Source organism: Macrobrachium nipponense, chromosome 34 (genome assembly GCF_015104395.2).
Source record: "Macrobrachium nipponense isolate FS-2020 chromosome 34, ASM1510439v2, whole genome shotgun sequence".
Classification (NCBI taxonomy): domain Eukaryota; kingdom Metazoa; phylum Arthropoda; class Malacostraca; order Decapoda; family Palaemonidae; genus Macrobrachium; species Macrobrachium nipponense.
Window position 1 is genome coordinate 28,221,756 of NC_061095.1, and position 70,594 is coordinate 28,292,349.

At 37.8% G+C, this 70,594-nt stretch overlaps 1 protein-coding gene across 1 annotated transcript; it reads right to left on the bottom strand.

Moving 5' to 3' along the window:
• Window positions 1-6,797: 6,797 nt before the first annotated feature.
• Window positions 6,798-58,840, bottom strand: LOC135207684 (chromatin-remodeling ATPase INO80-like). The gene is made up of 12 exons (XM_064239522.1): window positions 58,734-58,840; window positions 58,442-58,548; window positions 57,422-57,549; window positions 46,272-46,366; window positions 45,962-46,034; window positions 27,125-27,283; window positions 26,858-26,957; window positions 22,905-23,005; window positions 22,263-22,382; window positions 12,279-12,369; window positions 10,861-11,091; window positions 6,798-7,581 (listed from the first exon to the last, which is right to left on the bottom strand). The coding sequence occupies exons 1-12, from the start codon at window positions 58,745-58,747 to the stop codon at window positions 7,367-7,369; spliced, it is 1,434 nt and encodes a 477-aa protein (XP_064095592.1). The 5' UTR covers window positions 58,748-58,840; the 3' UTR covers window positions 6,798-7,366.
• Window positions 58,841-70,594: the final 11,754 nt, after the last annotated feature.

Sequence of the window (70,594 nt, forward strand, 5' to 3'; positions counted from 1 at the left end):
TCTCCCAGATGTAATTGAGCATTGAGTGTGCTGTTTCCATCGTGAACCGAATCTGGCAAACGAATCGGTTCAAGGGAAAGAGATCTATCACCAGTCTCCAGCCCCCTGTAGACTTCTCCACCAGGAGGAGTCAGCTGTAGAAACCCAGTGACTGATCTCGCACGATCTCCACAGCTCGTTTGCTCAGCATGATCTTGGTTTCTTGTATCAGTGCTACGTTCCTGGCAGAACCGGGACGTACGTGTGAAGGTGGACTGGGTGTGAAGTGAGGGGTGGCCTCGACTAGAAGGGCAGTAGATATCCCTCCCGAAGGACATCCACTACCCAGGTCTTGGCTCCGTAGTGCTGCCAAGTTGCCCAATGGCTCGCCAGGCACCCCCCAACTTCTGGCAGCAGGTGAGGGGGAACGCCGTCCCTAGCGTTTCACTCTCTTCCCCTGTTACGTAGACCCAGTGTTACCTCTCGACCGGCCACTCTGGTTACCCGAGACAGGACTTTGTCCCGTCATCTCAGGACCAGGTTGGCCCACAGGTTGGCCATCTGATGGCCCTACCTCCAGACTGGCAGCGTCTTCTGAACGCTGTCTTCCTCGGGAACGATAGCTCCCGAGGAGGCTGCAACTCTGGATACTGTGAGGGCCCACAGATCCAGTCAGGAGACGGCCTGGAAAGCTGCCATGGCAGTTGCTTCCAGGGCTGATGCCTCTTGCTTAAGAACCAGAGGTTCTCGGACAGCAGGTGATGAAGAGGCACTCCCAGAGTTAGCCTAGCTATCTCCGGATCAATCTGCTTGGTCAGCAACGGGTCTCCTGAAGGCACGTAGAAACACCGCTGGTGAGGCAGAGGAGGGGGAAGAAGCTTGTCCGACCTACTTGACCTGAGTGAATCTTCCTGTCCAGAGACAAGAGCGTTCACTTGGTCCAGCACACCGTCAGCCAAGGTGGACTGGGGTAAACCCAACGTCGCTCTAGGTTCCTTCTTAGGTCCCCTGGGAACTGGGGGATCGCCATGAGAGTGATCGCCGGTCTGGCGAGTGTCACCTGAGCGTACTCTTGCCAGCCTTCCGCTTCATGCCTGGGTCCTGACAATGAGCATACTCAACAGTCTGGACCTTGGCTGCACGGTCACCCGAAGGTGACTGTACACTCGGTGGCATGAGCGAGCAAGCAGCCGAGACAGTTCCTGGTCCGGAGGCGGAACCTCTGGAGCCGGGAGCAGAGGTACCAGTTTTAGCTGGTATCCCTACGCTTCCTGTCTTCTTCCCTGAGGTAGGAGAGACGGGCTCCGTTCCCAGAGGAACAGGAGGACCACCGGAAGACCCACCTGTCCCACTGGAGCAGGACAGACCCTTAGAAGTCTGAGCGAGACTTCTTCGGGGCAAGGCCATCTTCTTCTTCCTCGACTGGGGGGCCTTAGAAGTCGAAGGGGAAGAGGCAGCAGAAGACGACGATGAAGAAGATGATGGAGAAGACGACGACACATTCCTCTTCTTCTTGGACTTCTTCTTTGCCAGCTTCCTCAGGACAGCAGACAGGTCATCCATCCAGGATGGAGCTGGGGTGGTTGCCATAGCAACACGGCGCAACTCCACCTGTCCGGAGGGACCTGCGGGAGCAGCAGCACTTCCATGGGCAGGTACGGAGACAGCAGGCACAGCAACAGCTACCGGAGGACGGTCTAGAGGAGAGCTCTTTGGGCACTCAAAGTCAGGGGGCGGGGGCGAGGACAGCAAATCCAGGCAGCGGAGGAACCATCTCCTTCCAGGGCACATATGGCAGCGGGCTTTGTGCTGCGGCCAAGAAGGGGTGACCGTGGTTATGTGCTGGGTATACACCAGGTGTGGAGGTGCAGCATAACCTGGTGTAGATACTGCGGTAGTAGTCCTCGTCTCCACCCCGTGAATGACAGGCCACAGCCAGGTATTGAATCAGCCCCTGGATACTCGGAGTGCCCGGAAGACTCAGCGATCGCCACACCTGCTGAAGATCTGCACCCGCGGAGGCAGATACACCTGGGGAAGCAACAGTAGAGTTAATAGGCGGGGTTCCTGTTCACTCAGAGGGGGAAGGATCCCACCCTGAACAGGTCGGAGTGTAGCACTCCTTCCTCTGCGCTCGACAAATCAAGCGAAGAGGTGGAGCAAACACATCTCCCGAAGGGGAGAGAGCCATACTGGGAGTTGACTTGGAGGGAGAAAGGAAGACGAGTGTCTGTCACCAGAGAGTCGAGGGAGAGCTTTCCAACGACACCTTGACGACTTAACGTGGTTTCCTCCTCTCTCGTACAACTTCCACTGCTCCTCCAACCAGGACACACAATTATCACAGGGTATGGCCTGAGAGCATTCACGCCCTCGGCATCACTGGACTGAAATGCCCCACACTTGCAGCCTCCCATGCCAGGGCACACTGGTTGGAATGGGGGGCGAGGGGGCTTCTCCACTTCGTGGGACTGCATGGTGTCACAGCGATGCAATTCCACAATACATGAACAAAAATAACGAAAAGAGTACTTACAATCTTACACACAAGTATTCTTAAAGAAATAGGTAGAAGTAAGCAGCTTTAGGTTGATTTCCAACAATATCTCACGACAAAGGCGGGCAAAGAGGCGAGCACACGTCTTCACCAGACAGTGGACGAAAGCAAAGTGGTATGTTTACCTCCAGTTGGGCGGGACTCCCAACCATCAGACAAGCAGTTACTGCAGTTACGACCGGTCCAGCTGGTGCTGAATAGTAATTCCTTATGTAAAGGACCGAGGGTTTGTATTACGTGTCGGAACAAACTGACAAACAAGATACCATCCATCAATGGTCCAAATCATAACTGCTTATGTTAGGAAAAAGAGACTACCACCAAGAACCACACTATCTAAAATGACAAATTTTTAACCAATTTGTATTTTTCATAACTAACAAACCTGAGGTGTTAACATTAGGATATTACTAGCGCCAAGCTGGAAACCGGTAGAATTAATAATAAACTTGTGAGATCCAGGGACTATTGGCATCTATACCAGGTCACAGGGTATGTAGTACCCAGAATGCCCTTGGCGTCCCATGACCCGACAGTTACTCTTCCAACCCAGTTTAGACTGCTAGAGGAGTGGTTAGAGGTGGGCCTTTATCTGTTAAGACCTCAGGTTTGTTAGTTATGAAAAATACAAATTGGTTATAAATTTGTCATTTGTTCATATATGAAACAAACCTTCCGTCTTAACAATAGGATAGACTTACTTATTATTGGAGGGAGGTAAGTCTCTATAACTGACTGGGAGTTTGCCACCTTTATCCATTTCCAAATAGTAGATGTATTCTAAGACAATGGACTATTAACCCTTGAACCAAAGATAAATGAGAATCTATTGGTTTCCCTCTCTGGGCAGTCATACGATGCCATGGTTTATTACATTACGGAAGATGTAAAACTCTCCATTCTCATAAACCACTCCTGTCCCTTGTATTTGGATCTATTATCACCCCTCTCTCTCCCTATTATTGAGAGGAGTGTGTTGTTACGCCCATAGGTAAAGGAGTAGAAAGAAAGTAGTAAAGAAGGAAGACCAGTCATCTAATTCATTCTACTTTCATACCTTCATCTTAGACTAGACACCAACTGACCCACCAGGGGTACTGGATGAGCTATACCACCTGCTGGGCCGCCACCACTGGACCCAAGGAAAAAGTGTCCAAGGATCTATGGGCAACATCTTTTAAATAAAAGGAAGTGAAAGTTGTTTGGCATTGCTTTCAAAATCCAGCTTTCAAAATCCACTCCACAGACATATATTTCTTGAATGCCAAAAAAGCGCTCAAGCCCCTGATGTCATGAGCTCTAGCCCTCTCCAGGCTATTTGACCCTCCGTCTTCTGTCATGTATACAAACTGAAGAAGGATTAGTAATAGTGCATACGTTTTCTCTGCACCTACTACACTTTGGATGAGGATCTGTAGACGCCGATGTTAAAAATCTTGAACAAGGAAACCCACTCACTCCAAGGCATTTCCTGTCTCTTCTGAGAACCTGAAGAAATTTCTGTTGGTGAAGTAAAATTCTCCATCTCACAACATACACACACCTATCAGATCACACCCACACTAAAAATACCCAGAGAAAGAAAAAGTAAAAAGGGAAAATATGAATAAAATCGGGCAAACTAAAACCGGCTTTAAAACAGATAGAAAGTACGTACTAATCACGTCCTATCTTAAAGGCGGTAGGAAAGTAACTGTCGGGTCACAGGACACCAAGGGCATTCTGGGTACTACATACCCCCTGACCTGGTATAGATGCCAATAGTCCCTGGACCTTACAAGTTTATTATTAATTCTATCGGTTTCCAGCTTGGCACTACTATTATCCTAATGTTAAGACCGAAGGTTTGTTTCGTATATGAACAAAGATAAATTTCTGGAGAATGACTTAAAACAGGTTGCATTGATTTCATTCTTGTTATAAATATATGAGGCCTTATTCATAACATATTACTTCTGTACAGCATTTGCTGAAACTTTCATCAAATTTTTTTTAGAAGTAAGATGATGGTCAAAAGTTCCAACAAGTATAGTCAAAGCTTCAGACTCATTCAGCAGCGCCCAATCCACATGAAGGGGACGATGGGTTGAAAATCTGTAGGAGATTTACTAATCACTAGTGATTTTGTTACTGAAGTTCAGTCTCATACCCAACTGACTACACCAGTTACTAATCAGCTCCATGTTCTGATTAAAATTAAGGGCAGTTTCATGCTTCCCAAGTAGAGATTTTACTACACCCATACAAGTTACTTCATTGGCATACAGAACACTCTTGTTTTCCAGGCCTACAACCATATCACTTGTATTCTCTAAAAATAACAACAGACCAAGAATGCTACCCTGTGGAATGCCATACATGAAATATTTTTTTACACTAAAGATCTTATCAACAGCAACCTGTTGCTATTTACCTATAAGGAAATCTTGGAGTAATCATGAAACTTATCCACCCACTCCAAGATTTTGGAGTTAAAAAATACATGTCTTGTTTTACTAAATTGAAAGCAATACTAAAATCTGTCTGAATTACTTTACACTCAAAACCCATATCAATGTTCTTTGCAAATGGCATGTCAAAGCTAAAAGACCATTGCAGGTACCTAACTGCTTCATATATGTATACTGACAACTGACAAAAAATCTTAGGATTCCACAATTCCACACATTTGCAGAGTGGTTTAAGAATAAATTTTTCTGCAACTTTGAGGATCACACAGGGAATAGAAAGAGCCCTATAGTTATTGCAGTCTCCAGATAAACCACTCCTTGGATCAAGCACTGTATGTATCACTAAACTTTTGCTCATCCGCAAAGATGCTACATTGACATAAAAATCTATGTAAGTGATTAATCTTGGGAGATAACACACTAGAAACTTAACAAAAACAACAAAGGGAAAACACCATCAGGATCTTCTCCACCCCAGCTTTCAAGATTACCAAGAATTTTCTTAACATCCCAGGAACTCAAAGCAGATTTTGTAAGAATGGGTTCAGGATGAACAGTATCAGGGAAAGGGAGAACCTCAGCCAATTGCTTAGCTTCAAAAACTCAATGAAGCAGTTCAGCCTTTCCCTTGGGGTCTTCCTTAGGGTCAGTAATAACTATTAGTAATGGGATGGAAGACGAGCCTGACCAAAAGATAGACGATGGCAATTTAGTCCACCACAGATGAGGCTGAGTAATTTTTCCAAGTTTTTTCTTCAAAGAATTATCATAATTTCTCTCTGCTATATGACCAGTTCCATTCATAGCTTGGCAAGACTCAACAATAATGGCATAGTTTTCATGTGAGCAATTTCATCTCCATATACTGAATTTGGTATGTTTGTCATGGTAAGCTCATCTACAGCTGGTAATTTTTAGGGACATACTAAAATAGTCATCAGCCTTTCTCTCGCATTCCTATTGGTATTTGGATCAGATATTGCATCTGAAATAATGAGTGCTTGACACGCTTAAATAATGCATCCAAATTGGCTCTAAATTTCAACTAGACCAATTTTCCAGCTGTGGCATTAGGAATATGTGTACTATACTGATTGACAGATATGTCCATCTCAATGGTACAAAGATCACAAACCTTGGACTTTAAGACACAGAACATCTGTGAACAAGGTATCTAGTCTATTACCAGAAATACTGTGGGTGGTTCATTTCACAGGATAAAATCAGAGGATACACAGAACTCAAGAGAAGACTGGCCATATTGATCAGTGGAATATGAATTAAGCCACTCACTGTGTTTTGCACTGCAATCTCCACAAATAATGAAAGAAGTATTTTTAATCTAGTGACTGAACCATACTAATAATTTCCAAAAGAATATGCACATTTAATTCATTCAGCTTCATTCATGGAATCTACTGTCAATCCAAGAAAAGAGAACAAGCATGGTAATGTAAGATGCATCGTTAATGGACTGACACCACTGGGGGGTAATGTCATAGGATGTGTGGTGAGGTGATGCAGCAGACAAAGAGACTAATTTGAGAGACTACTATGTTTAAGTCTGAGTGCTGACATGTTTCAGTACAATGGACTTATTAAAAGATAAGATCAAACTGAAATAATATAGCCAATATACTGTATTTTATTAATTCTGTACTTTTCATTGTTCAGAGGAAATAGATATAAATCTAAAATATTCAACTAGCACATTGTTTTTAAACAATATATTATAGTAATAAAATTCTAATTTTTACATTCCCAGAAAAAATCCAAGACTCTTACATAACATAGATGTGGATATGATTCCATATAAGTTCCAAACCAACTCAAAATGCCATTGTTACAGAATATGTACAATACTTTGGACTATGGTCATAAATAAACCAGTTTGTTGACTTTCAATTACCTTGACAATATAACTAAGGAAGACTTGTTAACATTTTTAAGAAGATTTCAAAACATACAATAATGTTTTTCAGTAAATCTAAAATATTCATCACTCCCAATTATTGCACAAACTCTAACAAATCACTGTAATTTAACTTCAATTCAAATTTTCACTTGCTTTCCAAAATTTCATCACTTAGGTCTTTCACATTTCAAATATTTTCAACTGTTAAAATCTTTTAAACCTGAGAAAATTACATTCCTAAAATCACCAAATTCCAATATTAAAAATGCTCATCAAGCCTACTATATAAATTAGGCCTAATTCCTCCAAGCATGAAGAATGCATAAACAACAGTTGACTTTTTGTTTTGATTATCAGCAATCAAAACTTGAATAAATAGAATAAATAACTTTACAATGAGTATCAGTTACCATTCCCACATTAAACGTTCCATGATATGTCAATTGTTTTTTATAAAAATTGCATTCACGTATAAAAACCAAAAGGTTTCTGAGAATTATCATCTGGTTTTGGGGTATTAAGAGTTGTGCCTAAAGCCAACGGTAAAGCTGGTGGAGTCCTCGTTCCCTGATGGCCAGGACCCAGTGGCAGTAGACGAGGTCGTCCTCGACCTCTTTTCATTGGAAGACCACTTCCCCCTGCTCCATTAGAACCTACTGGACTACCACTGTTTCCACTACCTGAAGTTCAGAAAAAAGGAAAAAAATCAGTGCAGTATTAACAAATCTGAAATGACAAATTTATAATTAAATTGTATTTTTCATAGCTAACAAACATTCGGTCTTAACCTTAGGGTAAATCTTCTGGTGTCAGCTGGAAACTGATTAAAAACAACAAAAATTGTAAATGCAAGGTATCCATGGCATCTAGAATCCGATACATAGCCGAGGTGGAAGCAAGTCAAAGACCATGCTCGAACCTAGAAGATCCAGGAACCACTCTGATTGGGGCCACAAAGGAGCTTCTGGGGTCAGCCATTCATGGAACCCATTACTGTGTTCTTACATGACAAATGAGGCAAAACATAGAAAAGACGTAAATTTCCAGGTTGCCCCAAGAATGCAGAAGGGAGTCCTCTGCCCCAGCAAACGAATCTGGGACCATTCTGAAGGTGTGTGAGGTGGTTCTGTTTATCTGACATTGTGTTTCTAAATTAAGTATTTGTACAGAATGTAATTTTTAAGAAATTCCATTTAAGAAGAGTTCAAGTAATCTTGAACTTTACTAATCCACCACCTTCATTTTTGCTCAATGTATTCTAATTTAATAATAATACTATTGTATGGAGCATTATATGGTTTAATTAAGGATTGCAGTAGTTAAAAATTATATTAAGAGATTTTATAAAAACATCCAAAACAAGAAAAATTTTCATCAAATTGAAAAAGTTTGGCCATGCATACATCTATTTTGTGAAATCTTCCCACTGATATAGTTTGTGCTAAATATCTATATTCTTTCCTGCCTACTAATTTATCAGAATCCTAGCACCAGCTCAAAGACTTATGCTCTACATGCTTAGGAATGGCAGTTAACCAAGAATCCTAGAGGTGGAGACTAACTACGTTCAGAACTAAATATGCTAACTGTATAGGATACAGTTGCGATGTTTTATTTTGAACTTAATATTTTCAAGTTCATGAATGTTAACATATAAAACACTACAAGACATAAATGACTGTCCTCTTTGATTATATACTAAAAACTTTATTAACCCTCTTACGCCGAAGCGGTAAAAAAAAAATTGTCTCCCGTGTGCCGGAGGGGTTTCGGAGTGAGCGCGGAAGCGGAAAAAATATTTTTTTCAAAAAATCACAGCGCGCTTAGTTTTCAAGATTAAGAGTTCATTTTTGGCTCCTTTTTTTGTCATTGGCTGAAGTTTAGTATGCAACCATCAGAAATGAAAAAAATTATCATTATCATATATAAATAATGCAATATATGATAGCGCAAAAACGAAATTTCATATATAATTGTATTCAAATCGTGCTGTGCGCAAAACGGTTAAAGGTAACAAGTTACTTTTTTTTTCGTTGTAATTTACACTAAATTGCAATCATTTTGGTATATAACACATTGTAAAACAATAAAAGCAACACAGAAAATATTATCACAAAACAATGCATGAATTCGTAACGCGCGGACGTAAACAAATATTTTTTCAAAAAATTCACCATAAATCTAAATATTTGTCCTAGAGACTTCCAATTTCTTTCAAAATGAAGACAAAGGATTGAATATTTACTATACTGTAAGAGTATTAGCTTTAAAATTTGCAGTTTTGCGACCTGATGTCCGACGGAGTTAAACGTTGACCCGAATGGTCAAATTTTTAATATAGATATTTTTATTTTTTATTCTGCAAATTATTTCGGAAATAAGAAAAGCTACAACCTTCAAATATTTTTCGTTTTATTCTACATAAAATTGCGACATTTTCATATATAAAACTCTATGAAATTCCTAATATGAAACAGAGCAAATATTCCAAGAATGGTACGTACGCAATTTCGGAGATTTGTGGCGGAGAATCCGCGCGCGGAGGGAAGGAAAGATTTTTTTTTAAATTCACCATACCATCTAAATATTTTGCTAGAGACTTCGAATTTGTTTCAACATGAAGATAAATGACTGAATATTACTAGACTGTAAGATTTTTAGATTACGATTGCGTTTTTCGACCATTTCGGTAGAGTCAAAGTTGACCGAACGTGGTTTTTTTTCTATTTATCGTGATTTATATGCAAATATTTCAAAAATGAGAAAAGCTACAACCTTCAATTATTTTTTGTTGTATTCTACATGAAATTGCGCACATTTTCATATATAAAACTTTATGTAACGGCTAATTTAAAATAGTGCAAACATAACCACAATGCGCACGTATGATTTTTCGGAAGAGTTACCGCGCGGACGTAAAGAAAATGTTATTTTTTTCATAAATTCACCATAAATAAAAATATTGTGTTACAGACTTCCAATTTGTTGCAAAATGAAGGTAAGTGCTTGAATATTACTAGAATATAAGCGTTTTAGCTTACAATTGCGTGTTTCGACCATTTCGGTAGAGTCAAATTTGACCGAAGGTTGAAATTTTGGCAATTATCGTTATTTTATATGAAAATATCTCAAAACTGATAAAAGCTACAACCATTGGGTTGTTTTTAGTTGTATTGTGCATGAAATTGCGCACATTTTCATATATAAAACTTTAAATAACGGCTAATTTTAAAATGGTGCAAACATTACCACAATCGCATGTATGATATTTTTCGGAAGAGTTACCGCGCGGACGTAAGGAAAAATTTTTTCATAAATTCACCATAAATTGAAATATTGTGCTAGAGACTTCCAATTAGTTGCAAAATTAAGGTAAATGATTGAATATTACTAAAATATAAGAGTTTTAGCTTACAATTGCGTTTTTCGACCATTTCGGTAGAGTCAAAGTTGACCGAAGGTTGAAATTTTGGCAATTATCGTTATTTATATGAAAATATCTCATAACTGATAAAAGCTACAATCATGAGTATTTTATTGTTGTATTCTAAATAAAAATGTGCACATTTTCATATATAATACTCCATGTAACGGCTAATTTACAATGGTACAAAAATTATGTCAAAGTGACGAAATAATTTCCGAGATGTGTCATAGATACTTTTTAGTGCAGCAAGAAAGAAATTCGCGCTTGCGCGCCTGTGTAACGATTGTAAACAAAACAACACCTTGATCCGTGAACTCCCAGCATCCCCCAAGGCGCGTGATTCAAAAGTTTTAGGCTGGTAGGCCTATAAGTATTTTTCCGCGAATTTTAAAACAAACTTTTGTAAGTCGACGTAAAATACGTCCAGTCGGCACACGGGAGACAAAAAATGTCGACGTAAAATACGTCCAGTCAGCGTAAGAGGGTTAATACTACTGATCTTTGTACGAAAAATAGACGAGGCAGAACATACCTGGGGAGCCGCTACCAGGAAGTGAAGATGACCCACCACCAACACCAACAGATGAAGAAACTGCTGATGTTGCTGGAGATGAAGAAACCCCATCAGCAGATCTAGATAACCTTCCCCGAAGAGTGGAACCTTTGGGCCGTCCTCTCTTTCTCTGACCCCGAATAGGAGTACCCCCAGATGAAGAAGGTGGGAGATTACTACCTCCAATAATACCACTCCCTGATAATGACACTGAAATTCACAAACAGGTTAATGCCATATACCCAAAAATATGATCAAATGCAGTTTGGTATTAAAAATACACACAGTTTCACAGGGGCCCTTTACATCACAAGGTATGGGAGGCAGTGACAATGATAATGTATTTAAGTAATGAATAATAAAAAATGTAAGGGTAAATACTATACATATACACATATATGAATATGAAAGAATCTTAAAATCAACTTAAGTGTCAGGTCATTACAGCTCTAATGGAGGGACACATCATCTCAATAGAATAAATATAAATTTATCAGAAGTTATTCACGATATAAAAGTCCCAAAACATTAGATTTAATCTCATTAAAACAGAATTTTCCTGGCTTAGAGACTATTTTAAATAAGAGTTTCACCCCTATAGTGCAGTACAATTTTTCAAGAGGGCCCTATAATTATCTTTTATTTAAAATAACCATGCCTTTATATCAGACTGGCCATAAGTTTTAAAATAAAAACTTCCTACACGTATGATAAAGCTTATGCTATAGCCATGTTCAATCACATGAGTTTTCAACTACACAAGTTTCAATCCCTTCTTCAGCTAACAAATTCTGTCATTTTAATATTAATGTTTATTCCTATAACATCCCCATTTGAACCAACAGATTCCTTCCATTTACATTTACATCCGAGTTTTAATGGAACCTTTAAAAAAACAGAAATATGACAAAAATCCAATTGTAACAACAATCTTGAAATAGTTATGTTCCTCTAACATTTCTGGTACTGCTTCTGCCAAGCTGTACTGTTCCTGATTGCTTTGAAGCTTGTTTGGCATTACAGCTATTTTGCCCGAATGACAAGTACAAAAATCACACAGCCAGTGGTTTGACTAAGGTAAACCCCTGTCTTACAATAATACATTTTTATGACTCAAAGTGTCATAAACAAGGAACATTTAAAGAACAAAACAGAGCATATCAAATGGAATCCCAGTAAATGGAAATATCTTTATAATCTGGAACCAATACAAAGTTAGTTCATTGCTTATACCAGAGAACTGTCATCACATCACAACTTTTAAGAGTATAAAAAATATTATAAAAATTTTACTTCCAAGTGTTAATTAAATTATGCTTTAAAAATTAAAAACATAAATCAAACCTGTTCTTTTAAACACTGAAAGTAAAAGACAATTGAAGGCACATTATTCTTACCAGGTGTAGATGGTGCTGGCGACTCTACATCAACAATAAGAGAACCATCATTACTTCCATCATCTAAATGAAGACTAGTTGTGACAGATACCTGAAAAATATGTAATAAAGTTTAATAAAGGCTATGTTTAAATATACAGATTTTACAACTCTGAATTTGACAATGCTAGTACTAATCCAAAGGGTTTGTCCTAATTCGAATAAAAATTAGAGAATGGTAAAGATAAAGAAGTGCATAGGACCAATACATGAAGAGAACAGAAGGAATGAATGAATAGGAAAAAAAAATAGTGCAGCTGAATGGTGAAGGACCACTACAAAGGACCTTTACAGACCTACAGGTTGCAACACACATGATATTTTATACCTCTTGGGTCCTACTATAATAAACAGGAATGATCTAGAACCCATTAAGTTAATACAGTCCCCAAATGACAAACCACCATTACTATGTTAACAAAACTCTTTGTCTTTGCTGCAGCTACTACCCTCAAGTCTATGTGTTAGTTTTCCAGTGTAATAACTATGAGCTCAAAGCAATTATACTTAAGAACCCAAAATTTACATGCAAAATCATGAACATAAATATAGTAGTTTGCCGATAAAGGCAGTCCCCGGCTTACGGCAGGTTCGCCTTACGACGTTCCGAGGTTAGAATGCTTTTTAATTATATTCATCAGAAATTTATTCCAAGTTTATGACGCATGTTCCAGGCTTACGAAAGTTGTGCTGCCACTCTCGCAGAAGAAATATGACTCCAAAAATGCAAAATAATCAATATTTGAAGGGTTGTTTTATGAAAAATGCAATAAGGAAGCAGTTTACATTGTTTTTAATACAGCCAAAGCATTAAAAGTCAATTTTCGGCTTATGTCATGTCTCAAGAACAGAACCCCCGTCGTAAGCCTTGGACTGCCTGTATAACAGACTAATGTCTGAACCTACACTGTTATAAAAGAACTCTGAAAACTAGTCTACATATATATATATATATATATATATATATATATATATATATATATATATATATATATATATATATATATATATATATATATATACATACACACACACACCAATATGATTATAATACATGGTGTATAATTTAATGGATATAGCAAGCAAAACAACCTTTATTTAAATCATCATTATTATATATATAGTTGTATACTGTTTAAATTTTGCAAATTACGTATTACTTTTTGGTATATGTATATGTATAGTATAGTGTATATATATATATATATATATATAGATATATATATATATATATATATATATATATATATATATATATATATATATATATATATATATATATATATATATATTATATATATACACATACACACACACACACATACACAGGCAGCCAGCGGTTAACGGCGCAATCGCTCAGTGGCGAATCGGTTTTACGACTGTTGTCAAAAATATTCATTAAAAAAATAAGGCTTTTAAGGTATTTTTACAGCACAATTTTCAGTCAACAGCGCTGCTAGCACCATTATGTCTAACGAGTACATACATTTGTAGAAATACGTTCAGCCCACAAAGGTTATGGAAGTGATATTAAAAAATTGTATTGAGAGTTATTACATAGGTATTAGGGTAAAATATATGCCTCTGATGCTGTTCTATGCCAAAAATATTAAGTTAAATGAGTGCAAATTTAGCTTTGGATGTGTTGATTTATAATGTTCATGCTTTTAAATTTAAAATGTGTATGAAAATGTATTATGTATAGGTATTTTTATTTCTGCACATGAATATGATACAAAGGCAGCTTTTGAAACTCCCCTTCACATTATCAAATATGTTTTTTTATGTTCATTCTTGTAAGCCGGCGCCTGCCGCTGTTCCAAAAATATAGTTAAAAAAGTGCAAATTTAACAATCGATGTGTCGATTTTATAAATGTTCATGCTTTAATGTTTAAAATGTGTATGCAAATGTATTACGTAGTATAGGGTATTTTTAATTCTGCGCAGAAATATGATACTAAGGCAGCTTTTGAAACTGCCCTTCACGTTATCAAATACAATGTTTTTTTACGTTCATTCTTGTAAGCAGCTGCCTGCCGCTCTTCCGAAAATATAGAGTTGAAAAGAGTGCAAATTTTGCGATCGATGTGTCGATTTTATAAATGTTCATGCACTTACGTTTAAAATGTGTGTGAAAATATATTACGTATAGGGCATTTTTATTTTTGTACATAAATATGATACAAATTAAGGCAGCTTTTGTAACTACCCTCCACGTTGTCAGAGAATGTTTTTTCATGTTCGTTCTTATCCACCACTGTTCCGAAAAATGCATGGTGTTTTTTTATTATTTATGCATGTTTTCCATAAATCCTTTAAAAAGTTATACATTACTTCACTGTATCCAATAATATTGTATGTATTCTCATATTATTGTATTATAAAATACTACGGCAAATCTAAGCTAGTATTCCGCGGAGTGGCCAATGTTTTGGTTTCAAATCAGCTGATGGCGAACACGAGTTTGATTCACCATATTTAATGCAATTCTGAGCGAATTTTCTTGCTTCTATTTGGCATAAACGAATATCTAGATACGTAACTTATATGAGACAAGGTTATTTTTCCATTATATGATGTGTGTTTTTAGGTGGAAATATGAATTGAATATATCTCGTTGTGATTGTGAACTTTTATTTTTTTCGTTAACAGATTACGTTGGTGGCATGTTTATTGCAAAAAAAAATTGTTATTCCGTTCGCAATTTTCCTTTATATCATTGTAAAACGAACTTTACGTTATTTATCTTATATCGGCGTGAAACCAGCAGTAAAATGTGTTCTTTCAAGCCCAGTAGTTTTGATTAAATTATTTTATCTCAATTTTATCTACGATTGTGTTTGATGGCATACGTTTACTGGAGTTTTGTCCTTGTTGCTGATGCAAGATAATAGCCATTAGCAGCTTGAACAGTTTTCTCGGCTTCAGTTATAACTAGGTTTAAATTTAACAGTATATTTCCCGATTGATCTTTGATCTATAGCGAATAAAGTTATTACATTAAAATATCTCAATTCTATTCTACATAACGTCATTTATAACAACTATGATACGATGATTGAAATACAAGCCAAACGGATGTTATCGAATTCGGTTGTAAAAAAAAAAAAAAAAAAAAAAAAAAAAACTTTTCCGTTCGGTTGTTCATGGCTGTACATGTTTATGCAACAAGTATAACGTTAAAACCATACTTTCATCATTCTTTTTTGCTGTTTTTGAACTTATGTAACTAGAAGATGGGATAAAGTTAGGCTATTGTAATTTGATATCCCATAAAATCGGATTATCGTAAGACGAATTATCGTTGAACACTACAGCTACCTGTACACTGTATAAAACCTTATTATATCTTTGCATACTCTAGACACCCAAAGGATTAAAGCTAGGCATTTTTCACTTTACAGTATTTATAATAATATAATGTATGTACTGAACAGTAAATTCTAAAGATCTATACAGGCGGTCCCCAGCTTACGACGGCTCCGGCTTACGACGTTCCGAGGTTACGACGCTTTTTCTTAAATATTCAATGGAAAATCCGTCCTGGGTTACGACGCTTGTCGAGGGTTACGACGCTGACGCTTCCAACGCTCCGAGTTACGACGCCGCTTTTAAAAAACGCATGCTATGATAAAAATCCTTTATAGTTTAGCACAGTATATAATAAAAATATGTTTTTGGTTACATTACAACAAAAATTTTGAGGTTATGATGATTTTCGACACTATTTTTTTCGTATTTTTTAAATTTTTTTAGTGACGCCGCATATGCGGAACTAGTTTGCGGGCGAATGAATACACTAGCTTGGGATGCGCAGTTTAAAAGTCCAAAAGCGCAAATGATGAAAAAATCATTGCTTGTTTCCAGTACATAATTAAAAAAACTAAGTTTCTGGTTAGATTACAACGCAAATTCCAAGGTTACGACGTTTTGTTGTATGCTTTTTAACGATACCTCATACGCAGAATAGTTTTTTGAGCGGAGGCGCATAAATTAATTAATGCTATTAAACTGTATGGTAAATTGACCGAACAACGACCTCGGACGGTCGAGGACGCTAAGCGTAACAATACCAAAAAGACGCCACTTCAATCGCGTGTCTGCCTGAAGTTCAGTCGGTTGTGTGCTAAGACGTTGCTGAAATTCCTTGCCATTTTCGCAAATTTACAATGGCTCCTAAACGCCAAAGTACTTCCTCCGATGATAGTTCATCCAAGAAGAGGAAGGTCATCACGATGGAGGTAAAATATGACGTGGTGAAGCGTTCGGAGAAGGGAGAAACTAACACCGAAATAGGCCGTTCTTTAGGCTTGAGCAGGACCACGGTGGTAACCATTGTGAAGGACAAGGAACGTATTCTGAAGCACGTTAAGGATGCTGCACCGATGAAGTCAACGGTGATAAACGAGAAGCAACGTAGCCAGAGCATTGTTGAAATGGAGAAATTGCTCATGATCTGGATGGAGGACCAGAACCAGCGACATGTTCCGGTGAGCTTAAGTGTGATCCAGGAGAAGGCTAGAGCGCTGCATGAGGCAGTAGTGAAAAAGTTTGGCGAAGGCAGTGCTGGTGGTGAATTTTCCGCGAGTAGAGGTTGGTTTAACCGTTTCAAGGCTTGTGCAAATTTGCATAATGTGAAGCTGCAAGGTGAAGCTGCTAGTGCTGATAGCGAAGCAGCAGAAAGTTTTCCAGGTGGTTTGGCTGAGATAATTAAGGATGGTGGTACACTGCTGACCAAGTCTTTAATGTGGATGAGACTGGATTATTTTGGAAAAGAATGCCAAATCGAACGTACCTTTCCAAGGAGGAGAAGTCAGCACCTGGCCATAAAACTGGAAAGGAGCGACTGACTTTGCTGTTTGGGGCCAATGCAAGTGGCGATTTGAAACTGAAGCCCTTGCTGGTGTATTTGGCCGAGAATCCCAGGGCATTCAAGGGCATTTTCAAGAGTCAACTCCCTGTGATTTGGAAATCAAATAAGAAGGCTTGGGTTACCTTGATGGTCTTCGAAGATTGGTTCAATGACCATTTCGTGCCAGCAGTGGAACGGTATTTGACTTCGAAGGGTCTGCCTTTTAAGGCCCTCTTAGTCCTGGACTTGGTAATACTTCAAGATTGTGCTTTATAGTGTCACAAGAGTATAATAAAGTATACTATATACCTTCAAGAACCATCCTTTGGCATTGAAATAACCACACTACACATCATGCAATACTTGCATGTCACACAGGTAAGGTCTCTCTAACTTTTTCTTAGTTTAAGGCATATTTCCAAGTGTCGTTCCGGCTTACGACGATTTTCGGCTTACGACGCACCTCAAGAACGGAACCCCCATCGTAACCCGGGGACTGCCTGTACTGCATAAATATAATTTTACTTAGTGCGCCAGCGCGGGATTAAGGCGCCGTTTGACTGGTTTAGGGCGCTGTTAACTGGTCTAGAATTTTGAAAGAAGGTGTGCGGTGGCCGTAGGCTTTAAAATTGCTTAGCGTCGAAAATCACATAGCGTCGGCGGCCAGGAACGGAACCCTGCCGCTAACCGAGGGCCGCCTGTACATATACCAAAAAGTAATAATTTGCTAAATTTAAACAGTATACAACTATATATATAATAATGATGATTTAAATAAAGGTTGTTTTGCTTGCTTTATCCAATTAAAGTATACAGCATGTATTATAATCATATTGGTACTGTATTACAAAATATTATAAACATTGTCATTATATGCCATTTACAAATGACATTCTTTACATTTTCAAAATCTTGGCTAATTGAGTACTACCAACTTCATTGCCATTAGTTGCTAGAAGAAGTATAATCCAGTTACTTTTTCTTGTAAATTAACAAATTTAGGTTTAAAATGTGTACATTACTTGACTATAAACACTAAGTGTGATTTCACAAGATTCAGACATCACTTTTGCCTGACTGTTATTAGTTTTATTCAGCCTCAGCTATAATCTGTAGCTTTAATTTACTGGTATTCTTCCTTAAGATCTCAATGTGTGAAGGATGAATAAAAATGTATTCCTCTCTTAAAGGTAGTAGGAAAGTAACTGATAGGTCACGGAAGGCCCAGAGCATTATGAGAACTACAATGCCCCGTGATCAATAACAGATACCAATAGTCCCTGGATCACACAAGTTTATTAATTCTACCGGTTTTCCAGATTGGCACTAGTATTATCCTAATGTTAAGACCAAAGGTTTGTTTCGTATATGAACAATTGTATTTTTCATAGCTAACAAACCTGAGGTCTCAACAATACGATCTTTTCCAATCGTCAGCTGGTAACCGGTTAAAAACAATCAAAGATTGTAAGCAAGGAATCTGTGAGATCTGGCAACTCCTGCGCATACGAGGTGATAGCTGATCAGAGACCCCACACTACCTCGTGACATCTTTAGTCTTTTCTTAACCACCTTGGAGAGTAAGACGCTATCGCTTTGCTCCCCTTCCAAGCCAGTTGATTTGTGCAATCATGATAATTTTAATAAAACTGTTGTTTTACTGTATCTAATCATATTGCATGTAGTATTAATATTGTAACAAAATATGATCTGAGCAGTCATGTGCCATTTGCATTTTGGTTTTTACCGACATCATCACTGTCTTTAGATGCTGAATGGAACTTAATTCCTTTCTCAAATTATCAGAGCATGGTTTAAATATTGCAACTACTTATTCATACACACTTTAAATCAAAATAATAATGTGTGATTTTGCCTGATTCAGATATTGCAGCTGCCTCCAAAAATTTTTTGGAGTCTGGTCATTATTCATTTCTTCAGCCTCAGTTATAATAACCCTCTTACGCCGGAGCGGTAAATAAAAAATTGTCTCCCGTATGCCGGCAGCGTTTGCGAGTGAGCGCGGAAGCGGAAAAAATATTTTTTTCAAAAAATCACAGCGCGCTTAGTTTTCAAGATTAAGAGTTCATTTTTGGCTCCTTTTTTTTCATTGCCTGAAGTTTAGTATGCAACCATCAGAAATGAAAAAAATTATCATTATCATATATAAATAATGCAATATATGATAGCGCAAAAACAAAATTTCATATATAATTGTATTCAAATCGCGCTCTGCGCAAAACGGTTAAAGGTAACAAGTTACTTTTTTTTGTTGTAATGTACACTAAATTGCGATCATTTGGTATATAACACATTGTAAAACGATAAAAGCAACACAGAGAAAATATTATCACAAAATAATGCATGAATTTGTAACACGCGGACGTAAACAAATATTTTTTTCAAAAATTCACCATAAATCTAAATATTGTCCTAGAGACTTCCAATTTCTTTCAAAATGAAGACAAATGATTGAATATTACTATACTGTAAGAGTATTAGCTTACAATTGCAGTTTTCGACCATATCTGACGAGTTAAAGTTGACCGAATGTCGAATTTTTTTATATATATATTTTTTATATGCAATTATTTCGGAAATAAGAAAAGCTACAACCTTCAAATATTTTTCGTTTTATTCTACATGAAATTGCGCACATTTTCATATATAAAACTCTATGAAATGCCTAATATGAAACGGAGCAAATATTCCGAGAATGGGACGTACGCATTTCGGAGATTTGTGGCGGAGAATCCGCGCGCGGAGGGAAGGAAAGAATTTTTTTTAAATTCACCATAAATCTAAATATTTTGCTAGAGACTTCAAATTTGTTTCAAGATGAAGATAAATGACTGAATATTACTAGACTGTAAGAGTTTTAGCTTACAATTGCGTTTTTCGACTATTTCGGTAGAGTCAAAGTTGACCGAACGTGGTTTTTTTCTATTTATCGTGATTTATATGCAAATATTTCAAAAATGAGAAAAGCTACAACCTTCAATTATTTGTTGTATTCTACATGAAATTGCGCAGATTTTCATACATAAAACTTTATGTAACGGCTAATTTAAAATGGTGCAAACATTACCACAATCGCACGTATGATTTTTTCGGAAGAGTTACCGCGCGGACGTAAAGAAAATGTTATTTTTTTCATAAATTTACCATAAATCGAAATATTGTGCTAGAGACTTCCAATTTGTTGCAAAAGGAAGGTAAATGCTTGAATATTACTAGAATATAAGCGTTTTAGCTTACATTGCGTTTTTCGACCATTTCGGTAGAGTCAAAGTTGACCGAAGGTTGAAATTTTGGCAATTATCGTTATTTATATGAAAATATCTCAAAACTGATAAAGCTACAACCATGGGTTATTTTTAGTTGTATTGTGCATGAAATTGCGTACATTTCCATATATAAAACTTTATATAACGGCTAATTTTAAAATGGTGCAAACATTACCACAATCGCATGTATGATTTTTTTCGGAAGAGTTTACCCGCGCGGACAGAAGAAAAAAGTTTTTCATAAATTCACCATAAAAATCGAATATTGTGCTAGAGGACTTCCAATTAGTTGCAAAATTAAGGTAAATGATTGAATATTACTAAAATATAAGAGTTTTAGCTTACAATTGCGTTTTTCGACCATTTCGGTAGAGTCAAAGTTGACCAAAGGTTGAAAGTTTGGCAATTATCGTTATTTATATGAAAATATCTCAAAACTGATAAAAGCTACAATCATGAGTATTTTATTGTTGTATTCTACATAAAAATGCACACATTTTCATATATAATACTTCATGTAACGGCTAATTTACAATGGTACAAAAATTATGTCAAAGTGACGAAATAATTTCCAAGATGTGTCACAGATACTTTTTAGTGCGGCAAGAAAGAAATTCGCGCTTGCGCGCCTGCGTAACAATTGTAAACAAAACAACACCTTGATCCGTGAACTCCCAGCATCCCCCAAGGGGCGTGATTCAAAAGTTTTAGGCTGGTAGGCCTATAAGTATTTATCCGCGAATTTAAAAAAAAACTTTTGTAAGTAGACGTAAAATACGTCCAGTCGGCACACGGGAGACAAAAAATGTCTACGTAAAATACGTCCAGTCGGCGTAAGAGGGATAATATACCTGCTGCTTGAAGTTAGTGGCATACTTTCTTATCACCTTCTCAGTGTATGGTGGATGAATAAAGAAATTTTATTTCTAGTTATTGAATTACCCTGAAAATAAGTTTTCAATAAGACAACTGTAACACAACTTCTTCATGGAACGTGTTAGTTATGGCAACTAACATAGGCAAACAGCTGTTTGTTAACTCTATTGTTTATGTCAATATTTGCTGTTGTTTATTCCGGTGTTTTGCAAGTGGTTGTTAATTGTAATCTTTCATTGGAGAGGCACTTAGGATTATCATACGTATAAAGTATATGTAACGTACATGCATACAGTACATAAATATCAATATTTATAAATGTATGCACACACCTTAATCTGCCACTGTTCAAAAAAAAAAAAATTGTAGGCTTAAAACCTGGCTCTCTCAGACAAGGCCTCATGAGAGCTGATAGATGTGAATTGGAGATTTTATGAAACTATTTTATTAACAAGTTAATGACCTTAATCAAAGAACTATGGAAAGTAAATACAAGTGATTTTAGTGCAATAGACATAAACCTGATGTACCATAAGCATTAAAATTTTGACACTTCCAGTCCCAAAAGCCAAAGGCTTCTTCAGTACACAAAACACTGTGCCCATTTAGTGCCAAACTGACATCACTGTTATTGATTTGATGAACTGCCTTTACTTTAGTCTTGCCCGCAATGACGAAGCTGGAATAGACATTCAAATGGATGGTCCTCTATGAAAACAACAAAATTCATTTTCATGGTTTACAAGCGTTTAAGTGTTGTTTGGCAAATATTCCATTATAAGACAAAGTGCAGAGTACTGAATTGTTAACTTATCAAGAAAAATTCAGCATTTTTCCTTTGATCTCCTGATTTACTATGAAACAATACCTTTTTAAAGACCACCAAAAAAAAAAAAAAAATTCTGTTGCAGGAATCAAGCCTCCATTACCTCACTGTGCGTCGGAGATGCTGGTGTCGAGTTGAGTGGAGTGGTATCCCCACCACCACCAATATCCACAATACCTTCTTCAATCCGACGACGCTTTTCCTCTTGTTCTCTCTCCCATTTCTGCATGCAAAATTAAGGTAAATTAATATGTAAAGAGTTAAGTTGTAACAACAAAATTTAAAATATTCAATAATGAAAACTTAGAAAATGTGTTCCATGAGAAAAATGAAAAGTATGAAAAGAATTGCATCTACATAATGTAGAAATCCACAAAATGAATAAATATATGAAAATCTAAAATAACCTAAAATACATATAAAACCCTAGAGTAAGTTATTCAGCCTAATAATCTTTGCTTGAGCAGGTACCCACAAGGTTTTAACAATTAGCATACTTACTTTTCCTTACACTATCATGTATCTAGTATACAGTTATATAATACTGGACAACTCGGTACATTTAATTATTATTTCATGGTATTTGTAAGACTGATTTCTGTACAATTTCAAGGAATATTCATGATCTTGGATACTTATGACTCAAGGAATTTTTAAAAATTGACAACCTACACTTTTATCAGAAAACATGCCTTGAGATAAACGACAATATGAAATAGTAAAAAGATTAAAAGAAAATTCAGACCTTCTCAGCATATCTTTTTCTCATTCTCTCTCTCATCTTTTCTCGATTAACTTCAATCTTGTGTTCTTCTAAAATTCGTCTTTCTTGCTGTCTAGCTCGATCTAAAAAAAATTAAAAACATGATATAGTATCAACACTTAAATGATGAGATAAGAGTTAGCATAATTGCATATTCAACTGCTTACACAGAAATTTTTATAAATATAAAAATGCATTTAAATAACCCAGAGCCCCTGGCACCACAACATATCTATATTTACAATTCATAAAAATTAAAACCCAAACTCAGATGGTTGGCAATGATGAACAGATGGACAGAAGTGTTGGGTAATACTGCTTATAGGCATAAGCAGGCTGTGAAAGGGTTACTGAGGGGGTGGTAGGCTGGAGAAAGAGATGGGGGAGGAGATTCTTTGATTCTTGAAAACTGTTATGACTACTGTTAGCTTAAAAACATCAACTTCACTCAAATGTTACTCTGATTATCATTTTTGAGGGGCTGAGTATTTGTTGAAGGTGGATTTTAGCCTAGGAAAGCGCTTAAGGGGTAGGAGGGCCTAAAAAGCTGCATGGAGAGGACTGGGTGGGTGGCTTTCATTTGCTTCAATTGTCTTGTAATTTTTTCACTTCTTAATGACCAAAGCAAAGGTACTGGAACTGGAACACAGCCTGTCCAAAGGACAGAACAAACCGCTTGGAAAGCAGGATGGACCTTGGACCTGGAAATCGCATCCCTTATAAGGTCTATCAAGGCAAGGATGTCTCTGAGATAAGACCTCAATACTGATTCCACAAGTCTCCACCCTGAAGGGGAATAGGCAAGAAAACTTTCCAAGGCAGCTGGGGTCTTGGATTTGGTTTCCAACCCCTAAGGCTTTGAGACAAGGATATGGTGATATGGTGACTAGAAATCCTAAAAACTCCTGAATCTAGATGGCACCCTCCTGCACCAAGAAGGATAAGCTTCTACAGATTAGATAAGTAGAAGTTGAAGGTGATTGGGTGAATAGCTAGGAGCATAACTCAGCCATACCAAACAAACTAGAAAGGTTATGGAGGTCATCATCCCTCATAATCATCACTTCCATTAACATGCAATATACAAAAATACCATTGGAGAGAGAAGTTGGAATAAGGGAGAACACAGCATCCCTTGGCTGTATCATCAGTTGAAGGATGACTACCTACCATGATGCACTCACTTCTGCCAACTCAAAGTGGAGAAAAGGAACCCAAAGAAAGTGGGAACAGCCAAGCCTATGAAAGTCAACTCTGAGTCTAATAAAATTTTACAAGCCACTGGTTGAAAAGAGAAAGATGTTGTCCAGAACTTGAAGGCAAATACAAGTAATGGAAGTTACAAAGACCCATAAAACTCATGTAATCAACACTAAGACATTACAAAAAACAAACAAAGCTGAGACCCAACCATTGTGTACATAATGGAAAGGCAAACACAACTGAACAGACAAACTGTTTTATTAAACTACCCCATAAGTCTCAGACAAGGCCAGAAAGTTATGCTACACAGTTCACTACACCCAACAACAAAATAAACCCCAAGCATGAATTATATAATGAACAAAATACTTTGAATACAAACTGAAAACTGAAACAGTATGTGCTAACAGTAGTGCTGTGGTGGAGGGTAGCCACCAGCATTAAAGTTAAAATAATAAAGTAATAAAACTTAATAAACACTATCAGTCGTCACATGAAGAAAAGGGAATGGACATTGAAATCTAAAAGAAAATTATAGTACAACTCAGTGACTGGGTAAGGAAACAACCTTAATCATGGGAGGTACAGCAACACATGAAACTACTACAGTAGTACCTCAAGATACGAAAGGCTCAACTTACGAAAAATCCAAGTTACGAAAGCCAATGCGAAAAATTTTACTGCTCTACATACGAAAAGTTTTCAAGATACGAAAGGTTGTTGCTGTAAAGTCCCGAGATTCGCCCGGACCACCGAGAACAATTTTAAAACTCCCGCACCGCCAACTGAGTAAACTCACCACCATCCTCCCGCTCTCCCATTGGTTCCTGATGCTAGTCACCCCATAAGGTCCTGCTCTCCTATTGGTCAGCATCTACCCCTTGTGCTTTAAGTATTCTATTGGTAAAAGGTTGCTGTAAATTGAAAAACTTATTCATGCAATACATTTAATAAAGAAAATATTAGGTAAAGATAGAATAAAGAATAGAAATGAATGGTTATTATACTGTTTGGTAGTTTCAGTAGTTGAAGAGAGATAATGAAAATTTATGGCTTACTGTGTAAAAGTGATTGCTTAGCGATCGTTCGATACTCGTAAGTGCTGGATGTAAACAGACATTTGGAAGCTATTTTTTGTTTGTTTATTATAGTTAATGGTTACTTAATAATTATTTGAAATGAGTACATGCAATACATTTAATAAAAAAATTGTGAATTAGATATCATAAAATATAAAATAAATCAGGACTGCCAACAAATACGTATTTTTTAGAATTCTTTTTCTTGTGTTTGTTTATTAGTTACCGTTTTACGTATACGCATGTTCATTATAGCTGTCAGTACTCGGTATCTTCATTAGGTAAAGATAGAATAAAGAATAGAAATGAATGGTTATTATACTGTTTGGTGGTTTCATTAGTTGAAGAGAGATACTAATGACAATTTATGGCTTACTGCGTGCTAGGAAAAATGATTGCTTGGCGCTCGTTCGATACTCTAAGACGGGTAAGAGCTGGATGTAAACAATCGATCGGAAGGTTTGTTTTTTGTTTGTTTGTGTATTATAGTTAATGATTAATTAATAATTATTTGAAATGAGTACATACTGAACTTATTTATACATTTTATTGGCATATTCTAAGCTTTTAGCTCTTAGGTTTAGATGTCAGAATCATAGACTAGGGCTACAGTAGCAACCGCTAACGTAGGCTAGGGCTTATTGCGTGGGACATATGCTAAAGTCCTAATATATGCAGTAAAAAATGGGGTTGAACATTACATGCAGTTGAATATTACTCAAGTATGTACAGTATTTTGCCTTTTTGGAGTCATATTTCTTCCGTCGTAACCCTAGAACATGTGTTTTAGGCCTGGAAATATAAGTTTACTGGGGTGTTTTTGGAGGGCTTGGAACGGATTAGCCATTTACATGTAAAATGTGTTCCAAGTTACGAAAAACTCATAATACGAAGGCCGTCTCGGAACGGATTAATTTCGTATCTCGAGGTACCACTATACTTGGCAAAACACACGAAGTAAAGGTTACTGATGATTAATGAATTTTGAAGAGCAAATCATTGTTTTAATATGGTAGAAAATATTTGGCAGATCAAAAACCTTGCTTTTCAAAGCCTAAACATACTTTAGATAACCCATGTTCTCAAGAGGCAATGACGGAGTTATAGGATGTTGAACTAGTCATGGCTATCCCTGTCACAAATATAAGCATAATCTTGAGAAATTAACACTTTCCATCAACATCACTTTAGCTTGGCTTCAATGCAAGGTGATTTTTCATTTTCCTAAACTATAGTGGTTCAGCTAAAACTATCTTGTGACTCAAAAGACAAGTATGTATGAAATGTCTTCTTGGATGAGACTTTAAAGGCATCCACCAGCATTCCATTGCCCCACTCTATTGATCTATCCATGCAAAAAATTTCAAACACTGGAGGGTCCTAGGAATTGTTATTAGGTTATATTCTAAAATAACACTGAGGAGCTGATACTACAGCAGAGGTTGGAGTATATCCGCAAATCAATATGTTTCTGGTCATTGGGGTTGTTGAGTTTTCCTCAAAATTAATATCTTACAACAACTGGCTTTCAGTAGTCATCTTCAAGAAATATGTCTGATGTGACAGTATTAGGGCAAATTCCACTATAATAATATTGTACTACTATGAATGGGAAAAACCAAAAGTGTAACATACTTTTGGAAGAAAACTTACATTGCTTCTCAATGTCATCATCCAACAGGAGCGAGACAACTTCCTTTGGCTTCAATGTGTCAGGCTTGAAATTACCACCACTTATAACCATTCGCTGAATCTGTACATTAAAAATACAAATTTTTAACCATACAAAAAAAGAATTTAAAAGTTACAACTTCACCGAATCTGTAAACCTTACTGTTATATAACAAACATCAAATACTTTGTACTTAAGAAAGTAGCTTCAACTACAGCTCATTTCTAACAAAAATACAATCACTTTACCTCACTCTTTTCCCTGGCTCTCTGTAGGATCCTTTCTTCAATAGTGGCTTTACAGACCAAACGATACACTGTAACCTGTTTTGTTTGGCCTAATCGATGAGCTCGGTCCATAGCCTGCTGGTCAACAGTGGGGTTCCAATCAGAGTCATAGAAAATAACCTGAAAAACAGAAATTGAACAATTATTAATAAAAATATATTAATACACATAAAAAATCAAAATGCTGTCACATGACACAATTTATATCAAGTAAATAAAATACAGTGGTACCTCGACATACGAAAGGCTCAACTTACGAAAAATTTGAGTTACGAAAGCAAATACGAAGATTTTTTTGGCTCTACACACGAAAATAGCTCAAGATACGAAAGGTTGTTGCTGTAAACTCCCGAGATTCGCCCGGACCACCGATAACAATTTTAAAACTCGCGCGCTACCAACTGAGTAGACTCGCCACCATCCTCCCGCTCTCCCATTGGTTCCTGATGCTAGCCACCGCCATAAGATCCTGCTCTCCTATTGGTCAGCATCTCTCCCATCATGCATCTACGTAGCAGCGTTCTTCTTCAGCCATTGCTTTGCACCAGCGTTATCGTATGCACATGGAATTCGTTCGTTCACACATACGATTTCGTTTGTTAACGTAAATTCGTGTTAGTGATTTCGTTGTACTACTTTATCGTGTTATGTGAGAACTTAATTAGTATACAGGCAGTCCCCGGGTTCCGTTCCGAAAATCGTTGTAAGCCGGAACATTGTCAAAAATCCTAAGAAAACCTTACTTTTAATGCTTTAGGTGCATTCAAAACTATGTAAACTGCATTCTTATCGCATTTTCATCAAAGAAACCTTTAAATATTGATTATTTTGCATTTTTGGTCATATTTCATCTGCCAGATCAGCGTTTGTAGGCATCGTAACTCTGGAACATGCGTCGTAACCCTGGAAATAATTTCTGATGAATATAATTGAAAAGCGTCGTAACCTCGGAACGTCGTAAGCGGAAACCGTCGTAACTCGGGGACTCCTGTACTACATAACTTAATTACGTACAGTATAGTCATGGGTCCAAAGAAAGTTGCTGGAGTTCACGGAAAGAAGAGGATGCTTTCTATGCAGACAAAAATGGAGATAATAAAAATATATGAAGCTGGCATGTGATTGAGTGTGATCGCTAAGGAATACAGCCGAAATCCGTCGACAATAGGCACCATCTTTAAGCAGAAGGAAGCCATCAAAGCAGCTACACCTTCCAAGGGCATGACTATTTTGTCCAACAAGAGGAGCCACGTGCATGATGAGATGGAGAGGCTGCTTCTTCTATGGATTGAGGACAAAGAAATCGCTGGCAATACGATAACGGAGACGGCAATCTGCCAGAAAGCCAGCGATATTTTCAGCGATTTGATTGCCCAGGCCGCCGAAGACGACAGAGGAGAAGGGACATCGATGGTAATCCCAGACTTCAAGGCTTCTCATGGGTGGTTCAAAAAATTCCATAAATGGACTGTCATCCATTCGGTAGTGAATAAATTGAAATTTTGTAAAAAACGTAAAGTATAAAATAAAAAAAATGTAAAAATTGAAGAAAAAAAAATTTAATTTTAAGTTTTTTGTAAAGTTAAGTGTTACGGTTTTGTTAATGTGTTTCGTAAAGTTTAGTTTATGTTTCCTGACATTTTTAATCTGTTTCGTTAAGAGTACATACTATGTAACAAATTTCCTGTCGTTTGTTCTCCTCCTGTCGTCACTTTCAGAGATAGCCTCACCCGAAAGGTAAGGTTCCACATTTTACTACATACATACGTATGTACATACAGTATTTCTTGTATACCATGTACACTAATACACTTTATTTACAGGTACGTATTAAGTTAGGTATTGAATGGTCCAAATTGTTGTATTTCATTGTTTATTGGTCAATTTATCTTTATTATAAAATTTACTGGGGTGTTTTTGTAGGGCTTGGAACGAATTAGGAAATTTACATGTAAAATGCGGTTCAAGATACAAAAAGCTCAGGTTACGAAGGCCGCCTCGGATCGGATTAATTTCATATGTCGAGGTACCACTGTACTAAACTTCAGTGAAAATCATCATGGATGATATAACATCATGATACTATAAAGAATTCATAATGGACTTACCAAACAGAATACTACCGTAGTATATCACATACACATCCTTAATTGACAAAACAGCACCAAAAAAACAAGTTTTGATATCGGAAAAACCTATTTTTTGTAGTTGTTGTTGAGTCTTCAAGGAGTTACCCTCCATGGTGACTAGACTAATAATAAAGAAACATCTTTTAGCTTGGTCTTTTAGCCGGGTAGTGTTGTAATGATAAACACTATAACACGTGATAGAGTATAATGGACTGAAAGACAAGAGGGCATTTTCTCTCATCCTCTGCGAGGCTGAGCCAAGTCAAAATCTAGAAGTGACTAATACGCATGCACATCAGCCATCTTCTTTGCAACTGGTCCCGTTAAAAGACCATGGACCATTACTCTGTTGATCAACATAGGATGATCTCTTAACCATTATTATTATAAAGAATTAGTTTATTCAGACCTCTGAGCCTAATAAAGTCTTTTCTTGGGCTGGCTTTCAAGAATTCTAGAAAAAAAAATGAGTCTTTCTTTAGAAAACTGGTTTTATTTAGAAACATTATAATCCTATTGAATAATTAAATAAGAAATCTTTGCCTTCAGCAAGAAAGCCTTTTAATATTTGGGTTTCGAAAATAAATGCTTCTTTGTGTGTTCCAAACTGGACATTCAACTAATGTGTTGGTCAGTCACTGGCATTTGGCATGTCTTCAGGGAAGTGGGGGGTTTTGAGGGCTCAACAGAGACTATCAAAAACATGTTTTTCCTAAGTCAAAACCTGTTTTTTGATAGCATAGTCGCTGTTTTTGTCTTCAAAGGAGCTTTATACAGAAATTCAGGTGATGAAAGGCTAAAGCTCTAAAAATTTTTAATAACCACAACCTGGAAAGAAAAACTTAAGCATTTCTGGTCCGAGGTCAAGCCACAAGTTTTGGTGACAAAAACCAATAAACTAAAGAAGAACTTGCATTTCTTTAGGGTGAATTTCCGTAATGACATACCTAAGTATGCTGGGTATGGTTGCAGTATTGTTGCACCTTCCCCTGCGATAGTCAGCACACCCACCTGTTAGAGAAGACCCCTGGTTTTCCACTGTAGTGCCTATGGGGTCAGGGCTAACCATACCACCTACTAATATACATAGTCGAATTTGTTTGACCTCATGGCAGTAATGTTTTAAGAATACTGTTTCTAATGACCACTCTGTAAACTCGGAGACCTCTTCGTAAAAGAAATTTCTGATGAAGGCCAACGACGTACTTACTTTCCTAATATCATGCAACTTAGGAAAGGAGTGTGGGTTTGCCTTTTTAATGAAAGCATCTGATTATTAGCCCTTGTAGAGAAAGAGGTTTATTTGTGCTGGGGTGTAGGAAAGTTAGACCTTCTGGGATGTTTACCATGATCTCCCTCTAGGTAAACCTTAAATGCTTGAACTTGGCATAATGTTTTGTCTGCTAAACTGAGATTTCCTTCTTAAAGGATCCTCATTCTTGGCCAGGAATGATGGGCCAGTTTGTGTGATATATCATCCCCATCTACGACTAATACAGGCTCCTGATGTTAATGCAATCAGAAAGATAGCCTTTTGTGGCATGTGAGTTGCAGTTGTATTGGGTCTGCTGAATTAAGGGATAGATAACAGTCTAAGTACCTTGTTCAGGGACCAAGTAATTGGAAATCTTTCAGAGGCAGGTCTTTGTAGGGCAAAAGACCACATAAGGGAAGTGACAATTTCTATGCTGGAGTCAATCCTGAATACATAAAGCAAGGGTTCTGTTAACGCTGCCTTGTATGCCATGATTGTTGTAACTGCAAGACTTTTGTCTTAAAAAATGTATGCTGTATAAGAAAATTTAAAATTTTCTTCAAAAATGTATACTGTATAACAAAAGTTAAAAGCGTTTTTATGGAAATCTCGACTGGGTTCTCAGTATGGATATACGCTAAATCTTCCATATGGACTGGTATTGCTGGATAGATGATGTCCATAATTTTTGTACCAGGTACCTAGCAATGTTGGGCGAGTAGTTTTCATGATGGACAATAGTACTTAAAAAATCCATGCATGAAGGTCTCTGCTCAGAAAGGAGGATGCGGAAATGATTTTCCTTCCTATTTTTTGGGATAGGACAGCGGACAGTAGTGGAATTAATCATTTTGCCCGTTGTTGAAGTAATAGGAACAATGCCTGTTTGGCCAATTTGGGGCTATTAAGTAAGCTGTTCCTTTGAAGGTTAGGAGTTTGCTCAAAATCTTAAAAATCCGGGGCACTGGAGGAAAAAGATATATCGTCTTCCACTTGTTCCAGTCTTGTAGGAAGGTATCTCTTGCTGTTGCTTGACTGTCCAAATTTGGGGACACATACTGTATGCTGGGAGTCTGTGATTTTTGTATGTGGCAAAAAGGTCCACCTCATGTTGTAGAAGTAGGTTGGCTATTGTTTAAAAAGAGTGGTTGTCCAATGCCCACTCTGTTGAGGCTGTTGTTTTCCTTGATAGAAAGTCCGTTATTACACCAAAAGACTCTGTGAGGTGAATTGCAGACAGGTGCCATTTCTTTACTTGTGCCATCCGATGGCTACCATTATCATATTGAGAGAAGATGAGTGCGATCGTGTTTTCTTAATGCAGGACACTGCAGTCATGTTGTCTAGAACCAACAGAATTTGTCTCTTCTGGAAATTGATATGACAATTCCTCAGAGTAGCTGATCATCTCCCTGCCACCTGACGATCCTCCCTATGTCCTCCCCAACCTGTCATCGAGGCATCTGTATGTATTGTCACTCTTACAGATGGAGGAGTCAGTGTGACCTGTATTGCCAGATATTCCTTCTGGGTCTAAGGCCGAAATATTCCCCAACTATCTGATTCTGTTGGTGACATCAGTCTCGCATCTTTTTTCTTGTGTACGACGGCCAGAATTTGTTTAAGTTTTTCAATTGCAATCTAAGTACTATTGGATCTACTCCTGATGCAAAACTGCCATCTGGAAACTCTGGGCTGCTGTACCAGAACCTTTTGAGATTTTCCTTATTCTGTTCTGGGTTTTGCTGAGGAGAGACAACATACCCTGAAGAGTACTCCAACACAGTCCCAGCCACTGAAAGTATCTGCTGTGAATGAGGCAAGATTTTTTCCAATTTACTATAAAACCTTTTGATTGGAGTCTGTCAACCTCTGCTCTCAGGTTTTCCAAGCATTCTTTTCTTGTGAACCCCCAGATTAAACAGTCATCTAGGTAAGCTAGCCTAGGTAAGCTATTAGCTGTAAAGGCAGTCCCCAGTATGATGAATATAATTGAAAAGTGCCATAACCTTGAACGTCAAAAGCAGGGACTGCCTGTATTCTGTCTTTTCTGAGTTCTCGGACATCTACCATTACTAATTTTGTAAAAATTCTTGGGGCAACGTTTATCCCAAAGGCATGACTTCGAACCTGAATGCATCTTTTCCTATCCGGAACCCTAGGAAGGGGCAGAAGGGAGCGTCGACAAGGACATGCCAGTACTATGTGTCTTTCAGATCTATAGAAACTGTCCAAGTCCCTTTTGGAATGATTGAATGTACTTGGGCAACAGTAGTCATCCAAAACTTTTAGCAAACAATGTGCTTTGTTCAGAGGAATCCTTTTTGGGAACACTAAAGAGATGTATACAGGCTATATACAGGCAGTCCCCAATTATCGGTGGGCCTTCATTCTCTGAGTGGTGCTGAAAAGTGAAAACCACCAATTACCAAAACTTGGTGATTTATGGCTCTTATGGTGCCAATATCCGGTTTATGGCGCCTATGTTAGGTATGTTATGAAGCCATAACTCTATTATTGGTGCCTTATGGTGCCATAGTTCTCCAATTTTATGACTCTAGACAGACGCCACAAAACTGGATCGCCATCAACCTAGTCCACCGATAACCAGGAACTGCCTATAAAGGGAAAAATCTGAAGCCTGTTTATCAAATCCTAGGGTCCTTGGTGTAAAACTAGGCTATTGCCTAGGATCATAAAATGATGTGTTAACATGATATTGTTAAACTACAATAAAGTTTTGTACATACTTACCTGGCAGATATATACTTAGCTATAGTCTCCGACGTTCCCGACAGAATTTCAAATCTCGCGGCACACGCGACAGGTAGGTCAGGTGGTCTACCTTACCCGCCGCTGGGTGGCGGATGTACGAACCACTCCCGTAAGCTTGTCAGATTTTTCTCTTCCACCTGTCTCCTGAGGGGAGGCGGGTGGGCCATTAACCGTATATAATCTTGCCAGGTAAGTATGTACAAAACTTTATTGTAGTTTAACAATATCATTTTTGTACATGAACTTCCCTGACAGATATACAGTAGAGCCTCGGTTCTCGACAATAATTCGTTCCAGAATGAGCGTCGAAATTCGATTATTTCGAGAACTGAATCAAGTTTTCCCATAAGAAATAACTGAAAATGGATTAATCCGTTCTTGACCATCAGTTATTTACCCTAACCTTGCCTTTTTATACAATACATTACATGTAAATTACAACTAAATAAGTTAAAAGTTAAATAAATATCATGTTAAACGTGTATTTATAATTTTAAATGTATAATATACAGTATAAAAGAAAACTAGCCTGCGTCCAACCGATTGTTGACCAAGCGTCATAGGCTACCTAGGTAAATAGTAAGTAGAACGTAGTGTAGTGGGTAGGCATAAAACGTGTTGCTAACATAATAAAAACATTGAAAAGCAAGTCTAATTATTACAGTAAATTAATAAACTATTAAAATGAAACCCAATTTATATTTATCAAAAACTTGCAAAAAATTTGCTACAGTAAGTCGGCATTTAAGGAAACAAACCATAGCGCAGCCCTGGTGGTTTATATCGGGACTATGGTAGTAAACAAACCATATCTCGTTATAAGCCTAGAAACGTTTACATTTGATTTTAATTTATGGTAAATCTTTTATGGAGTCGACTGCAATACTGTATACAAATTCGCTTGAAAATTATCTTTCAGTAAATGTAATGTTATGATACTAACGATTTTGTTTCATAAATGTCCTTATAAAAAAGGTGCGTCTTTTACGGCAAATTGTCCAATATCAGGGCTGGTTTCAAGCTTATTAGACTTTGACAATTATTATGGTACTGCATGGTACATATATACGTACGTATAAATAAAAGAATCTTCTTAATTTGTTTAATTACTATACCATTACGTACCAGCATCTCTTGAGTTTAATATCAAGCTAACCTCCTCTTCTTTTTTTTTTTTTTTTTTTTTTTTTTTTTTTTTTTTTTTTTTATGAGGACGCTTATAAACGAAGCATACAGATTGCGTTCGTTCCGCGCACGTAAACATTGACGTCCTTTTTACAGCATACATAAAAGAATTCGTCTTTATTTCTATAATTATTCTTACCATAGCGGCTTCTCTGATTAAGCTAAGGCTAACCTCCTCTTACCAGCAAGCTTTCTTTACAAAGATTAAGATTGCGTTCGCTACCGAACGGCACACGTTACGTATGTGACAGTGGTTTCACTACCAAATCTCACAACGTAAAACAATGACGTTATTTTTACAGTAAACATAAAAGAATCTACTTAATTTCTATAATTAATGTATACCGTAGCGGATTCTGAGTTAACCTAAGGCTAACTCTTCTTTACCGGCACACTTAAAAAGCTTAGATTGCGTTGCTACCAAACCGAACATGTTACGTATGTAACTGGTTTCACTACCAAATCTTACACGTAAACATTGACGTATTACAGTACAACATAAAAGATTCTTCTTAATTTCTTAATTACTACGCACTTAATATGGCATAGTGGCTTCTCTGATATAAGCTATGACTAACTTCTTCTTTACCGGCAAGCTTAACAAAGCTTAAAGATTGCATTCGCTACCGAACCGCACATGTAACCTACGTACGTAACATTGCCTTCACTCCAAACCGAACACTTAAATACGTTTTGCATTTGATACTGAAACGCGCGCCTCAAGTGTGAGCATGGTTTTAGAATATGTCTACGCTTGTAAAAAAATCAAGCAAGGGTGCTTGATTAAATTTTTTTTCTCTCTCATCACTTTCATGCAGAGGAGAGGATAGACGAAACTTCAGGTTATTTTGGAGTTGGAAATGATGGAAACATTTTGAAGAAGGAAAACGCGAGATGCCATGTAAACACATTTTCCATTATTTCAGAGATTAACAATAGCAAAAGGTTTTAATAGATAGCCAGTAGTAATGTTGGGACCCATGATGAATCAAAGTAACTGCGTATAGAGTTGATACCACCGAAAAAGCAAACGAAATGCGCGCAAGGTGTACAAGACACGACACATGTTTGAATTTTTGTAAACATTAGTTGCGGACTTTAAACAATGCTGATTGTCGTCACCAGTGTTACCAACCGTTTTGCTAAATTATGCTAGTCGGTCCAAGCAAGAATTTATGCCAAATATGGTGCAATTTTGTGCCAGAATTATGCTATTAATCTATCATTATCTCATTTCTCTAATACATTTGAGCTAAAACAACGATGTAATGGAAATTTAAAACATCTATATATTAGGTGAAATGATACAAAGTGACGAACAGACAATATTATAACTAATAATTTGATGATCTTTACATGTTAGGAAAACTAGTTACAATAAAAACACCATTTTTCTTTAATAGATCACATACGTAATCACTAGTACACTATTTGATATGCAATCACTATTATATTATTTGAGAAATACGTGAAGATCACACATACAAATGTGAAGAAAAACAACAAATTTTACTTATTACTGCATCATTATCATGCCACTCAGAACCATTTTTCTTTAACAGGTCACATAAACAATTAATAAATACTTGAAAATGTGTGAAAATTACTTCAAATATAACATTTTGTTGATTTTACTGATATTTACTGAAAAATTAAAACTAAAAAAAAGGTAAACAAACAAACCAGTCTCTACTCAAGAAGAAAAACATACGTACTTATTACTTGATCATTATCATGCCACTGAAACCACTATTTTTTCTTTAACAGGTCACATACACAATGAATAAATACTTGAAAATTGTGTGAAAATCACTTCAGACATAATTAAAATTTTGATAACTACTGAAAAAAATAAAACTTAAAAAGGAAAAAAAGTAATTCTTTACTCATGAAGAAAAAACATTATTAACACTTTACTGATCGTTTGTCATGCCACTGTGGGTATTTATTTATATTCACAAAATTTAACATTCCTTAGTTGGGTTCAAACTTAGCAATTAACTCATTTGTTAGTGCTGCTTTTGAGGCAATTTCACTTGAAGATACATTCACTATAGCTGTGTATGAAATTGAGGAATTTTCTGCATTTTATTTAAAATTTTAGTGAAACTACATTCTAAAATTGTACTAGAACCCTAAGTGTGAAAGAAATTATGCTAAGCTCCAATTCTTGGGTCAAATTATGCTAAAAAACATGAAATTATGCTACATTTGGTAGCACTGGATGACGCCAACTAGCGGCGGCTGGCGGAAACAGTTTAGTTTACAAACAACATATGGTCGTGGGTCGGAAACTGGTTTTTTGGTTGAAAACAGATACAAAGTTTATTTGAAATTTAGTGGCGAAATCTGATTATGTCGAGTTCTAATACGGTCGTGAACCGGGTCTCTACTGTATACTTAGCTGATTGGCACCCTTGGTGGAGGGTAAGAGACAGCTCAATAATACAGGTAAGACGGGAAAACAACTAATGTTGTGGATATAAAAAAAAAAACCTTGGTTCTCACCTTTTCAGGATGAAGACTTCATAGATACTATCTCTGAGTCTGCATTGCCTGGAGAGCTACAGCTAGGACGTGACCTGATGCTGAAAGACTCTCGGATCTACCACTGGGATATGTGATCCCCTATTGTGGTAGAATCCAAGTCGGATGCTGTTAGAGGGACCTTGTCCACTTACCTAACAGATCCTTACCACTACCTCTGCAAGGAGCCAAAACCCACCAGACCACCTAACCAAAATACAAAGGGTTAATATTACGACAAAAAGAGGTGCCTCCTGCAACCTCTTTCAAACAACCAAAAAACAACAATATAAAATATAGGGTAACATATAAAAAAATTTACACAGGATAAGTTTCAGCTCCCTGCCCCAGCACGAATCCGCCGATACGAAAGGACCAAGGCGAAGCATTTATCATATGTGATTTTTACATCACGTAGGTAGTGGTTTGCGAAAACCGATTGGCATCTCCAAAAAGTCGCCTCCATCAAGTTCCGCACAGACATATTTTTTCTGAATGCAAGCGAATTGCGATGGCTCTCACCTCGTGAGCTTTCACTTTCAGTAGTCTAAAATGTTCTTCCTTACAGGCAACATGTGCCTCTGTAATAAGGCTTCTCAGAAAAAAGGAAAGAGCATTCTTCGACATGGCCGAGTTGGGTCCTTTACGGAGCACCAAAGCACATCTTGATTAGCCTTAAGTTGTTCTTTCCTCTTAAGGAAATACTTCATAATTCTCATAGGGCAAAGAGTTCTTTCAGGCTCTTCCCTACTAGAAAAGATAAACTACGAACTTCAAAGCTCCTGGGCCAAGGGACGTGATGGGTTTGCATTCTTTGCAAGGAAACTTGGAAGAAACGAACACACCATAGAATCTTCCTTAAACCCTACATTGCCCTCAATAGCTTGGAGCTCACTCACTCTCTTAGCTGTAGCTAGGGCCAAAAAGGAAGATAGCCTTCTTCGTCAGATCCTTGAAAGAGGCTAAGCCAGGAGGTTCGAATCTAGACGATCCAAGGAATTGTAGAACTACGTCTAGATTCCAGTTCGGTACTACATGAGGATGCTTAATGGTTTCAAATGATCTAATAAGATCATGCAGGTCCTTATCATCGGATATATTTAAGCCTCTATGCCGAAATACCGCCGCCAACATACTGCGGTATCCCTTAATAGTTGACACAACCAGATGACATTCTTCTTTGAGGAAAATAAGGAAATCCGCAATTTGGGTCACAGAGGTACTGGAAGAGGAAATGTTCTTCTCTTGCACAACGTCTGAAAGACATCCCACTTTGACTGGTATACACGCAAGGTGGAAGGTCTCCTCGCTCTTGCGATTGCTTTAGCAGATGTTGCTGAAAAGCCTTTCGCTCTTGACCAAACGTTTGGACAGTCTGAAGCCAGTCAGACTGAGAGCGAGGAGATTTTTGTGGTACCTGTCGAAGTGGGGTGTCTGAGTAGATCGCTCCTTAGCGGGAGCGATCTTGGAAGGGTCCACCAACCATTCCAGTACCTCTGTGAACCATTCTTGGGCCTTCTGGGCCGGCCAAAAGGGAGCGATTAAGGTCATTCTCGTTGAATCGGACTCTACGAACTTCTTGATGGTTAGCCCCAGGATCTTGAAGGGGGGAAACGCGTAGACGTCGGAGTCCGTTCCAGTCTAGAAGAAGAGCATCTATTGCTACTGCCTCTGATCCGATATCGGGGAGCAGTAAGGATCCAGCCTCTTGTTCTTTGACGTGGCAAAGAGGTCTATGTGTGGCCTGCCCCATAACTTCCACAGGATCTGGCATACATCCAGATGAAGGGTCCACTCTGTGGGAAGGACCTGATCTTTCCTGCTGAGGAGATCTGCTCTTCATTCCTTTCTCCCTGCACGAACCTGGTGAGAAGCTTGATTCCTCTTTATTCTGCCCACAGAAGAAGGTCTCTTGCTGTCTCGTACAGGGAGAAGGAATGCGTCCCCCCCTGTTTCCTGATATATGCCAGAGCTGTAGTGTTGTCCAGCGTTGACCTGCACTACCGATCTTCTTTGACGTTTGGGCTCGAAAGCCTTCAGAGCCAGCCACACAGCCATCAAACTCCTTTCTGTTGATGTGCCAGGCTACTGGTCCCCCACCCAGGTACCTGACACTTCGCTGGTTCCCAGAGTTGCACCCCCCCCACCCCATGTCCGACGCGTCGGAGAACAACACCAGGTTGGGGGTCTGTGATTGAAGAGACAGTCCCTTCGAGCAAAGAGGTTGGGATCTGTCCACCATAAGAGATGTTTCTTGATGTCCTGGGATAAACGCACAGGGAGAACGTCAAATCAAACCTGAGAACGACGACTCCAATTCCGATGAAGAAAAGAATTGGAGCGGTCTCAGGTGCAAACCTTCCTAGGGAAACAAATTGCTCCAGAGAGGAGAGCGTCCCAGCAGACTCATCCACTCCCTCACTGTGCATAACTTCTTTCCCTAAGAAGGTTGTTACTCTCTCGAATCCTCGGGCTATCCTTTCCTGTGAGGGAAAAGCCCGAAAACTCAGAGAGTTCATCTGTATCCCGAGATACACACACTCTTGCTCGGGAATAATTAGTGATGACTTCTTGAAATTGACGAGAAGTCCAAAGCCTTCGTCAATTCTAAAGTTACTTGTAAGTCCTCAAACAACGATCTTCTGAATTGGCCCTTATTAGCCAATCGTCGAGGTACATGGATATCCTCACCCCATTTCAAATGAAGCCATTGAGCCACATTCCTCAAAATCCCCGTGAACACTTGAGGGGCCGTCGAGAGCCGAAAACACAGAGCCCTGAACGTGAAAAATTTTCCCCCCCATCATGAATCTGAGAAACTTCCTCGAGGAAGGATGGATCGGTACGTGGAAGTAAGCGTCCTGTAAATCCAAAGGAAAACCATCCAGTCCCCTGGACGAAGTGCTGCCAGCACTGATGAAGGCGTTTCCATCGTGAACTTCTTCTTTTCTACGAAGAAGTTCAGGGCGCTTACATCCAACACCGGTCTCCATCCCCCTGAGGACTTCGGAACTAGAAAAGGCGGTTGTAGAAGCCCGATGAATGATGGTTCTGTCACTAGTTCGATAGCCCCCTTCTCCAGCATCTGATCTACTGCTAGATGGAGAGCTTGATTCATGATGGGGTCTCTGTACCTGGCCGTCAGTCCCTGGGCATGGTGGTCGTCAAGGGAGGTCTTTCGACGAAAGGGATGAGGTAACCTCTCCTCAAAATAGAAAGGGTCCAAGGGATCCGCCCCTTTTTGGGCCCAGACTCTGCAAACTCTAAGAGTCTGGCGCCCACCGTTGTTTTGAAGGACTTGCAAGTTATTTTGGGGGCTTTAACAAGACTTGGCGAAAGTCTTACCCCTTCTTGAAGGTCTACGACCTCTAAACGTAGAGGTTCTTGATGAAGATGCCCCTCGAAAGGGTTTTTCTCGAACACTTGCCTTTTCCTTCTTAGCCTTGGTAGGGAAGGAAGGGCGAGGTTTTCTTGCCAACTGTGCCAAAAGGTCCTGGGTGGCTTTGGCCGAAAGTGATCTCGAAATGTCCTGCACTCGATGTTTCGGAACAACTGAGTAGACAGAGGAGCAAACAGCAAAGAAGACCTCTGAGCATGGGAGACCGACTTCGTTAAGAAGGAACAATAAACCGACCTCTTCTTCACGATCCCGGCCCCATAAAGGGAGGCGATTTCACTCGCTCCCGTCTCTTACGACTTGTCCATACAAGACAAAACACACATAAGATCTTCTGGCGAAATTGACTCTGGCACTTCAATTTTCTTGGCTAGGACTCCCAACGACCAATCAAGGAAGTTAAATACTTCTAGCACTCTAAACATACCTTTGAGCAAATGATCCAATTCATTCATTGCCCAAGTCGTCTTAGCAGAGTTAAGGGCAGTTCTCCTTGTCGAATCTACCAGCGCCGAAAAATCCGAATCAGCCGAAGACGGTAGACCCAATCCTAAGGGCTCTCCTGTTTCGTACCAGAAACCAGCGAGCTCCTGATAACTTCGAAGGAGGAAAAGCGAAACATCGTTTTCCCCGCTTCTTCTTTGGAAGCCATCCAGGAACCAAAACTCCTCAGTGCCTTCTTCATTGAAAGAGTTGGCTTCATCCTCACACAAGAAGAACTCTTCGCTGTCTTCGCCGTTGAAAAGAAAAAAAGTGAGTGAGGAGGAGATGGAGCCTAGGAGTAAGGGAACCCCAAACCCCAAAAAAAACTTGTAAAATAGCTCTGTAAGCTTATTGTAAGAAGGAGACAGCAGCAGAGTAAGTTCGGTTTCCTCATCCGAAACCTTCTAGGACGTCTTGTCGAGGGCGAGCGCGGAAGATCCTTAGGTGACGAAGGGATCCTAGCAGGAGTTTGAGCGAGAGGTTGGAGAACGCCTCTCTTAGAAGAGTTCACATCCACTGGAGAACGATGAGAAGATCTGGGATGTCTACCGAGGAGACTCCCTCTTCGAGGTATACGGAATCTCAGCCGAAGGAGGAGAGGTAGGGCTTCCTACTCCGAGAATCCTCGGAAATATCCACAGGGCGCTTACGAGGAGGCGAGCGCCTACTATACTCTATGCGCCTATCCTGAGGCGAGCGGCTGCCAGGAGAAGAGCGCCTATCGAGAGCAGAGCGATTGCGCGGCTCTCCATACCTGTCCCAGTTGCGTACGATCAACGGAAGTTCGACTGGAAGGGCGAAAATGCGCCTACTAGGAGAAGGCTGCTTGCGAGACCTCTTGATGTCTAACAAGAGGGTAACCATTCAGGAGAAGGGCGCTTCAAAACTAACGAGCGCCTACTTGGAGAAGGGCGCGCTTCGGGATTCCTGGTGCCTACCAAGAGACAAAACGGTCAGGAGAAGTGCGCCTAGAAGCGGGAGAGCGCCTACACGGAGAAGGGCGCTTGAAGACTCTGTTGTCTGCCCCTAGGAGAATAATCAGGAGTATGACGCCTTAAAGAGACGAGCGCCTACTAGGAGATCTATGTGCAGTAGGCTCTTGGCGCCTACCTTGCGGGGAGCGGCTAACAGTAGGCCGTCTATCATGCACACGACTCCTACCGACTCTAGATGGCCTGTCAGGAGAGAAGTCACGATCCGACACTCGAGGAGAGTGACATCTGGAAGAAGAACGCCTACTTGTATAAGGGCGCCTTCTAGAATCTTGAGGCTGCTGAGGAGAAGTCTCACGCGAGGGGAGTTGAAGAAATCGCGTGATGAGCGGTGCAGTGCGCTTACCGGAATCGGGAAATCCAATCTGGAGAAAAACTTCTTTCTCCATGACAGAGCGTCCTACCGATGTTTGGCGCCTTGAAATCGAAAGAGAGCCAGGCGAGCGAGGGCGCTCACGCGAGCACCCCCACCTTCATACGAAACCTCCCCATATGAAGGAGAACGATCCTCTGAAGAGCGGCGCCTAGATCTCTTGATCGGAAGAGAAACGTCCTTCTTCTTCCTACGTGATCTAACTGCTAGAGAGTCTGCTAGCGCCGTGATCTTGAGCTTGAAGTCCCGCGAGTACTCTCGTAGGAGAATCTTCTTGTTCTTCCTCGAAGCAGGCGCCGAGCGCGGAGCGCGAGAAGAAGAACGATCACAGGATTCTTGGGTTTCTTCGCCTCCACCGACGATTCTTCCCAGGGAAAACCTCCGGACTAGAAGCCAAAGGACTGCAGGGAGCCTTCCAAGCCCTCTTCAACGGGCGCGAACGCATCCCGGGGAGTTCCAACCTCTCTTCGGAGAGGGAGACGACGAAGAGGAGAAGCATTGGCGTAGGAGCTCTTCTTGTAGCGATCCGAGGCAGCCTGGGAGCGTACTTCAGGATCTGCCGAGGGGACGCCTGACCGGTGGGGGCTCTCCCTAGCCCTCCTGCGGCTTTCGACTTTCCCTACTCCACTGGAACTGGGAGTCTGGAAGAGGTCTAGGCCTAGAGGCACTAAGGACGCCGGTCATACGCACCCTCCACAACACTGGGGACACTGCACTGATCACTAACACTCTCCTTACCTTCCAACTGACGAATCTTCTGATCCATAGAACGATTCGTGGCTTTCAGAGCTGCCGCCTCCGAAGGCGAATCTTCGGCTTCGGTGGGCGTGGGGAGCCGGGGCTGCAACTTGGAAGAAGGTTCTAATTCTAGTTAGTACTATTAGGATCCACATCCAACTCACTCATTCTAGATCTGCTAGAACTTCTAGAGGAAGCCTTACGCACTCTATCACGTTCCAACTTCCTAACATAAGAGAGAGAGCCTTATATTCTTCTTCATTCAATCCCTTACATTCACTACAAGGTTAGCAAAAGAACATTCATTCCCCCTGCATTTCATGCAAACCGTGTGGGGGTCTACCGAAGCTTTCGGCAACCTCACCATTACATTCCATTCATTCAACGCAAACCCTAAACAAAACCGAAGTTTTAACTACCGAATCTAGATCAGACATCGTTAAAGAAAATCAAACTCAAATCAAACCGGTCCACAATCAGCGTTATGCCAAGCCAAACAAAGCGAATACGTCACCAAAAGAAGTCCAAATTAACTCCAGGCAAGCGAGAATCGAAAAACTATCGAGAGGAACCGACAACAGTTGTTATCGTTCCCGCAACAGAGAAAAATCGACAAGCTTACGGGAGTGGTTCGTACATCGCCACCCAGCGCGGGTAAGGTAGACCACCTGACCTACCTGTCGCGTGTGCCGCGAGATTTGAATTCTGTCGGGAACGTCAGAGACTATAGCTAAGTATATATCTGTCAGGGAATCATGTACAAAATTTATTTTTACTTACTTAGTTTAGTTTACTACCTAATACAGGTTTACCTCATCCTTTTGGATAGTAATCATGCTATAGGCCATAAACAAAATCTACTATATATGGTCTAAATTATTCTACACTGAATCTGTTTGACTATCATTTCATGTACACTACTGCCTAGGCTACCGTAGACATCATTATCTGAAAGGATTATTTACATTAGCTAGAACTTCAAGATAAAATGACAAATTCGTCAAATTTTGCGCTTTTCACGAATAACAAACCCATGACCATAAGAAAGCACTGACCACGTGCTCAGAAAACAAATGCCAGGTTTTGGCTTTCAAACCAGAAATGAAACACTTGCTCTACAGTTTAAACTAACAATTTTTAACTTGAGCTTAAAAATAGCATTTAACTTTCAAGTTATGTTTCCATAAGGAAAATACACGCAGTCACTGGTTATTGGTGGGGGTTACATTCTCAGCTGGGTGCTGATAAGCAAAAACTGCCATTAACTGAAACTTGGCAATTTAGGGTGCTTACAGCGACAAGTTTCAGCTACTGCTGCCAGTAACCAGTTAATGGTGCCTCTGTTGGGTAAGTTATGGTGCTATGTCTATTATCAGCACCTTATGGTGCCGATAACCAAAATTCAGCCCAATATGGTGCCATAAGTTGCTGATTTTATGGCACTACACAAGCCCCATAAAACCGGATCGCCATTAATTGGGGACTGCCAGTATTGAATTAAAGCAATGTTTGCTAAAAGAGCACTGGCATGTAGTCTTCAAACTGCAAGGATTCAAGTAGTATGTAATATCCATGGTCTTTTAACCGACCCGGTTACAAAGACGATGGCAGACGTGAACATTAGTCACTTTTTCCAGATTTTGATGTGGATTAAACTGGGCTAAGCCTCACTGAAGATGAGAGAAAAGGCCCTCGTCTTTGAGTCCCTTATACTCTATCACTCGTGTTGTAGTGTTTATCATTAGGACACAATACCTGGCTACAAAAAGAAGCTAAAAGATGTTTCTTTAATATTAGTTTAGTCACCATGGAGAGCGTTGGCACACCATGGAAGGTAACTCCTTTGAGGACAAAAACAGTGACTACGCTACCCAAACACAAAATGGCTCAACAGTTCAATAAAAACAAATATACTACTAAACTTGTTAACTGCATAAGGCCCTAAACTGCTGTTTAGTGGGAAGGGATGAAGCACTATTTTCAGATTGAATAAAAGGGAGAATTGTGGCCAATATTGGTTTTGCTTCTGTAGTTTTTGTATGCCATTATTTTCCAGATGAAGATAACTATTCTCTAAATTCAATGTATATACAGCAAGAAACTATTCTCTAAATACAATGTATATACAGCAAGAAACTATTCTCTAAATACAATGTATATACAGCAAGAAAATACAGTACAATCCAACATGCACAAATACTTGAATTATACAAAATTTTTTTTGCTCTTTACTGTGCGATAGTAGGCATAAATAGCAACATAGTATGTTACTGGAAAAGAAATTCTTAGCTCTAAAAGTTGCAAAACAATACAATTCATGCTCATCTACAGGTATTTTCTTTAGACAAGTTATGGATATTTTTGTTTTTGGCAAACTTCCACTTGACGTTTGGCAATTTGTTTTTGCCGATTCGCTTTTTGAACTTGCTACAACAATTAAACCATTCACAGCTGCAAAATAGAACCAAACCCTGTATCCTAGCATAACATTAAAAACAACTTTAAAGAGAATAATCCGTGGAAAACATTACAATTTTGACATCACTTCAGTCTGAAAGGGTTAAAACACAACTAAAAACAATATTACTACAATACAGGTTGATGTAAATGCATGGAAAGGATGAAAGCACTGAAGAATACAATAGTAATCTATACATCTGAGCAGTGAATTATAAAAAAAAGGTAAAAGTAAATAAAACTTAATGCTGGTTATAAAATTTGAAGTAATTCATGTAAAATTGCTAGTAAATAATAAAAATTATCTGGTACATCTGTAAGGTTGATATTTGTTAAAATGTTTGAATCTTGTTAGTGCTTCTATTTTGGTTTCCTATATTTATTATTAATATGCCATAATCTTAAAATTTTCATTTACTTTTCCTTTACACATTAATAGCAATACAATAATAAACAAAATATAAAAATTTTATACATTCAAAACTCACAGTATCAGCAGCAGTGAGGTTGATACCAACCCCTCCAGCTCGGGTGGATAACAAGAACACAAATATATCTGCTCTGAAAGACAAGATGATAAAATTATATTAAAAAATGAATTAAATCATCAAAAAATTAAATTAAAATGTTCATAGGAAAATCGACCTTTATTATTGCCTCATTAAAAACCAGAAGGAAACTCCCAAATTATAAAACTGCTCAAGTTATAAACACATGACAAATATGACTTCTGTAATATACCATATATTCTCTTTCTCATGCCGTATCATTCTACGTTTAAGTTACTAAATTCCTTACTTCGTCTGGAAATCAGCCACCATATCTCTTCGGTCTGAAATCTTCGATGATCCATCAAGCCTCATGTATTTGTGCTTTCGATGCCACATGTACTCCTGTAATAAAAAAAGTTTTAAATATAATTACAGAAATATATGGTGCATATATTATTTTCTAATGTTTTTTTTTAATTCATTGCTTATGCTGCCCATTTTGTTTGTTAAGAAATGCTCCAAAACAATATTTATTATGATAAATTAACATGGGCCAATTTACATCCAAATCGATTTATGACTGGTTGTTCGTAACCAATTGCGTAGTAAGTCGACTACTACCTGTAATGTAAAAATATATGTCCTATTCCCATTAACATAATTTGTAACATAACTATGGTAATTTTTTACTATCATACGATGGTTGAAATCAGCTGACCTGGCTGTATGTGTTTTCCAAACAAGTATATCATTACTACCAATACTTTTTGCATTCTCTTTTACTTTTTTAAACTTAACTAGAAAATGGGATACATTAAGAGATGGAGTGAAAGGGGTTCAGCCTAACTAAAAACCTGGACTATAGATGAAGAGGAGGAAACAAAAGAGGTTAGCCTATTGTTATATTTTGGTCGTAAAGCTAAATTTAACTCGCATGATAACATGAGATACATGATAAAATAATTTTTGAGGGTGAAAATTTGGGGGTCGCATGATATGCGAGATCGCGTGTTATGCGAGTATATACGGTAATATAATCGGAGATTGTAAGCAAGGAATCTGTGAGAATTGGCAACACCTGCGCAACCCTGTGATACCCAGTCTTTTCCTAACTGCCTTGGAGAGTAGATGCTAATGCTTCACTCTCCTCCCAAGCTGGTTGTGTTTTACCCATGTTCTTTCTTTCCAGTGTGATTGAGTGTTTGTGTTTTGGATTATGGCTTCCTCTGAAACTACTCATCCTTGCCAGCGTATGTGTCCAGGCGTCCGAAGATTTCCTTGCTTGAGGTTTTCAGCATCTGTAGTAATGGACCCGCACACCACTTGCAGTAGGTGCAGTGCTACAACAAATCCTTGTCTGGAGTGTTTTACCTGGCCTAAGGCTCAGTGGAAGATGTTTTACAGGAAGAGGGAGCATCGGAGAGTTTCTATTCTTTCTACTTGGGAAGGCTTTGCTTCTACGTGGAATGAGTCATTGGCTCCTTCTCCTTTGTTTGCTGTTGTTCCAGTGTCTCCTTCCTTTTCTTCCATTGATTTGTTGATGGAAGTATCAGGAGTGACACAGGCTACTGTTTTGTGTAATGTTACCTCTTCTCCTTTGGGCTCCAATACTCGTCCTGAAGGTTGGGAGGCTTCCTAATCATGATCTTGCCTTTCAGATTTGAAGTCTTCCAAAATGGTGGCGGTTTGGGCATTGCTTGGGCTACAGGGTGCTCCCTCTTTGGAAGGCTTGCTGATGCATTTCATGGAGTCCCGCGCTCCCCCCCTCTCCAAGCTCCTGCTGTCCCCTCCCGCCTCCCCCTGGCCTCTTATATGCTCGGTCACATGGTGAGGCCATCGACTAGCTCTGGTCATATGGAGAGCATGACGACACTCCCTGCATCCTCTCAGTCCATGATGTCAGTAGTAGCACCCGCTCATCCTCCCATCACTGTGACGTCATCGTTGCCTGTTATGACACCATCTTCCACACTCGCTGATTCGTTAGAGGCCTTGTTTCAGGCGGTCTTCAAGTGGCTGGAATCTATTTTGGATGACACGGTATCGGCGTTCGCTGTGAAGGAGACTGTGCAGAAGCGGAAGGCCTCGCCTCCTCCCCCTGCCGTGAAGAGATCTTGTGGAGAAGTCTCTTCTTCGTCTTCATCTTCCTCTCACACTTCACTTCATTATTCGTTTTCATCGCATCAGAAGTTGGAGAGATAAGGACTTCTCCAAGCAGAGGAGTGGTTCGCCTTCTCTTCCTTGCATCCGTGTTTCTCCTCTTCTCCATGATCGTCCTGCCAAGAGAACCTCTCCTCCTGCCCCTACATTTCGGACTAACATTTGAGATTCTGACAAGAGTTCCTGCAGGGAGGAGTCTTCCTCGTCGTCTCTGCTCAACAAAGTCACCTCTGTTCAGGTTAGTATCCCGACATTGTCGTCTATTCACGCTCGCGTACCTACACTGGGACGTGTTCGTGACTGTAGGAGTGTTGAGCCTTCATCATCTGTACACAATCGAAGCTCTGGCCTATGTGTACGTGCGGATGTGGTTCAAATTGCTCCCACATCCTCTTCCTCAGCTCCTGTGTGTTGTCGTAACAAACCTGAGGTCTTAACATATACTGCCCACCTCTAGCTGTCCCTCTATAATTTTTTTTTTTTATTCCTGGGTTGGAAAAAGACTGGGTATCAAGGGGTTTGGACACGGTCTTCGACCAGATCTCACCTCGTATGCGCAGGCATTGCCAGATCTCACAGATTCCTTGCTTACACTCTATGATTGTATTAACCGGTTTACCAGCTGCACTTGGAAATATCCTATCGTTAAGACCTCATGTTTGTTAGCTATGAAAAATACAAATTGATTCTAAAATTTGTCATTTTGTGCAGGGTAGTTTAATAACCCCCAAATTCTGCATCATTTAGCATGCCATAAGAAGAGAAAAGTAGGAGAATAGAATGAGGAGAACAGGCCTGACACTTCGAACCCTTCCCAAGAAATATGGATGACCTGTCCTGCAGACACCTCAGTATGGTATTTCTCAAAGGCAAAAATTTGTGAGCAAAGTTTCACATCTTTATAAAAACATAAAAACTGCACTAGAATCAATGTTACTTTTAAAAATAAAAGTGGTACATAAAGCTCTGGTCTAACAGCACACTCTTGACTTGGACCGCTCCACCATGTGACCACCATCATGTGCCTTACGAGAACTCATCTGAATCAATTAAAAAAATCCTAATTAGCCTACTAGTTTACTGATTTGTTATGTGGACAAAAATAGCCTGGACATTTCTTCTTCAGAATCCCCAATTATACAAAGAAAAAGGTGCAAACTCTGGCTTAGGGAAAGGATATTGCTTTTATTGCTCTTTTTGAGTCAAAGTGCGATTACAATTGGTGCGGTAGATTAGTCGGTTTCCCAAAAGTTTAAGTATGTTTGAGGCAAATAGAGGATTGTTTATTGAGTCATAGAAAACTTTAGCTAGCCTTAGTGGTGTGGTCATCACAGACTATTTTGGTTGTTTCCTCCACAATTCTCTATTTCTGAAGACTTGCTGGATAATCTCTATGCTGAGTGATCCAAAGTTTCCAGATTTACATGGAATTTGCAGAAGTGTGGCTGACACAGTAATTTTCTGCTGATGAGCTTTCTAGGAAGGACTGCCAGCAAGGAATGCTGTGTTAATACTACTAATTCAGCTGGAGGTGAGCAATCAATGTCATGTGGACATTAATGGAATTTTCAAATTTTGTAAAGTCCTCGGTTGTTCAAGGTATTCATACACTTTCCAGTCTAAAGGGTCTGGTGGTCTTATGTTGTGATGTTGCGAGTTGTTATACAAACATCCCTATTATTGGGGTGTTCCATGGCTGCCTCACAATACCCTCCATGTGATAATCTCTACTAAAGAGTGATACTATAAGCTTTCTGACTTTGTGCCTACCTAATGCTCAAGCTATGACACTGTAGTTGTTGTCAGACATGACTTGACTCTTCTGCCCTAAACAAGCAGACTGAAGGCTTTCATGGTTAGGAAAGTGCATTTAACCTCATGAGGTCTGTACTATAGCAATTATTTCCTGTAATAACTATGTAGTCCCATGCTGCCAGAAACCCCAACAGAGAAACCATTATATCAAGAAGAACCAGATCTGCAACGGTAAAAATAAACCCTGAACTAACTGCAAGGTTCTAGGTTCTACTAAAATATATGGTCTATCAGGGCTTGCCCCAGCTTGGCAGGGGGTTCTGTTCTCTGAAGAAACTTCTGTACCAAGGATAAAAATCTCTAACTTCTGTCCTTTGTTTGTTTTTCTATAGCATCTAGTGTCCACATCCCAGCAGAAATAAGTATCCCTTGTAGCTGGTTCCAGAACTAACTTTCTGTGAATGGCATGCCTCATTTATTTATGGTTAATAAAACTGGCATTGCAATGCCTAGGTAATGAAATTAGATAGGACACTAACAAAAAATTAATATTTCTTCTGCCAGATCAGCATTGTAGGTGCCATAACCCTGGAACGTGTGTCGTAACCCCAGAAATAATTTCTGATTTATATAATTGAAAAGCACCTTAACCTCGGCACGCTGTAAGCCGAACCCGTCGTAACCTGGGACTGCCTGTATATATGTATATGTATTTATAATATATATATATATATATATATATATTTTATATATATATATATATATATATATATACAGGTTGTCATTCAGAGTATTCCTGGGCAGTGCTGGGTTGGTCGCTAGTATAGTATAATGTATGAATTTCATTAAAGATTAAAATATATCAATAAAAGTTCATAATGGTAAATAGATTGAAATAAAGATTGTACATTACATTACTGCACTATGTAGGTATACTTTACAAAGCTTTCCCTACCCAGTATGTCGATGACTTTCTAAGGTTTGACTGTCATCCATTTTGACTTGTGACCAGTTTGGTCGGAACCAAACTCAGTTGTAAGTAGGAGGGTACGTGTGTGTGTGTGTGTGTGTGTGTTGTGTGTGTGTGTGTGTGTGTGTGTGTGTGTGGTGTATAATATATATATATATATATATATATATATATATATATATATATCTATATAATATATATATATATATATATATATATATATATATATATATATATATATATATACACACACACACACACACAAGTACCCTCCTACTTACAACTGAGTTTGGTTCCGACCAACTGGTCACAAGTCAAAATGGATGACAGTCAAACCTTAGAAAGTCATCGACATACTGGGTAGGGAAAGCTTTGTAAAGTATACCTACATAGTGCAGTAATGTAATGTACAATCTTTATTTCAATCTATTTACCATTATGAACTTTTATTGATATATTTTAATCTTTAATGAAATTCATACGTTATACTATACTAGCTGACCAACCCAGCACTGCCCAGGAATACTCTGAATGACAACCAATAAATCCTCTCTCTCTCTCTCTCTCTCTCTCTTCCCAAACCCCATCTACTCCCTCTTTTCACTTCCTCTCCCTTTCCTGTTAAGATAGTTGCCTTAGATACATTGACCCGCATTTTTGACATTTTGTATTCCACCACTTCTCACTCCTGCCCCCCCCCCTCCTATTGGGGCTGAACTTGCACTTGGAGGCCATCAAGAGTGTCTCTATTCATCCCAGCGACCTAAAAAACTATGGATTTGACATGAAATCCCCCATTTTTTTAGTTTATTTTTCACCTCTTCTCAACAACCACCGCCTCCCCCCTTATTGGGGCTGAACTTGGAATTAAAGGGCATTGGGAGTGTCACTATTCATCTACGAGCAACCTCAAATACTATGGATTAGCCATTAACATCAGTAATTTTTGGTTATTTTTCATGTCACCATCTCACTACTGGGGCTGAACTTAGACTTGAAGAACATCGGGAGGTCACTATTCATTTCGGCAACCTTGAAAACTATAAATTAGACACTAAAATCTGTTGTTTTCTGTTATTTTTACATGTATTCCCCTTCCCATCCCTTCTCACCTGCCTTCCTATTGGGACTGAATTTGGACTTGAAGGCCATTGGGAGTATTGGTATTCATCTCAGTGACCTCGAAAACTATGGATTAGATACTAATATCTGTTGTTTTTGGCTATTTTTACATGTCACCCCCCCTTCCAATCAGGGTTGAACTTGGACTAAAAGGCATCGGGACTGATACTATTCATCTCAGCGACCTTGAAAACTATGGATTAGACGCTAATATCTGTCATTTCCAGTTTTTTTTACATGCCACCCCCTTTCACAGCCCTTCTAACCACCGTCCTTTTGGAGCTGAAAATGGAATTAAAGGGGATCAGGAGCATCACTATTCATCTCAGCAGCATTGAAAACGTTGGATTACACACTAATATTGTTATTTTGGTTAGTTTTGTATGCAACCCCTTCCACTCCCTTCTCACCCCACTCCCTATCGGGGTTGAATTTGGACTTGAAGAGCATCAGGAGTGTACCTATTCATCTTAGCACCCTTAAACACTATGGAATAAACACAAATATCTCGTTTTCAGTTATTTTTATATCCAACCCCTTCCCACCCCTTATCACCCCCTCTTCCTATCAGGCCTGAACTTGGACTTACAGGGCATCAAGGGTTCATTATTATTCTCAGCAACCTCGAAAACTATGGATTAGACGATATCTGTATTTTCAGTTTTTACGTCACCCACTCCCCACTCCTTTTCACCCCCCAACTCTCTATTGGCCGGGATTGTGAGAGGAGGAACTGAAATGGTCACAGCAGGCAAAGGTTGATAACAAAATCAATTTTATTCACATTTGCGAGGATAATCAAAGGAATTGATAGTGTGTATGTCCTATTGTCTGTGCGCATGTAAGAGAGAGAGAGAGAGAGAGAGAGAGAGAAGAGAGAGAAGAGAGAGAGAGAGAGAGAGAGAGAGAGAGAGAGAGAGAGAGAGAGAGAGAGAGAGAGTATGTAATCAGAATCTGGCATATGTGAAAACAATCCCTCACTCGTGTATGATTGTCAATGTGTTTACACTTGGAGCTTGAGAGCAAGAAGGAGAATAATTATGCCAACACACCAACTTACTGTTGTCAAAAAGCAGAATTTAATTATAATCCAATAAACATGAGGATTTTGCAAACAAATAATTAGTACATAAAGAATGCAAGTAAGAAAAGGAAAGAGAGATCAAATAACTTTTCACAAAGAAGTGGTTTAAACAAACAAAGCAAGGTGCGCAGAAACTGAACGTGGCACTGGTGTGTTTCAGGACATGTTGATGAGTTATTTACAGGGCTAAAAAAATCGTAAAAAGCAACTGTCACTTGATAGGTATTTTACTGTAAAAAAACAAGAAGTAAATCCAGCAAATTGAGTGTACGTGAAAGCAAACAGGCCAAATGTAGTGAGAGAAATCACCCAAACGTAACTGGGAAGCGATCCCCCCAACTCTCAGCCAATAACCCACCACTATCCCCTCCCACTCCTCTCTACCAGCTCTCTCAGCACAGTTCCAAACACTCAAGTAAGACTTTCAATTTCTTATTGTTAGTTTATTGCACTTGATTATTTTCATATTGTATCATTTTAAATTTATGGCATAATTCCCTTCTTTCATTTTCTTTATGCAAATTTTTATTGCTTTTACATACATACAGTAATGTTTTGACTGTCTTTTCTCCTTCCCTCCTCAACAATGTAAACAATCCCTCAAGTCAGCTGTGTTACTGCTGTGACATACAGGTTTTGTTAATCTTTTATGCTAAATTTCATTGTGAAATGCTTTATTTTATTTAGTTTGTTGAATATGGTTATCATTAAACTATATATGGTAAAGGAAAAAACTTGTTCATACGAGTTTTTCTCGTAGGACGTGGTAGGCCGTCGAGTACAAGTAGTATAAGCAATACAATCAGCCAGGTTGAAGTATGGGTATTTTCAACAAATGACTAAAAAAAAAACGGAAAGTTCGACATAAGCGTTCGACAAACAAGGTACCATAGTGTCTGTCTATCTATCTAATATATAAACATAAGATATATTATATAATATATATATCTATATATATATATATATATATATATATCTATATATATATAGATATATACTATATATTATATAAAAAATATAAATATATATTATATATAATATAATTTTTATAGTCAATAAATATATGCTTTACATATGTGTGTGTGTGTGTGTATGAGGAGGCCCACCTCCCTAATTTTGGACGTATTAAAACGGTCGAGGGATAAATTGTCTTCCCACCCGCGTGCTGATTGGACGTATTAAACGTCGACATGAAAAAGTTTTTTTTTTAAATTCGCGGAAAAATATTTATAGGCCTACCAGCCGAAAACTTTTGAATTAGCGCCTTGGGGGATGCTGGGAGCTCACGGATCAAGGCATTGTTTTGTTTACAATCGTTACTCAGGCGCGCAAGCGGGAATTTCTTTCTTATCGCACTTAAAAAGTATCAGTGAACATCTCAGAAATTATTTCGTCACTTGCACATAATTTTGCACCACTTTTCAATTTGCCGTTACATTTGAGTATATTATATAAAAATGTGCGCAATTTCATGTAGAATACAACAAAAAAATACTCATGATTGTAGCTTTTATCAGTTTTGAAATATTTTCATATAAATAATGATAAGTGCCAAAATTTCAACCTTTGGTCAACTTTGACTCAACCGAAATGATAAAAAAAACGCAATTGTAAGCTAAAACTCTTATATTCTAGTAATATTCAATCATTTACCTTCATTTTGCACAAATTGGATGTCTCTAGCACAATATTTCGATTTATGGTGAATTTATGAAAAAAACTTTTTCCTTAACGTCCGCGCGGTAACTCTTCTGATAAATTTTTTTTGTGCGATTGTCGTAATGTTTGCAAGACCTTTTGTTTTAAATTTGCTGTTACATAAAGTTTTATATATGGGAATGTGCACAATTTCATGCACAATACAACTAAAAACAATCCATGGTTGTAGCTTTTATCAGTTTTGAAATATTTTCATATAAATAACGATAATTGCCAAAAGAAAATTTCAACCTCGGTCAAACTTTGACTCTACGAATGAAATGGTAGAAAAATGCAATTGTAAGCTAAAACTCTTATATTCTAGTAATATTCAATCATTTACCTTCATTTTGCAACAAATTTTGGTTGGAAGTCTCTAGCACAATATTTCAATTTATGGTGAATTTATGAAAAAAAAAATTGTTTTTCCTTACGTCCGCAGCGGTAACTCTTCCCAAAAAAAAATCAGAAATTTTTTCGTGCGATTGTTGTAAGTTTGCACCATTTTAAATTAGCCATTACATAAAAAGTTTTATATATGAATATGTGCGCAATTTAATGTAGAATACAACAAAAAATGATTGAAGGTTGTAGCTTTTATCAGTTTTGAAATATTTGCATATAAATCACGATAAATTTGACTCTACCGAAAATAGTCGAAAAACGCAATTGTAAGCTAAACCTCTTACAGTCTAGTAATATTCAGTCATTTATCTTCATTTTGAAACAAATTTGACTCTACCGAAATAGTCGAAAAAACGCAATTGTAAGCTAAACCTCTTACAGTCTAGTAATATTCAGTCAATTTATCTCTTTTGAAACAAATTCGAAGTTTCTAGCACAATATTTAGATTTTATGGTGAATTAAAAAAAAAAAAACTTTCCTTCCTCCGCGCGCGGATTCTTCCGCCACCACAAATCTCCGAAATGCGTACGTCGCATTATTCATTATTATTTTGCTCCATTTCATATTAGGCGTTTCATAGAGTTTTATATATGAAAATGTGTGCAATTTCATGTTGAATACAACAAAAAATAATTGAAGGTTGTAGCTTTTCTAATTTTTGAAATATTTGCATATAAAAAAAATATATAAAAAAAATTGACATTTGGTCAACTTTAACTCGTCAGAAATGGTAAAAAAACTGCCATTATAAGCTAAAATTCCTTACAGTATAGGTTTTAATATTCATTCATTATCTTCATTTTGAAACAAATTGGAAGTCTCTAGAACAACATTTTAGATTTTATGGTAATTTTTTGAAAAAAAACAATTTTTTTAGTCCTCGTTACGAATTCATGCATCATTTTGTGATATATTTTCTCTGTGTTGCTTTGATCGTTTTACAATATGTTATATACCAAAATGATTGCAATTTAGTGTACAATACAAAAAAATTATATATGAATACAATTATATGAAATTTTATTTTCGCGCTATCATATATCGCATTATTTATATATGATAATGATATTTTTTTTCATTTCTGATGGTTGCATACTAAATTTCAGGTAATGACAAAAAAAGGAGCCCAAAATGAACTCTTTATCTTGAAAACTAAGCGCGCTGTGATTTTTTGAAAAAAATATTTTTTCCGCTTCGGCGCTCACTCCGAGACCCCCTCGGCATACGAGAGACGATTTTTATTATACCCCTTCGGCGTAAGAGGGTTAAGATACATAACTGCTCTATCTTACAATCTTCCCAAAAAATCATAACATAAAATGTTCATTTTTGTCAAGTCTCCAGGAGAGGAACCTACTTAGATCTTCAAGACCGGCAAATGGAGACAATACAGTCATTTTCACTTGACATCAAGAACCCATGAGTGAGTCTTGTATGTTCATTTCTTCGCCTGCACAACATCCTTTTTAGTCTCCTTGGCACTGGTGAGTACAGCAGTTGAGGAGGAGACGAATCACTCCTTTAATTCATTTATATAAATTTTTACTTCATGTTTCACCAGTCCTACCACTCAAAAAGATAGGATAGGATAGGATAAAAGATTAGTTTAACCAGACTAATCTTTTATCCTATCCTATTCTTTTGAGTGGTAGGACAAGTGAAACATGAAGTAAACCTCTGACTACCCCATTCACTGATCCAGTCAATGTCCCAAATGAGACAAGGCATTTTCATGTCTAGTAAGTGGACACCTTACTACACCCACGAGTGTTGCATCATTGGCATACTGAACAATCTTGTTTTCCAGGCCAACAACCATATTGCTTGTACACACCAAAAAATAATAGTGGACTAAGAAAACTTCATGTCTATGCCACAAAAATGGAACAAAAGGGCATAAAATCAAGTTAATTTACTAACTCTACGAAAATTCATGGTTATGCTCTTATACTAACCCAAGGGCATTTCATAACTTTTAATGATTATTATATAAAAGTAATTTAAACAACCACTGAGCCTCATCTCTTGATTTTACAACAGTTCTCTTATGTTTCAATTAGATTAATATTATCACTAATAACACTGAATCAGATTCTATTTCTCTCAGTACTGAAAATCATAGCTTTTTACTACACTAGTTAACATCCTTTGTAGTAAAACCATGCCTTTCCTATATGCTTAGCAAATCTACTTCATTATACATACTGTATGTTAAAAAAACAAACTACGTACTTGCTTCAGCATATGCTATAGTACACCTACCTCAAGTAAATCAATCATTTTTGTCATCTGGGAGTAAATCAACACTCTGTGACCTCCAGCTTTAAGCTTCTTTAAGAGGCTGTCAAGGACATACAGCTTTCCAGCATCCATAATGAGGGAATGCTTATCTGTTGGAAAAAATAACAGTGTGAGGGAATGCTTTTATCTGTTGAAAAAAACCAGTGTATGTGGTACTGCAGTACCTTCACTATTATAAGAAAACTTGTAATAGAAAAAATAGTTAAAACCCTGGCATGAGAATGAATTGCTCACACCACCCTAAAGAAAGTAAACTGATCTAAACCTATATTTTTGCTTTACCCTATTTATCAGCATTTTATAATACTTTGCATTATTCTTTTTTTTGGTGAAAAAACAAAATAAGAAGTGCACTTGGATATGCTAGTCTTTTTGCAAATAAAGTGTATTTTCTGTGAGAATATTCATGAATATCAACATAATGGGAACATAAATCATAAGTTACTTTTTAAGTTACAAAAACCTCTATAATTACAATAAATATATTTTCAGCTTCACAAGCTTCTTGAACAATTTATTTAACAGTAGAAACTATAAAAGGCTGATGCAATAAATGAAAATGAACATAGGGTAAAACAAGCCTGACTGTGCTAAGAGCAGAGTATGTATAGTACTGGATAAATATTAGAAAAATGGTCAGATCACTTAGAAAAAGATATGGCATGGATGCCTTCAAGTCAAGGTTACAGTGATATTCCAGTTTGTACCATGACCAAATATATGCATTCATTACCAAGACAGCTGACCATCGTATAGGACTTCTCTAGATGCATGTAACTTTACATACAACTGAAACACAAGCCCAGTCTCTCATTTTATTATAACAATTCTCAAACCTACTTCTTCAATTACTTTATAAACTTTATACAAAATTTTACTAGTAATAGAGTCCAAATCACCAAATTTACTATGCATAAGTAGCACTGATGCTAATGTATTACAGGATTACCTTCCTTTGATAGTCAAATCAAATCAAATTACCAGGTATTAGGATTCTACTCCATCCTAATTTAGGATAGGCTGCTCTAAGGCCACCAACTTCCAACTCCAGTGAATTTCTGTCTTCTCTCCATCCAGTCTCTTTCAAGCTAAAAAAAACAATAACAAAAAAAACAATCCAATAATTCAAATCTAAAAGTCACAATTCGACATACTCTTTCAACTTTTAATCTGGCACCTAACTGCTGATAAGAAATCATAAAATGTTAGTATCCATATGCTAAGAACCTAAAAATGAGAATAAAAATACTGAATACAAATACACTGGACTTACCTCTCCTGACCCATAAAGAATTGGAGTCAAACCTTCAGCGGTGTCAGAATGGTGACATCTAACCTGCCACCATGCAGCACTTCGGTCATGGCAGAAGAAGTTCCTTTTCTTTTCTAAAACACTGTGCTGTAAAACACAACAAAATTTCTTCTTTCTTACTAGCATATAACATATCCCTTGAATGGGAATGGATTATGCTGACATTTAAGTTTGCATAAACATTTATACAAACAGGCTAGAAAAAACGTACTTCTGAAATCAAATTTTTCATAAGCATACAAACCAGATCTCTTCATAATAGGCGTATCCTTCACCAAGAACAGGAGCAATGTTGAAACTTGGCAAAAAAATGTTGGTAACTGGCTGTTAAGAGGGTCAAAAATTGGCTGTTAACCTTTAAGCGCCTAATGGACGTATTTTATGTCGACATTTTTTTGTCTCTTGGGTTCCCGACCGACGTAATTTACGTCAACATACAAAAGTTTTTGTTTTAAAAATTCGCGAAAAATACTTATAAGCCTACCAGCCGAAAAACTTTTGAATAAGGTGCCTTGGGGGATGCTGGGAGTTCACGGATCAAGGTGTTGTTTTGTTTACAACGTTACACAGGTGGGCAAGCGCAAATTTCTTTCTTATCGCACTAAAAAGTATCAGTGACACATCTCGGAAATTATTTCGGTCACTTTTGACATAATTTTTTGCACCATTTAATTAGCCATTACATGAAGTGGTTTATATATGAAAATGTAGCGCAATTTTCATGTAGAATACAACAAAAAAATACTCATGATTGTAGCTTTTATCAGTTTTGAAATATTTTTCATATACATACAATAAAGTGCCAAAATTTCAACCTAAATGGTTGAAAATGCAATTGTAAGCTAAAACTCTTATATTCTAAGTAATATTCAATTAAAACTCTTATATTCTAGTAATATTCAATCATTTTACCTTCAAGTTTGCCACAGCTATTGGAAGTCTCTAGCACAATATTTTGATTTATGGTGAATTTATGAAAAAAACTTTTTCCTTACGTCCGCGTAGGTAACTCTTCCGAAAAAAATCTCACATGCGATTGTTGTAATGTTTGCACCATTTTCAAGTAGCCGTTACATAAAGTTGTATATATGAAATCTGCGCAATTTTCATGCACAATACAACTAGAAAAACAATCCATGGTTGTAGCGTTTTATCAGTTTTTGCAAATATTTTCATATACAATAACCAATAAGTTGCAAAATTTCAACCTTCGGTCAACTTTGACTCTACCGAAATGGTCGAAAAACGCCAATTGTAAGCTAAAACTCTTATATTTCTAGTAATATTCAATCATTTCAACTAAAATTAATGTTTCGCTAACAAATTGTTGGGTCTAGCACATAATATCTACGATTTATGGTGAATTTATGAAAAAAAAAAACATTTTTCCTTACGTCCGTGCGGTAACTCTTCCAAAAAAATCATACGTGCGATTGGCCGTATGTTTACACCAATTTTAAAATTAGCCGTTACATAAAGTTTTTATATATGAAAATGTGCGGCAGTTTAATGTAGAATACCACAATAAATAATTAAAGGTTGTAGCTTTTCTCATTTTCGAAAAATATTTGCATATAAATCACGATAAATAGAAAAAAAAACCACGTTCAGTCAACTTTGACTCTACCGAAATGGTAGAAAACGCAATTGTAAGGTTAAAACTTTTACAGTCTAGTAATATTCAATCATTTATCTTCATTTTGAAACAAATTCAAAGTCTCTAGCACAATATTTTAGATTTATGGTGAATTAAAAAAAAAACTTTCCTTCCCTCTGCGCGCGGATTCTCCCGCCCTCAAAATCTCCGAAATGCGTACGTCGCATTATAACCAATATTTGCTCAGTTTCATATTAGGCGTTTCATAGAGTTTTATATATGAAAATCGTGTTGCAATTTATGTAGAATACAACAAAAATAACTTGAAGGTTGTTAGCTTAGTCTCAATTTGAAATATTTGCATATAAAAAAATATAATAAAAAAAGTTAGACATTCGGTCAAACTTTAAACTCATCCGAAATGGTTCGAAAACTGCAATTGTAAGCTAAAAACTCTTACCAGTATAGTAATATTCAATCATTTATCTTCATTTTGAAACAAACTGGAAGCTCTCTAGAACAATATTTAGATTTATTGGTGTAATGAATTTTTGAAAAAAAACATTTACGTCCGCGCATCACGAATTCATGCATCATTTTGTGATAATATTTTCTCTTGTGTTGCTTTGATCGTTTTACAATGTGTTATATACAAACAATAATTGCAATTTACTGTACAATACAACGAAAAAAAAATTAACTCGTTAGCTTTAACCGTTTTGCTCATAGCTCGATTTGAATACAATTATATATGAAATTTTGTTTTCGCGCTATCATATATCGCATTATTTATATATGTAAGAATGATTATTTTTTTTCATTTCTGATGGTTGCATACTAAATTTCAGCAATGACAAAAAAAGGAGCCAATAATGAACTCTTAATCTTGAAAACTAAGCGCGCTGTGATTTTTTGAAAAAAAATATTTTTTCCACTTCGGCGCTCACTCCGAGACCCCCACGGCACACGGGAGACCAATTTTTTTTATTATACCCCTTAGGCGTTAAAGTTAAAGGGTTAGGTTACGTTAAAGTGGGGGAAAATGTCCCTCCCTCATCAACTGCCACATGCCACTTTTCCTTCAGTTGCAGGGACCAATATGGGGCACTTTGAGGGTGGGTTTGACTACATAAAATGCTCTGGTTTCGATATCTAGGAAAAATTCAAATTACTTTGAAAATATGTTAGGTGTTCTTACGGAAATACAAACCATCACCAGTATACTGTAGGAGATTTACCCAAGAGGAGGGAGGTGGTCCCTGTACACTGAGTAGAATGCCACCCAGAAATGTCATGCTTCAGGTTGTGCATGCAATCAGGGATGTCATGACATCCTGTTAACCTCCCCTACTGGTCAGGTGAAATGTCTGACCAGGGTAGTCTTGGTCCACAGTGCTCAGCATTACAAGAGGTTACGTATCTAAGGAAGAAATATCACAAAACCATGAGATTCCCCATACAGGAATTCACGGCAGAAGGGACCTCTTGATCAAATCCAAAACTGGTCTAGCAAGCAGCTCTGCCTATGACCTACGTCTACCCTGGTTAAAAGGGAGAACAGTAGGAGACATCTAGACGCTAAGCTAAAATTGGGTGTTCAAAGTGCAGGTACCTGTATATAGCTTGACTACACTCTCCATGCAGCAACTACTGCAGGCCTCAAGAAAATATCTAAGGGCATGTAGTTGACCTCCCTCTAGTAGAACTAGAGAAGGAATGCCCTCATTACCCAAAGTACTGCAAAGTTTATCTGAAAGGGCTATGGCTAGTCCTATACCCTAACACCTTTCTCGTGGTAGTCATAAACTCATTGGGTACCTCAAAAAGACAGAGAAGGAAAGATGTTACTAGGAACCTCCTCCTACACTAGCCTAAGACAATGAGCCAGTACACGCAGTCCCCAGTTATCAGTGGGGGTCCCGTTCTGATGGCTTAATGATAAGCACAAATCGCTGCTTTTCAGCACTTGTCAGCACTGATAACTGGATTTTCGAACTTCTGTTAGGTACATATCAGCGTCAATAACCAAAAATCAGCAGAATTTGGCGCCAATAATTAGCAGTTTTTGGCACCCAGACAAGCAGCATAAAACTGGATTGCAATAACCGGGGACTGCCTGCACTCCAATCTAGGAGTCTCAATCCTTCATGAAATATCTTACATCTCACAATGAGTGTAAGAAGCATCCCATTCACAACCACCAACTGAGGTCTTGGTACATGGGGTCAGAGAAACCTCTTGAATCACCCATCAGGAGCTGGTGAGTCGTGAGAATCCCCTCTACACTCAGGAAAAAAAAAATCTCAAGACTGGACAGATGCCTATATTATCATTATTATTTTTTAAATAGTTTACCAGACCACTGAACTGATTACCAGCTCTAACAGGATTTTATTTATGTTTTTATATTTTGTCCATTAAATTAATTTTTCCAAAAAAAGTTTATTTTTTACATAATTGGATTACATAATTGTAAATGTTGATGTTTCTGACAAAATTTCACCGATTTATTTCTAAACCCTTTATAACTACTGCTGATTATATCTTGGACACACAAAACAAATGTTTGTTAGAATTACTTTTCACTCAGAGCATTCAGGAGCAGGGTTATGTGGATAATTCATTAGGTGTCCATGTGTTAGACAAGACTGGCCTATTCAGAGACTTATCAGAATTACTGGCGTATGTCTCTCTCTCTTTGGTATATGAACTGCATTTTCCAACACTAGTTTTATTTGTTTTAATTTATTAATTTCCCATTCTTCATTCCATATATTTAGCCAATTTAATTATAAAAATGATCGTGTGGACTAAATTCACTCATTTTCAAATATTACAGTTCTGTAAAAGTTAATGTAAACAGAAAAATTTCAATACCATAATTGTTTTTCTTAAAAGAGCTTCACCTAAGCCAGCTTTCAATAGATAAAAAACAATTCTTATATCACTGTGGATGCCCTCTTAACCCTTAAATGCGAGCCTGTATTTCCGAAGTGTCTCCCGTATGCCGGTGGCGTTCGGAGTGAGCACCGAAACAGAAAAAAAGTTTTTTTCAAAAATCACAACACGCTTAGTTTTCAAGATTAAACTTCATTTTGGCTCCTTTTTTTGTCATTCCCTGAAGTTTAGTATGCAACCATCAGAAATGAAAAAAAATATCATTATCATATATAAATATTGGAATATATGACAGCGCAAACAAAATGTCATATATAATTGTATACAAATCGCGCTGTGAGCAAAACGGTTGAAGCTAATGAATTGATTTTTTTTCGTTGCATTATTTACTAAAGTGCGATGATTTTGGTATATAACAAATTGTAAAACGATCAAAGCAACACAGAAAATATTATCACAATATGATGCATGAATTCGTAACGCACGGACATAAAAAAAGTAGTTTTCAAAAATTCACCATAAATCGAAATATTGTGCTAGAGACTTCCCGTTTGTTGCACAATGAAGGTAATTGATTGAATATTACTAGACTGTAAATGTTGTAGCTTACAATTGCAGTTTTCGACCATTTCGGTCGAGTTAAAGTTGACCAAAGGTCAAATTTTTTCTATTTATCGTTATTTATATGAAAATATTTCAAAAATGATAAAAGCTACAACCATGAGTTATTTTTTGCTGTATTCTACATGAAATTGTGCATATCTTCATATATAAAACTTTATGTAATGGCTAATATAAAACGGTACAAACATTACCACAACCTGATGAAAGAATTTATGATTTTTTCAGCAGAGTTACCGTGCGGACATAAGGAAAAAGTTTTTTTCATAAATTCACCCATAAATTGAAATATTGTGCTAGAGACTTCCAATTTGTTGCAAAATTAAGGTAAATGATTGAATATTACTAGAATGTAAGAGTTTTAGCTTATAATTGTGTTTTTCGAACCATTTCAGTAGAGTCAAAGTTGACTGAAGGTTGAAATTTTGGCAATTATCGTCATTTATATGAAAATATTTCAAAACTGGTAAAGGCTACAACCATGGGTCGTTTCTTGTTGTATTCTACATGAAATTGCACACATTTTCATATATAAAACTTTATGTAACGGCTAATATAAAACGGTGCAAACATTACCACAATCTGACAAAAGAATTTATGATTTTTTTGGCAGTTACCACACGGATGTAAGGAAAAAGTTTTTTTCAAAAATTCACCATATATCAAAATATTGTGCTAGAGACTTCCAATTTATTGCAAAATGAAGGTAAATGATTGAATATTATTAGAATGTAAGAGTTTTAGCTTACAATTGCGTTTTTTGACCATTTTGGTTGAGTCAAAGTTGACCAAAGGTTGAAATTTTGGCACTTATCGTTATTTATATGAAAATATTTCAAAACTGATAAACGCTACAACCATGGGTTGTTTTTAGTTGTATTGTACATTAAATTGCGCACATTTTCATATATAAAACTCTATGTAACTGCTAATATAAAACTGTGCAAAAATTACGACAATGTGACGAAATAATTTGAGATGTGTCGCTGATGCTTTTTAGTGCGAGAAGAAAGAAATTCGCACATGCACGCCTGGGTAATGCTTGTAAACAAAACAACAGCTTGATCCGTGAACTCCTAGCATCCCTCATGGCGCGTGATTCAAAACTTTTTGCCAAGTAGGCCTATAACTATTTTTCCATGAATATTTTAAAAAACTTTTTAGCGTCGACATATTTTACGTCAATTAAGCACCCAACAGACAATTTTCGTTGACGTAAAATACGTCCAATAGGTGTTTAAGGGTTAAGAGCAGTTCCCAGATGAAATGATACTCAACACATTATGTATTGGCTGTCATCTGCAAAGCAGCCAATCCAGAAGCAGCATTCATTTTCCTTGGCACTCACTGGCTGTACACTTGGTGTTGATTGGTTGAAAAGTATATCTTAGTTTTACCAGACCACTGGGCTGATTAACAGCTCTACTAGGGCTGGCCTGAAGGATTAGATATTTTTACGTGGCTAGGAACCAATTGTTTATCTAGCAATGGGACCTATAGTTTATTGTGGGATCCGACCCACATTATATCAAGAAAATTAATTTCTAACACCAAGAATATTCCTCTGATTCCGCGTTGGCCGAGTCAGGATTCAAACTTTGGGCCACTGGATTGGCAGCCGAGAGCAAAAACCACTTGTCCACCGAGGAACTAAAACCGGTCTCATTTCGTGAAGATGGAATTGTAGGTATCGCACATCTCTCCTTCATCAGCCTCACTGAGTAGGGTTACTGATATACGAGGACATACTTGCAAATCTGTGTTTTACGTAACACCAAATATCTGTGTTAATCATGCTGAAAATGGCTCCTAAACAGCAACCTGCTCCTTTTTCTTATGGTTCTGGCAAAGAGCCTAAAAGAAAGAAGGCCATCATGAAACTCAAAGTGAAAGTGAAAGTTCTTGGTATGTTGAAGGAGGGCAAGGAGGGCAAAAGTTTTGCTGCTGCAGGCTGCCAATTCAGTGTGAATAAGAGCATGGTGAGATATATTAAGAATACAGCTAAAACAGTGCAAAATAAAACAATAGTACGGATGGAATCTGCACTATTCCACTGGCATACTGGATCAAGGACTGCCATAAGAAGAACATGCCCCTTGACTCCAACACCAAAGGCAAAAAAGCACAACAATTCTACCAGCAGTTATCAACTGCTATGGAAGGTGACAACGTAAAGGAACAGGAGGGCGGCGATCTAGAGGCAGAGGAAGGCAATGAATAAGGGGAATTAGAATTCTTGGGCTTTGAGGAACCTGTGCCTAAAGAAGAAGATGAAGAGGAGGAAGGGCTCCTTAAGGTTTTCAGGCAAGCAAAGAATGGTTTCACAGGTTCCGGAAGTGGTGCCACCTCAAGTCTGTTTCCCTACATGGGGAAGAAGCATCAGAGGACAAAGAGACCTTCCCTAGTGTTCAAATATCCTTGATATGGCACTGGAGCCCTATAATTAAGCCCTCACCACCATGAAGCAGCAATGACAGCAGCTGCCAATCATGATATTCATCACATGTAGGAAGGAGGACCCTCCAAAGCCTCCCGAAACCCCTGAAGTAGTGCCTCTTTAATCGCCTGAAGTGGTGCCTCCCAAAGCACATCCTGAAGGTGAAGAGGCGCCCTCAGAGATGTAACTCCTCTGCTTAGCTGTGTAGTAATCTTCATTGCCAATCGTTGGACTGCAAAGCTAATTCATCATCATCATCTTTATCAACAAAATTCATCAATGGTGAGTACCCTATTTACGTATGTTGTACTAGTATGTATTAATTTTTTAAAATGTTTATACATATTTTTGTTCTAGCTCTCTCCCCTTCTCTTGTGATTTACATACATACAAATGTTTTCCTCTGCAAAAAGAAACTGGACAGCTTGGATAGCGTATATTTCCGTGTATAAGACGAGGTCAAATATCATGGCAAATTTTCATGATTTTATCTCATATCTGTAGTATAAGATGACTTCTAAATTACAACACCAAAATATTTTTTGGAAAAAAGTGATTATTGGCAAAAATTATGCAGTACAGCTATATTCATAATAATGACGACTTAAATAAAGGTTGTTTTGCCTTTTGTATCCAATTACAGTATTACTATATCATATTGTTACTGTAAAACAGGATATAAACATCGGCCTGTACATCATTTGCATTTGATATTGTTTACATTCTCAAAATCTCAGCTGATTTGAGTACTATCGATATCTTCATTGCCAATATTTGTTAAAGAGATATAATTCTGATACCTTTTATCGTAAATCAACGAAGTCTGGTTGAAAATTAGCACTTATCATTACTTCATTGTACATAAGCATTAGGTGTGATTTCTCCAATTCTGAACATCACTTCCGCCTGGCTGTTATTCATTTTTTTCAGCCTCGGCTATAACCTGCAGCTTTAATTTACTAGTATTCTTTCTTGCAATCTCCACTGCATGAGGGATGAACAAAAATGTATTTTATTTTTACTTATGGAAGCCACCATTGAGAATCAGCAGGTTTTAACAACTTGACAATTTGAACAGAGCTTTTAATAAATGCTCTATATTACAGTAAATGATACCAGCAATCAGCTGTTTTCTCAATGACATTAGTATTACAGTCGATGAGAGAGAGAGAGAGAGAGAGAGATGAGAGAGAGAGAGAGAGTAGAGAGAGAGAGAGAGAGAGAGAGAGAGAGAGAGAGAGAGAGTACTCAGTTAGGTTGTTACATACACAGATAAATATCCCCTTGCAAAAGTTGAATAATAAGATGTACTGAGAATAATGTAATTTTAATAAAACTTGTTTTACTGTTACAGTGGTACCTCGAGATACGAAATTAATCTGTTCAGAGTTGGCCTTCGTATCATGAGTTTTTCGTATCTTGAACCGCATTTTACATGTAAAATGCCTAATCCATTCCAAGCCCTACAAAAACACCCCAGTAAATTATATTTCCAGGCCTACAACACATGTTCTAGGGTTACGACGCCGATCCGACAGAAGAAATATGACTCCAAAAAGGCAAAATACTGTACATACTTGAGTAATATTCAACTGCATGTAATGTTCAACCCCATTTTTACTGCATATATTAGTAGTTTCAGCATATGTCCCTTAGCAATAAGCCCTGGAGCCTATGTTAGCAGTTGCTACTGTAGCCTAGTCTATTGATTCGTGACATCTAAACCTAAGAAGCTAAAAGCTTAGAATAAGCCAATAAAATGTATAAATAATCAGTATGTACTCATTTTAAATAATTATTAATTAATCATTAACAATAATACACAAACGAACAAACAAAAAAAACCTTCCAAACGTTTGTTTCCATTCAGCTCTTACGAGTACTGACGATCGCCAAGCAATCACTTTTTCCTAGCACAGAAGTACAAGCCATAAATTTTCATTATCTCTCTTCAACTAACTGAAACTACCAAACAGTAATAATAACCATTCATTTTCTTATTCTAATAATGTTTTTTTTTATTAAATGTATTGCATGAATAAGTTTTTCAATTTACAGCATCCTTTTACCAATAGAATACATAGAGCACAAGGGGTAGATGCTGACCAATAGGGGAGCAGGATCTTATGGGGCGACTAGCATCAGGAACCAATGGGAGAGCGGGAGGATGGTGGCGAGTTTACTCAGTTGGCGGAGCGCGAGTTTTAAAATTGTTCTCGGTGGTCCGGGCGAATCTCGGGACTTTACAGCAACAACCTTTCATAACTTGAACTATTTTCGTATGTAGAGCCAAAAAATTCTTCGTATTTGCTTTTGTATCTCGAGTTTTTCATAAGTTGAGTCTTTCGTATGTCGAGGTACCACTGTATCATATTGCATGTATAGGCAGTCCCTAGTTATCTGGGGGTTCCATTCCAGGGGGTGTGCTGATAAGCGAAAATCACCATTAACCGAAACTCGGTGATTTTAAGGCAACGATAACCTTCAGGCACCTCTACTATTGGTGCCTTATGGTGCTGATAACTCTATTATTGGCGCCTTATGGCGCTGATAACTCTATCATTGGTGCCTTAAGGCACCGATAACAGGAACTCGGCCTGTTATGGTGCCATAAATCACCGATTTTAAGGCACTAAACAAGCCCCATAAAACTGGATTGCCGATAACCAAGTCCGCCTGTATTATTGTATTACAATATGTGAACAGAGCAATGATGCATCATTTGCATTCTGGTTTTGTTTTGTGCCATTTGCGTTCTGGTTTTGTTTACCGTCTCAAAATAATCAGCTGATTGTGTTTTACAGTTTTACTGAGTATCACCACTGTCTTTTAGTTGCCAAATGGAACTTAATTCAAAGATACATTCCTTTCATAAATTATCAAAGCTGGGTAAAACTAAAACTTGATTCGATATGTTTTCATACTTAAGTCACCTAAAAAGGTAACAATTGTTTTGTTTATGTTTCATCACCATTCTCAAACAACTGCTAATAATAAGAATACAATAATGAATGATAATTATCATATACAATTATCATTCATATCTGAATTGTTCACAAATGGATTTGCATGCTGCCTCAATTGATGTTTGCTGTGTTTTAGTTATAAAAGCATTGGGGAATGTAAAAATAGAAAGTGTCATAAAATCATTCAAAAAATGCGATGGATGTACCAATGATGATTTGTATGATATTGACGACGAAGCTGAAGTGGACTCGCCAGAACCAAACTGGATTCCTTATGATGGTGGCACATGTGATCAATCTTGTGATGTGTATGAGCAAAATCTTTATTAAAAATTATTATTAAGTTATCCTTAATGTTATTACTACCATAATTGCACTACCATTGAAATTTCTGAAAGGTTACCAAAAGATAAATGTTGCTGTGAATGCAACAGTAACTTGATGTTTACATTTTCTCAGCTGGGGTCACACTGATAAAAGTTTGTTTCATTGATTTAGAATTATTCCTCAAATAGGCTATTTGTTATGAAGATATGCCAATAACATATAAGGTAAAAATGATTTTATTACCTTTATCAGTTTATTTCATAATGTGAAGCTTCATGTATGTTGGTGGTTAGGCTATAGCAACGAGGCCGAGGCTAGCTTACCGATACACATCTTAGAATTCAAGGTTTGACTTTTAGAATTGTAGAGTAAGATGACCACCAATTTTGTGGGGTGAATTTTAGGAATTAAAGGTTGTCTTATACATAAAAATATACAGTAGTTAACCTAAGACCTACATCCCTGTGACGTCTCCTGCTGGTTAGTTGTTTTCAGGTCTGTCAGGTCACACTGGCAGTAAGGTCACAAGAGACCTGGTTACAAGCAGCCCCTAGTTGTTAACAGAAGGCATATGGGATCAGCTAGTTCATTCCTCAATATTGCACATTGCAAATGTGGATTGCTGGTAAGTCTGAAATAACAATTAAGTGTCCGTTTCTGTTTCTCTCACTAAATCTCTCATTTCCTTTTCAAGATTTCTTCTCTCAAAGTAAACTCCCGTGCTACCCACTAGTAGTGTGTTCCCATAGGAATTAAATTTATTAAGGAAATAATCCTTTGGTCAGTGAGAGTAACCATCCCTTTATTGATGAGAGAATCCTTTATGTACAAATTCTTATCCGGGAAATCTATTTCCCAGAGATGTGTTGTTTTGTCCCTCATGTTCTGCCATCGATCATTCCTGTGAGAAGTTGCTTCAGACCCTAATTAAGTTACAAACAGCCCTGCTTTTGAAAACTTAGTGTCACTGTAACAG

What these genes read in the sequence shown, in the direction of transcription:
- LOC135207684 (XM_064239522.1), bottom strand. An exon ending in GAAAAAGATATGCTGAGAAG is followed by an intron (nt 22,383 to 22,904) that starts GTCTGAATTTTC and finishes TTTTGCATGCAG; the next exon opens with AAATGGGAGAGAGAACAAGA. An exon ending in GCCAGCACCATCTACACCTG is followed by an intron (nt 11,092 to 12,278) that starts GTAAGAATAATG and finishes TGTGAATTTCAG; the next exon opens with TGTCATTATCAGGGAGTGGT.